This window comes from Hordeum vulgare, chromosome 1H (assembly GCF_904849725.1).
Source record: "Hordeum vulgare subsp. vulgare chromosome 1H, MorexV3_pseudomolecules_assembly, whole genome shotgun sequence".
NCBI lineage: Eukaryota > Viridiplantae > Streptophyta > Magnoliopsida > Poales > Poaceae > Hordeum > Hordeum vulgare.
The window spans coordinates 234,372,064-234,444,152 of NC_058518.1; the positions used below are offsets into that span (position 1 = coordinate 234,372,064).

The 72,089-nt window shown below is 43.9% G+C and overlaps 3 protein-coding genes across 4 annotated transcripts; 2 read left to right on the forward strand and 1 right to left on the reverse strand.

Annotated features, from left to right (window-relative positions):
• Positions 1–33,840: 33,840 nt before the first annotated feature.
• Positions 33,841–38,265, forward strand: LOC123429554 (F-box protein At4g35930). Of its 2 annotated transcripts, none has more exons than XM_045113589.1 (5): positions 33,841–34,122; positions 36,421–36,845; positions 36,930–37,004; positions 37,487–37,596; positions 37,684–38,265. In XM_045113589.1, exons 2-5 carry the CDS (start codon positions 36,498–36,500, stop codon positions 37,949–37,951), a joined length of 801 nt encoding a protein of 266 aa, XP_044969524.1. In that variant the 5' UTR covers positions 33,841–34,122; positions 36,421–36,497; the 3' UTR covers positions 37,952–38,265. The 2 variants fall into 2 exon arrangements, with proteins under 2 accessions (XP_044969524.1, XP_044969516.1); XM_045113581.1 differs by having other exon boundaries at positions 33,843–34,122; positions 37,681–38,265.
• Positions 38,266–38,284: 19 nt separating this feature from the next.
• LOC123429543 (GDSL esterase/lipase EXL3-like) lies at positions 38,285–40,003 on the reverse strand. Its single transcript, XM_045113571.1, has 3 exons — positions 39,475–40,003; positions 39,265–39,395; positions 38,285–39,159 (listed from the first exon to the last, which is right to left on the reverse strand). The coding sequence occupies exons 1-3, from the start codon at positions 39,779–39,781 to the stop codon at positions 38,479–38,481; spliced, it is 1,119 nt and encodes a 372-aa protein (XP_044969506.1). The 5' UTR covers positions 39,782–40,003; the 3' UTR covers positions 38,285–38,478.
• Positions 40,004–40,217: 214 nt separating this feature from the next.
• LOC123409087 (UPF0434 protein CCNA_00107) lies at positions 40,218–41,444 on the forward strand. Its single transcript, XM_045102077.1, has 3 exons — positions 40,218–40,361; positions 40,442–40,496; positions 41,167–41,444. Exons 1-3 carry the CDS (start codon positions 40,258–40,260, stop codon positions 41,269–41,271), a joined length of 264 nt encoding a protein of 87 aa, XP_044958012.1. The 5' UTR covers positions 40,218–40,257; the 3' UTR covers positions 41,272–41,444.
• Positions 41,445–72,089: the final 30,645 nt, after the last annotated feature.

Below are 72,089 nucleotides of genomic sequence, written 5' to 3' on the forward strand. Positions count from 1 at the left end.
TGATACTTTAAGAGTCTTGCTCCACAAAAGGGCCACAGAGTCAATGCCAAAGAAGGTACTAAAGCCCATAAGTGCAAGTTGATGAATGGAAAGTAAATTGTATGTGTGGGTCTCAACAAGAATAACCTTTTCAATGGTAAGTTTCGGAGAAATTACCACCTTGTCGAGACCGAATACCTTTGAAAGTGCATGATATAGCTTGATGTCTACGCACACTTCTATTCTTGTAGACTATATTGGGCCCCCAGGCGCAGAGGTTTGTAAGATAGCGGCAATTTCCCTCAAGTGGATGACCTAAGGTTTATCGAACTCAGGGAAGTAGAGGTTGAAGATGGTCTCTCTCAAGCAACCCTGCAATTAAGATACAAGAAGTCTCTTGTGTCCCCAACACACCTAATACAATTGTCAGTTGTATAGGTGCACTAGTTCGGCGAAGAGATGGTAAAATATGGGTGATAGGTGTGGCAAAGCAAGGTAATATAAATCTGTAATAAAAATTACAGCAAGGTAGCAAGTGACAAAAGTGAGGATAAACGGTGTAACAATGGTGAGAAACAAAGCCGAGGCTTCATACTTTCACTAGTGGCAACTCCCAACAACATTAACATAGTCTAATCACATGATATTTCCACTAAAACATGCAATGGAGACGTACTCGGAGGTCATTCCTTTGTGATCAAGAGAGGACGAGAATTATGTAGGGCTACAAAAGCACACCTCAGAGTTCGTAGTTCTCGTCTATGGATTTCCCAATGTCACCGCGGACATTCAAAGAGAGTACCACAATCACCACAGCATATCTCAAGGATAGTCAAAGACAAGCACCAAGAGACTCTCAATCTTCAATCAATTCACAAAAGAGGAAATCAGTCATGAAAATATTATTCTAATCCATGTCCAATAGACCGCTGTCACCATGGTCTCGGGGATTATACTAGATAAGATCAACTGAGTACATCAATCCAACACATAGAAGAAGGGGAAGCATCATGGGATCACCCTAGATTAACATAGCCTATGATCACAATTAAGATCACATCATGGGAGAGAGAATTAACCACACAGCTACTATAGAAGACCTCGGCCCCGAGGAGGAACTACTCCCGCTTCATGGAGGGAGGAAGCAACGTCGATGGAGATGAATCCGGGGGCACTTCCCCGTCCCGGCAGGGTGCCGGCACAGGAATTCTGGTCCCCCGAAACTTGATGGCGATGGCGGCGGAGATCGGAACTGCTTCTGGAGAAAAGGGTTCGGGAATTAGTGTTTTCTCCACGGGGGTAAAAAATAGGAGCCAAGGTAGGGCACCAGAGGAGGTGGGACCCACCAAGGCGGCCTCTTGGCGCGGCCAGGGGGTAGGCCGCGCCCACAGGTCGCTTGGGCGGCCCCTAGCCCCCCCCCCTCTCGCCCATCTTCAGTGATCTGGAAGCTTCCGGTACGCTGATTTTTATATATTTTTCTCGGGATTTTTCGGGCTTCGGAAAATTGTGTAAAAGTCCGTGCAAATTAGACATCAGTAGACAGAAACTGGCACTAGGTACACTGAGTTAGTAGGTTAGTCCAAATATGTGTAAAATGATATTAAAGTGTAGCAAAACATATAACAATGTCACCTAAATGATCATGGAACAAGCAGAAATTATAGATGCGTTTGGGACGTATCAACATCCCCAAGCTTAATTTCTGCTCGTCCTCGAGTAGATAAATGATAACACAAATAATTTTTGTGGTGACATGCTAACACACATATAAGAACTTCAAAGTAAAGCAAGTAAGATATACAATTCAAGTCAAGATAATAACAAGCAAGAGTCTATATTTAGTATTGAAATTAGCAAAGTAAGAACATAAAGGTGCAAGAGCTCTCGCTGTTCGTGACTCGAATGTCTCCAAATGGTGTTTGCGTGCAAGAAGTGGGAGATGGGTTGAGAGAGTAAAATATATATTTTTAATTGAGAACTCAATCTATTAAAATTTCACTTGGTCTCCTTCGGAATCTTATTTTGACTCATCCCTAGACCACTAGTCAGGTACAAGTCAAAATGATCCTCTCCCTTTCGACTTTGAGCACTCATGCAATGGATGAGCGTAAGCAAGATATATTGGCACTTAGGATGGAAACTAGAATAATGATGGGGAAGGAAGACAAAAAGGGTGTGAAAGGCTCACATCAATGAGGACAATCATAGGTGAGAGAAAACCAAATGATAAATATGATGTGAGGAGTATGGATTGCCATGCAACGGATGCACATATGAGCTATGGTAAGCTCTCCAATGGAACTAGTGGGGGTGCATCCAACTTGTTTGCTCATGAAGACCTAAAGCTCATTTGAGGAGGCTCATCATTGGAATATGCAAACCAAGTTCTATAGTGTAAAGGTCTCCACATAGTTATGCATGAATGATAATCTCTATGTAGTACTAATATAGCAATGGAGTACGAGTGTGGATACTTCAAAAGAAATAGTAGTGTTGCCCCCTTCTCTCTTTTTATTTATTTTTATTTCTCTTTTTTTGTAGCCTCTTTGGCTCTTTATTTTTTATCTCTCATTTGTCCTCTTTGGGATCTTTTCATTTTGTCCTCTTTGGGATCTTTTCCTCACTTAAGGGCAACACTCTATTTTTTTACAAGAGTAGAAAGAAAAATCTTCACACTTTATAGGAAGTACTCAACATAAAGAACAATGAAAACTATCATGATGTATGCAAATGTATGCCTGTGCCAGTGTAGCTAGATATGCAATGATACTAGCGCGTCATGTAACAAAAATAATAAGGGCAAAGCCCAACTAACATGCGGCTCCTCGGCCAAGCAAAAGCATGTATGACATGAAGATCAAGTCATGAGATGATGGATGTTGCACGACAATGTATCTCGGAAAGGCTATGGAAATGCCTTAATAGGTAGGTATGGTGGTTGTTTTGAGGAAAGATATAATGAGGCTTATGTATGAAATAGCGTATCATGTCATGGGTTTGGATGCATCGGCGAAGTTTGCACCAACTCTCAAGATGAGAAACGGCAATGCACGGTACCGAAGAGGCTAGCAAAATATGGATGGTGGAAGTGCCAATAATAAAATACTCACATTAGTCCAAAGAACTCATACACTTATTATTGGTAACTCTCTATCTAGTCAGGAATTTCACAAAGAGACAAGCACCCCGAGGAGGAGTGTTTGGGGGGTTGGTTATCCTTGCGCATCCTCGACCCATGGTAACGTGAGGGTACTCTATACGTTCCAACCCCTCCAGAGGTTAGCGATCCATTTAATAGCTAGAGTTCTCAACTAATTTTTAGTTTTTAAAAAACACACAAATTTCCCAAAATACAACACCTATCACTGATAAGCTCAAGCTCTCGGCACCAATAGTCCAAACATTACTCAAATCAATACCTCAAAACTATTGCAAGTTACTACTATACTTAAATAGCAACCTTAATTACCTACTAATGCAAGACACACAACTCAGTGCAACAAGCCAACTCTCTAAACACAACGATGACAACAATGACAACGACGAGAACAAGACAATAATGACAACAACAACAACAACAACAACAACAACGACAACAGAGAGAAGAATGACAACAACGACGACAACGACAACGACGACGACAACAACAACGACGAAGACGAAGACAACGACGACAACAACAACAACAACAACAACAACAACAACAACAACAACAACAAAAACAACAACAACAACAACAACAACAACAATAAAAAAACAACTACGAAAACAACAACAACAACAACAACAACAACAACAACAACAACAACAACAACAACTATGACGACGACAACGAGGACAATGACGACAACAACGAAGACGACGAGGACGACAAGGATGACATGAAAACTCATGTTGTGTTCTATGTTGGAGTGAAATGTGCTTCTCTCCCAAGCAAAGAAGGATAGGATCCAACTTGTTATGAACAGCAAGAAAAACTAAAACAAATTAAAAAGTAAAGAGCAAGACGCTCCAAGCATAGCACATAACATATGAAGTGATAAAAAATAGCATGGAGATGGACGAACTAATGATTGTTGATGGAGAAGGGGATGCACGGGGGCATCCCCAAGCTTAGACGCTTGAGTATCCTTGAATATTTCTTGGGGTGCATGGGGGCATCCCCAATCTTGAGCGCTTGACACTCTTGTATCTTATTTCATCATCTCCCATCGCATACTTGAAAACTCCCTTCATACGAAACTCATCATAAGCTGATTAGAGTGGTTAGTTCCCTTAATAAAATAATTCACTCTCTACTGGAAATGAATATTTTCAGGAAGAGTTCCTGTTTCTCAAGATTGCCAAAAGGTTTTTGCAAATAAAAAAATCAAGCTTAAGCTTTGCAGAATAATGAAAATGCAAAGCATGGTAAAATCTGAGAAAAACATACCAACACGTAGTAAATAGTTTTTTTTGGGGCACTTCTGCAACTCAAATCAAAAAACTCAGAACATATGCTAGAAATACAATTATATAGAGCATGTTGTCAAAACAATTCAGATCAAAAAGATGATCTGGTGATTTTTGGCGAATTTTTCCGTCATGCAGACATAATCTGTTTCTGGACAGCATGTCACAACTTTTGAACTTTCTTGCAATGAGAGGCTAAAACTTGGCACAAAGCTTAAAAATAAAGATACAATGATATTGCTACAGTAGTAACACACATCAAGACCACTAAAAACTGAAAGTAAAAACTCAAAGTAAAGATAACAAGGGTTGTCTCCCTAGAGCTCTTTCTTTATAGCCATAAAGATAGGCTTAACATTTTAATGATGCTCTCATAGGAATAAGAGTTGTATAACAAAATAGAGCATCAAGAAGCAAATACCAAACACATTTAAGTAAAACATGCTTCCTATGCATAGGAACATTGCAATAGAATAATTTATTGAAGCACAAAGCAATAAGCATAGGAAGGCAAAACAAGTGCAGCTTGAAAACCTTCAACATAAAGAGATGGAACTTGATATTATTGAAATATCTATAAGCATATGTTCCCTTCTCATAATAATTTTAGTAGGATCATGAATAAAATAAACAATATAAGTATCACATGAAGCATTGTTACCATGATCCACATCCAAAAAGGTACTCTTACTCTCCACATAAGCATAATCTTTCTCATTAGGAACAGTGAGAGTAAAGCAATCATTATCATCATGGTAGTCATCAAAGCAAATTTTCTCCTCAAAAGTTGAGGGACTAAAAATAGCATGTTCATCAAACCCGTCATCCCCAAACTTAGAGCTTTCCATGTCATTAGCAATATTGATATTCAAAGGAAGCATACTAATAACATTGCCACCATCATAATTGTTATGCAAATAATAGAGTTCCATAGGTTTCTTTATTTTCTCCTCAAACACTTCATGTCATAGTTCAAGATAAAGTTTATAAAGCTCTCTCATATTATTTTTGTTTTCCATTAGGCCTAACTAGTGAAAATAAAAACAAGAAATGAAAAGATTTAATTGCAAGATCTAAAGATATACCTTCAAGCACTCACCTCCCCGACAATGGCGCTAGAAATAGCTTGATGTCTACGCACGCTTCTATTCTTGTAGACTATGTTAGGCCTCCAAGCGCAGAGGTTTGTAGGACAACGGCAATTTCCCTCAAGTGGATGACCTAAGGTTTATCGAACTCAGGGAAGTAGAGGTTGAATATGGTCTCTCTCAAGCAACCCTGCAATTAAGATTCAAGAAGTCTCTTGTGTCCCCAACACACCTAATACAATTGTCAGTTGTATAGGTGCACTAGTTCGGCGAAGAGATGGTAAAATATGGGTGATAGGTGTGGCAAAGCAAGGTAATATAAATCTGTAGCAAGTGACAAAAGTGAGCATAAATGGTGTAACAATGGTGAGAAACAAGGTTGAGGCTTCATACTTTCACTAGTGGCAACTACCCACAACATTAACATAGTCTAATCACGTGATATTTCCACTAAAAGATGCAATGGAGACGTACTTGGAGGTCATTCCTTTGTGATCAAGAGAGGACAAGAATTATGTAGGGCTACAAAAGCACACCTCAGAGTTCGTAGTTCCCATCTATGGATTTCCCAATGTCACCGCAGCCATCCAAAGAGAGTACCACCATCACCACAACATATCTCAAGGATAGTCAAAGACAAGCACCAAAAGACTCTCAATCTTCAATCAATTCACAAAAGAGGAAATCACTCATGAAAATATTCTTCTAATCCATGTCCAATAGACCGATGTCACCATGGTCTCGGGGATTATACTAGATAAGATCAATTGAGTACATCAATCCAATACATAGAAGAAGGGGAAACATCATAGGATCACCCTAGATTAACATAGCCTATGATCACAATTAATATCACATCATGGGAGAGAGAATTAACCACATAGCTACTGTAGAAGACCTCAGCCCCGAGGAGGAACTACTCCCGCTTCATGGAGGGGGAAACAACGTCGATGGAGATGACTCCGGGGGCACTTCCCCGTCCCGACAGGGTGCCGGCACGGGAATTCTAGTCCCCCGAAACTTGATAGCGATGGCGGCGGAGATCGGAATTGCTTATGGAGAAATGGGTTCAGGAATCAACGTTTCCTCCACGGGGGTAAAAATAGGAGCCAAGGTAGGGCACCAGAGGAGGTGGGACCCACCTAGGCGGCCTCTTGGCACGGCCAGGGGGTAGGTCGCGCCCACACGTCGCGTGGGCGGCCCCTGGCCCCCCTCTGGCCCAACTTCGGTGATCTGGAAGCTTCCGGTACACTGATTTTTATATATTTTTCTCAGGATTTTTTGGGCTTCGGAAAATTGGGTAAAAGCCCCTGCAAAATAGACATGAGCAGACAGAAACTGGCACTGGGTGCACTGATTTAGTAGGTTAGTGCAAATATGTGTAAATTGATATAAAAGTGTAGCAAAACATATAACAATGTCACCCAAATGATCATGGAACAAGCAGAAATTATAGATACGTTTGGGACGTATCACTTCATCATCACCAAAGGTGACTTGGGTGGCAATGGATGGGTCTAGATGAACGTCCACAGCCAAGTCCTTGCTTCCGATCATATGATTTGTTGCTCCACTATCAAGCAACCATGACACCCCATGAGAAGCAAACTCCTGGATAAGATCAATGCTTGGGTTTAGGTACCCATTGTTTAATGGGTCCTTTCAGGTTAGTAACAAGGGTCTTAGGAACCCAAATAGACCATTCAATGTACTCATAATGAGAACCAACAAACTTAGCAAACACATTCCCATCACTGGCACGCCATAAGACATAAGAGGGATTAAAGTCGACGGTTGTTTTGGGAAGGGTTTTTTCCCTTCTTAGCATTACCGCCCCTAGCTTGTTCCTTTTTTATTCTCATGAGTACCCCCTCCCCCAATTTCAACAAAGGTTTCCATAAGCTTGGGAGGTTGCTTGGTCTCTCTCTTCTTCTTCTTCTTGGACTTGGGTGCAAACCCAACTCCTTCCTTTGAAACCACTTCCTTTTGATTGTTCAAAAGGTCATTAAGATTCTTTTCACCTTGGATGCATGTCACAAGGCCTTTCTCAAGCTGCTCTCTTAATTTGGTGTTCTCCTCCACAAGATGTGCATGCTCACAAAAAGGGTTAGTAGCATGGACATTATCAATGAAAACAAAGAGAGAGCAAGTGGCTACTTCATTAGTGAGTTTTACTTGGAGTTGAGCATGCGACTCTTTTACAGAGGCATGAGCACTCTTCGAGGCCTTGTGAGCCTTGTCAAGTGTTGCAAGCTCTTCCTTGAGTCTAACATGGTCAAGCCCAAGTTCAACCTGTTCGGAGTGGAGCACACGAGTAAGAACAAGAGGATGATCAAGATCTTTCTTTAACTTAGCAAGGTCATCGTTGTGTGACTCCTCAAGAGTCAAACGAATTCCTTGCTCTTCTTCAAGAGCAATAGAAAGATCTGCAATCTCATCGGCATAGTCACGACTATGTGCTTGTAATGTAGAGATAGTTTCTTCATGAGATTCAGTGAGGTCATTAGCCTCTCCTAGTTGTTCCAAGAGAGCAAGAAAATGCTTCTTGGATTTACCCATGATTTTTCTCATGAATTTATCAAAGGAGTTTTCCTCATCCTCTACATCTTCCTTTTCATCACCACTAAGAGATTTAGTGGAAATGGTAGCATTCACGTTGGAAGTTTTAATGTTGGATGTTACCTTGTTGGATGCCTTGGCCATTAGGCACTTGGCAATATGGTTCTCGCTGGGGGCGTTGAAGAGGGACACCTTTCTTGGAGAAAAGAATGCAATGTCCACGGTGGCCATCCCCATCACTTCACCACTGGCATCATCATCCTCATCCTCATCGAGAGGTACTCCTCTTGATCCACCAACACTTTTTGGGGTTTGTTCTTGAAGAAGTTTCTCTTGTTGGGGAAGGGCTTGGCCTTGTCTTTCTGAATAAGTTTGTCACCATTGTCTTCCCTCTTCTCATAAGGACAATCAGCCACAAAGTGACTCACATTGTCACAATTGTAGCAAGTCCTCACACGTTGCTTGCCTTTGGGCCCATTTGAGTTGTTCTTGGAGAAATTTGGCTTTGAGTTTCTCTTGTTGCACCAAAATTGTCTTGATGCAAGATCCATATGTTCGTGATAAGCATAATTGGTGTCTTCGGGGCACAATTCCTCATCTTCTTCCAATTCAGCCTTGGCCTTCAAGACTGGGTTGGGAGAGTATTTTATTGACCGTTGAACACGATCAAGAGCATTGCCAGCACTCGTGTTCAATATGTTCATGGCAATAAACTCATCCAACACATCGCTTGAAGACAATGAGTGAAAGTTTGGCATCTGATGGATGATGGAGGACATGGATTTGTTGAAGGGCATAATAGCCTTGAGAAACTTACGCTTGATCCAATTGTCATCCACATCTTTGCTTCCATGATCTTGAAGAGCGACAATAAGAGTTGCCACCCTTCGGTAAAGCTCACGATGATCTTCATCCTCAATCATGACAAATTCATCGGCCTCATCAAGTATCACTTCATAGTTTGACGGTTGAATACTAGAACTTCCCTTGTACATAGAAATGATGTGCTCCCAACAATCTTTGGCACGAGTGAAGGGACGCAAATGAGAAAGATCTTCAATAGGAATAGCCGCTTGCAGGATGAACATGGTTGAATGTTTGAGCTGATTATCAACCTCTTCCCTTGGAGTGAGGTTTCTTGGATCATGAGGGTAGTAGCCTTGCTAGATGATTCTCCAAAGTTGTGTTGAGCTCTTGTTCAAATGAGCCTTTATACCAAAAACCACTTAGCAAAATCATTCTTAACAAGCTTAGGTCGAGGACCGAGATTAATAATATGCGGTGGGTGAACTGGTCCTCCATAGACCATGGTAGGAGGAACCGAGGAAAATGTATTTGCCCCACTTGTTCCTTGAGGCAATTTATCTTTTTCACTACTAGCATTTTCCTTTTTGGAATTGGCCCCCATATCCAAAGTTGTGGGATTAGCCACAAACAACAGGTCGGTAGATGGTTAGCAAATATCAAGGAAATCTTTAAGGATGTTCTTGACCTCGATCATCACTAAGGATCTATGTGGACATGGCCTCATTTAGGTCCTCAGAGGAGACCGAATTCACAACAGAGGCCTCCAGCAACTCCCTTGGACTACCCCCATTGTCAGCCATACTCCTTGGGTGGTAAAACCCTTAATAAAGAGACGAGGCTCTCATACCAATTGAAAGGACCGATATGGTTGACTAGAGGGGGTGAATAGGCAACTAACAAATTTTAAACTTTTCTTTAAACAAATTAGGATTAGCAACAAATAGGTTGTTTTGATATGCAACTAGGTGAGCAACCTATATGATGCTAACAACAACAATAATACGCAAGAAGTAAATATAAGTAAAGATAAGAAATAACCACAAATGGAACCGATGAAGACGAGGATGTGTTTTCGAAGTTCCTTCCCTTTGAGGGGAAGTACGTCTCCATTGGAGCGGTGTGGAGGCACAATGCTCCGCAAGATGCCACTAAGGCCACCGTATTCTCCTCACGCCCACACACAATGCGAGGTGTCGTGATTCCACTAAGTGGTGCCCTTGAAGGCGGCGACCTAACCTTTACAAACAAGGTTGGGGCAATCTCCACAACTTAATTGGAGGCTCCAACAAGACCACGGAGCTTCACCACATTGGAATATGGTTTTGGGGTGACCTCAAACGTCTAGGGTGCTCAAACACCCAAGGGTAACAAGATCTGCGCGAGATTAGTGGGGGGAATCAAATTTCTCTTGGTGGAAGTGTAGATCAAGGCCCTCTCAACCAAACCCTAGAATATCAACAAGTTTGTTGGCTAGGGAGAGAGATCGGGCTAAAATGGAGCTTGGAGCAACAATGGAGCTTTGGGGGCAAAAAGGTGAGGTTCTAAGGGAAGAAGAACCCCTTTATATAGTGGGGGAAAGAATCTTCCTGTTACCCACCCCGTGTGTATGAGCCAAAGCGGTACTACCGCTCCTGGGAGCGGTACTACTGATGATAAGAGGTAGTACTGCTCATGGGGGCGGTACTACCGCTCAGGCAGAGGGAGCCCGAACCAAAGAAAAGGAAGGGTCGTTAGTACCGCTAGGAGCGATAGTACCGTCGTGCAGGTAGTACTACCGCCCAACACTACCGCAAAGTTCGACCACAAAATGGTTCGCACTTGTAAGCAGCGGTATAGGCCAGTGGTACCAGAAGGAGCACAACCGCTCTGAGCGGTACTACCGCTGGGCAGGGCGATACTACCGATGATAAAAAGGTAGTACCGCTCCTGGGAGCGGTACTATCGCTTGGAATTTTCAGGGCAGGGATTTGGCAGGGAAGAGAGATCCATCGAAGCGGAAAAGAGGGTGAGAGGAAAGTGTATGTGATGATTCCAGCTAGACTTCTCCAAAGCAGATACCCTCTTAATAGTACATTTTTTCCTACGACTCAAGTCCACCGACAACGAAGCATAAGAGAGAAAAACATCTTCACATCAAAACACTAAGGGGCAAGAATCGTCTTTGTGCAAACCGAGGAGGTACCTAAAAGGATTATCGCACACGATTAGTACGCGAATGTATTTTCATCAATCACCAAAACTACTTGGGTAGAAATACGCCCTTACACAAGTCCTTTGGCGTTTTGCGTCGAATAGAAAATGCCCAAGTGATGTTGTACAATCATATTTTGTGGTAGAGTTCAAATATGACATAACACATAGAAGAATTGGAAAAACACATAGCACTTAAGAGTACACATAGCAATTCAAAGTTCACACAGAGCCCATAGCAATTTAGAGTTCACATGAAGGAGTGCATAGCAATTCAAAGTTCAAAGATCATAATCTAGGAAACAAGAAGGTTCAAAATAAAATGCATGATGAGAACCACATTTCTCTATTGTGTAGAGCAAGGCCCCTTTCCCTTCTTCTTATTCCTCCTCCTCCCTTTTCCTTATGAGATGAGCCTCATGAACAACCCTCTCTATGAATAGCTTATTGTCACTCTCTTTCTTTGCCTTCTCAATAGCACAATGTTTCTCCCAATTCTCTTCAAAATTCTTTTGACGTTGCGCAGTTGCCTTCTTACTTGCAATTTCAACCGTCTTCCTCATAGCGACAACCTAAAATGTCATTATGTATTGTTCCTTCTATGATTCTTTGAACTCCTGTTGCTTCTTCGTCTATAGTGTGGCCACATCCTCCTCTCTCACCTTCCTCGCAGCCTTCTCCCACCACCCCGGCATCTCACCTTCTGCATCATTCTCCTCCACCCCTTCAGTGTTCCGTTGTTGGGTTGAGAAGCCGACATATCTAAAGAAAATTGAGGACATTAGTTAGTAAGGAAAAAAACAGCATGAAAATTAATATTAAAATGTAGGCACGTACAAAAATGGTCCATCTAGGTATCCACACATTCCTCGTGCAATACCACGACTTTTACCCATGAAACCTCATCTACCACCACCTAAACCTCTACCTCTGGCACGAGAACGACCACGTGTAACTCGGCCTCTACCACGACCACCAACACTTGTGAAAGGACGTGGATGTCGCCTAGAGGGGGTAAATAGGCGCTTTAAAATAATTATGGTTTAGGCTTGAACAAATGCGGAATAAAACTAATGTTTAATTAGTCAAGCACAAAACCTAAAACAACCAGGCTCACCTATGTGCACCAACAACTTATGCTAAGCAAGATAAGCAACTAAGTGATAGCAAGATATATAACAAGAAACAATATGGCTATCACAAAGTAAAGTGCATAAGTAAAGGGCTCGGGTAAGAGATAACCGAGGCACGTGGAGACGATGATGTATCCCGAAGTTCACACCCTTGCGGATGCTAATCTCTGTTCAGAGCGGTGTGGAAGCACAATGCTCCCTAGGAAGCCACTAGGGTCACCATAATATCCTCACGCCCTCCCACAATGCAAGATTCCGTGGTTCAACTAAAGCACCCTTGAGGGTGGTCACCGAACCCGTACAAAAAAGGTTGGGGATATCTCCACAAGTTAATTGGAGGCTCCCAACAACACCACAAAGCTTCACCACAATGGACTGTGGCTCCAAGATGACCTCAAATGCTCGGGGCAATCTCCACAACCTAATTGGAGACCCCGATGCTTGTCTGAAGCTTTACACCACCATGATTGAGCTCTCAGGCACCACTAAGCTTCTAGGACACCAAAGCATCCGCGAAGAACAATCTCTAGGGTACCAAGAACCCAAGGGTAATAATATTCTCAAACTTCTTCACTTCCACGGTTTACCGTGGAGAACTAAAACCGATGCAACTAATGCAATGGAAATAACACATGAAGTGGTCAAGTCCTTCACACTCAAATACCTCCACAACAACAAAAGCTATGGAGGAATATGAGAGGAAGAACAAGGAGCTCACAAAGAACTCCAAGATCAAGATCCAAGGGGTTCCCCTCACAAAGAGGAGAAAGTGATTGGTGGAAATGTGGATCTAGATCTCCTCTCTCTTTTCCCTCAAGAACTAGCAAGAATCATTGGAGGGATTGAGAGTTAGCAAGCTCAAAGAAGTTCAACAGTGGAGGGAAAATACGAGCTCAACGGATAGATAACCATTGGGGAAGAAGACCCCCTTTTATAGGCCTCCTCAAATCCAACAGTTATGTGCACAGGTCGTGCACAAGCGGTACTACCGCTGGCGCGGTAGACTCACGAAAAACGAGAAAAATGGCAGAAACCTCGAGGAGGCAGTGCCGCCGGAGCGGTACTTCCGCTCGGAAGCAGTAAGACTTCAGAACTCAAAAATATGCGGTAGTACCCATGGTACTCGAGAGTGGTAGTACCACACGGGCGGTACTATCGCTAAGTACTGTCGCTCAAAAATCCACTCGAAATAGAATCGAAAAAATGAAAACGTAAGCGGAAGTGCAACCGGAAGTAGAGAGCGACGGTACCGCCCAAGCGGTGCTACCGCTCTACCCCAAGCGGTAGTTCCGCTTGTTTAGAGAAAAACAGCTCTCGCACTGAAACTGTCATAACTTTTGCGTATGAGCTCCGAATTGAGCAAACTCAAGCTTGCTAAATAGCACACGAAAATTACTAACCAATTATGAAAATGCCAATGATACCGAGATATGAAATATCTATGAATGAAGAACCAGCAAAAACTCTAACATCTTAAACATCATAGAAGATGCATATGGAATCCGTTTTTGATGAACTCGAGCTTGTCATGGAAAAGGCCATAAGCTCTACAACTCACAAAGAGAACTACCAAACAAGAACTAGGAAAGATGATGCAAGGATGCAAATGGTTTGATCTATGAACGAATCATATGATCAAGCTACTCACTTGAGAGCCCCCTTGATGGTACGACAATCTATCCTATAACCTAGTCTCCCAACTACCACAGCGAGACCGGTAAAATAGAAAACCTACCAAGGGCAAACCTATACCTTGCACATAGTCCACTTGAGTTGGATGATGACGATCTTGACTTCCTCGAGATGGACCACCTTTCTTGATTGCGTTGGCTCGATGAAGACTAGTTGATTACTCCCCTATACTCACTATGGGTGAGCCACTCTTCAACACATCTTCACAAGTCCATTGCCACCACAATGGACGACAAGCATCAAGCATGATATCTTCATGATGCTCCACTTGAACTTGCACACCACAATCTTGATGACGATCATCACTTGATGTCATCCTTGATAGGTTGTATGAGATCTTTGTTGGGGAACGTTGCATGGGAAACAAAAAAAATCCTACGCACACGCAATACCTATCCATGGTGATGATCATCTACGAGAGGGGAGAGTGAATCTACATACCCTTGTAGATTGATAAGCGGATATGTATATAACGCGGTTGATGTAGTGGAACATCTTCGCGATCCAAATAGCAGCCCATCCCGCGATCCCATCACGATCCTTCCTGATATAGTGCCGAACGGACGGCACCTCCGCGTTCAGCACACGTACAGCTCGATGATGATCTTCACCTTCTTGATCCAACAAGAGGGGGCGAAGAGGTAGATGAGTTCTCCAGCACAGCGGTGTGGTGTTGGTGGTGGTGATGCTATTCCAGCACGGCTTCGCCTAAGCACCGCTGAAACTAGAGAAGAAACAGATCTAGAGAGAGAGTGCAGCACGTGGCTGTTTTCTGTTGTATATAAAACCCTCAAAACCCTTAGTATATATAGGAGGAGAGGAGGGAGAGGGTTGCACCCTAGGGCTGCCTCTTTTTTCCCTTGCGCAAGGAGGAGAGGAGGAGTCCTCCTCCAATCCTATTCGGAGTAGGATTCCTCCTTCCCACTTGGAAACTCTTTCCACCTTGTGTTTTTTCCTTCTCAAACCTTATGGGCCTTCGTGGGAACTTATTCCAGCCTACTAGGGGCTGGTTTATCTCTTTCCACAGCCCATGAGGGCCCTTGGGGCGTGACACCCCTCCCGATGGTCCCCCGCACCCCTCCTCGCACTCCCGGTACACTACCGATGAGCCCGAAACTTTTTCAGTGACCAAAACAGGACTTTCTATATGTCAATCTTTACCTCCGGACCATTCTGGAGCTCCTCGTGACATCCGGGATCTCATACGGGACTCCGAACAACCTTCGGTCACCAACACCTATAACTCAACTATACCAAAACGTCACCGAACCTTAAGTGTGCAGACCCTGCGGGTTCAAGAACTATGCAGACATGACATGAGACACTCTCCGGTCAATAACCAATAGCGGGACCTGGATGTCCATATTGGCTTGCACATATTCTACAAAGATCTCTATCGGTTGAACCTCTGTGTCAAGGATTGAGTTAACCCCGTATGTTGTTCCCTTTGTCCTTCGATATGTTACTTGCCCGAGATTCGATCGTCGGTGTGGGGACCCCGACTTACTAGTCGAGAATCGCTGTGCTCAGTGATCCCAGAGATCAATGCTCATCGAACACAGATACCGAATAAAATAGTCCTACGTCCATACATACTGTTTGATACAATAAATGACCACTTCGGTCGAGTCTTAGATATATAGGGCCTTATAGGCCAACACACCAAACTGGACCAATAGCGGAATTATTGGTTGAAAGCGTGAACCCATGCCATCAGCCTTAACCTACACGCATTCTGACTGGGAAACATCCTAGCTCGCATGAACGTCACCGAGTTAATATTCACCATATCCTCTCTTCACACCTGGTCAATGAAATAACCAGTGGCAAGCCAATGAGTACTTTGAATGTACTCGCAACAGCCCATGACATGAACAATGAAAGTGAAGGATAACAATATCATGCATCTTTAGTGTACCTCATCTGGGTGGAATGATCATGCATATGCATCAAGTTAAAGAATTACTCTTGAAGAACAGGTTACAGATACCACGTATCTGCTAAGGGTTGAACCATCCGAGTTCACCCTATATGCCAAGTCACCGAACTTGGTCATATCCTCAATATATCAGTTGAAGGCTGAACCATCCGGGTTCACCCTATATGCCAAGTCACCGAACTTGGTCATATATTACTTTCATAACAACACCTTTTTAACACCACACACACTCACTCACGCACACTTGGTTTATGCGGAAATATCAGGACGTAGTTTAAGCAGGATTACCCAACTGTCCTTGACCGTGGAAACGGCTATTCGAATAGTTTACACTCTGCAGAGATAGTACGATGGACCCATGAGATCCAGGAAACTTCCGTGTCATCCACGACTCGCGGTATATCACATACCTGAGGTAAGTACCCGATCAATGCCTTTCCCCTGACGATACTTGACAAAGAGATCCACTCGATTGGTACCCAGCCCACATGTCGTACGTCTTACGAGCACCAACTCTGGACCGTACCGATCATGCGGGGACCAACGGTGTGACTGTAACTCATAAAAATGGCATAGTCGTCCTACCCGGCACAACCCCATCACGAGAGTGAGTACAATCACTCCCGCCACTAGTAATGTGGCTCTTTGCTAGCACCGACCAGAGTAATTAACATAGCCTCGTCCCATAAGGGGTAACGTGGTCATACTGGTAAGGTTGGGACGGTCGACACATCATAAATCTAATCCCATTTCCTAAACCTTACTCACACAAATCACCAGGTGCATCACTTCACCGAAAGTGACCACCAACTCATCATCACCCTCGGGCATTAGTGGCACCCGACGGGGTTTTCATAAACTCTTGTTTTATGACAACATCATTCTCATGATGATACTACTACTATCTTTACTTGTCAACATGGTATTAGCATGACCCTAAGGGGTAGAGTCAAGCTCAATGCATGTGCTCCGGGGGAGCCTTCGGTAAAATCATATCAGATGATTACCGACACTTATGATCATATGCAACGGAAATAACTTGCTATCGTAACATGCAAAGTAACATATGCTCAGTCATGGTCAAAGGGTTGCTTGCCTTGCTCACACAAGTCCTCGGGGTCTTCGAGGTCTTCCGCTCCAACTCCGAATACTCCGTCTACCGTCAACTATCGTCGGAAACAACCATAGTAAGCCACCCATCAAGCAGAAATAAAAGTGTTCTATAAATATAAGTTTTATTTTTATTGGACCTCTCTCGTCATAAGAAAAATACTTGAATCATTGCCAAGGGGTTTGAATCACCAGGGGTGTCTAGATGGAAGGAAAGGAGGGGTAGGGGATCATTGAAGAAGTCAACAGAAATCATTCTGTTAAAAATGAGTGGAGGCACCTATTTAACAGAGAATGATTTTAGAAATATTTAGAAAGTGGTTTCACTGGACTTGGAGTTGGTATAAATATTCTAGAGATTTTACAATGTGGAATAAATAGCAATAGGAGCTATTTATTTATTGCAACAGAAATAAGTCACACAAAAATGTTGACCAGAGTCCTAAAAATAGAGAATGATTTTAGAAGGCTCCGGGAGTTTGAATCACTCCATTTGGAGTTGAATTGGATCCTCTAGGAATTTGCAAAGTGGGGTAAAATATGGAGAAATTTGGATTTAAATGAAAATGCCACAGAAAGTGGGTAGGGAAAAATGTGCAAAGCACTTATTTGGATAGGCCTCATTTTTAGGATCCTGCAGAAATTTGAATCAAGCAAATTGGAGTTAAAATGAATTTGCTATTGATTTATGAAGTTTTCTGATAAAACAAAAAGGAAAGAGGGCCTCCGGAGTTGGGCTATCCTGCGCACTCGGCGCTGGATAGAGATGGGCCTGCCTAGTGGCTCGGTGTGGCCAGTGGATTGGCCACGCCAAAGGCGTATTCCACCAGGTACGCTTCCCTGGCGCGGAAGCGACTTCCGGCTAGGCCGTCTCCACTTACCAGCCAACATAGCTCGCGTGTCACCGACCCGAGGGGCCCGCAGACCAGGCTTGTCTTCCTCCTCCCGCTCGATGAGAGACAAAGCAGGGGGTAGGGCAAGTCGGCGCAAGCACTTTTCCCCGGCAGCACCGTCCTCCTCTAGTGGTGGTCTGACCACCACCACGCTCGGGGCAACGAACCACATGCGCGCGCCGCGCCCCTAGGCCCTAGGAACACCGAGATCTGGCACGATGTCGGCGGAGGCGGCGGCACCTGACGGAGGAGATGCATGGCGCCCTCCACAAGCGGAGGAAGGGAGGAATCATGGGGAACAGATGGAGTGAGGCAGGGGGCGCCCTGGTGAGATCCTCGAGGTAGGGAGAGGCCAAAGTGGCCGAACTGGAGAGGAGCCCAACGGGGAGGTTTCGCCATGGGGGAGGAAGGGGGCATGGGAGGAGAAATGGGGGCGCCCGAAGGTTCAAGGGAGAGAGGGGAAACGAGAGAGAGATAATGAGGGCTCAGGGGAGAGGTATAGCCGAAGGGCTACGAGGGGGAGCTCGGATCCGCCTCTAATGCTCACTGGCATGACCGACACACGCGGCCTAAGGGGCATGGAGTCTACCTAGCATCATGGAGGGGGTCAAGGATGCTGTGCGGTGCTCTGGGACACACTCCCCTCGCTGGACCCAAGCTGCAACTAGAGCCCAAGGTGCAGAGCACCGTTTCAGCATGCCGGGGGGTGGTCACCACCCCACTTGGTGTCCTGGGCCACCCCTTGGCCAGGCCAAGGTGTCAAACATGCAAGGCATGTTTGCCACAATGTACTAGTGAAGTTTGGACCAAGTTGGAGCTGTCTAGGTGGGGTTTTGACTATTATTAAGATTGCAGCAGAAATCTTAGGGCTACTAACGAGGGCACTAACAAGAGAGATAATGTGTAACAAGCATGTCTAGCAGTGCTAACTATACAAGAACTACATCTCTGCCAAGTTTGAGATCAAGAGGAGGAGGGTAACTAGTACTTGTTGTACAAAGCCACATTTCAGCCAAAAATCTACTTGAAGAGGTGCTGCTCATTTTTCCCACATGAGCAGGCCATCAATTGGTTTTAAATTATGCATTGACACACTAGAGAGGCTCTGGAAATAATTGGGGGTGATAGCTTAACCAGAAGAATGGAAAGAGAGGTATAACAGTGCTGCCAAGGGTGAGAATGAGAGAAAGTTACAAAGGGACCTTCTCCAATAATTGACCAGTGGCCATGGGAAAGTTAGTGGAGGTAAAATATGACTATGTGAGGTTGTGGTATAAAGTTGAGCTCAAGGGTAAAAGTGGAAGGGGCAAAAGAAGCCAAATTAGTGAGTGCACACAAGGTGTTTGATGTGTGGTTGGGCTACCAGATGAATTCCAATGGCTATGACACTTAACAGGGTCAAATAATAGATGGAAATAGGCTTGCACACCAAATTTGGGATTTGTTGGCGAATTTTTCAATGTAGACTTGAAAAACCCCAAAAATGGGCAGAAATGGGTTTCTGCTTAGAACCTTATTCAAATAAATTCCCACAAATCCAATATTTGGTGTAGGGGCATTAATTGAGCATTAAGGCATGCACAAAAAGTTTTAGGATAATTGGAGAAACTTTATAATGTAAAGTTTACCAAAGTCAGAAATCAACAGAGAGGGTTTTGAGGGTCTTAGGACAAGTTCTTCTATTCTCCTTGGTGTACTACTTGGTGTGGATGCCTTATTGGAGTATTGGAACATGTCCACCAAATTTGAGCACAATTGGAGACACTTCACAATGTAGAGTTGCTCCAATTTGATTCTGGACACATAGGGTCTTAGAGTGATTAGGGGAGCCAAAACAACTTGGATTAAAATGAAACCTCGTAAGATCATCAAGAATATCATATGTGACATGCTAGAATTTTACTGTAATTTATTGAGAATATTTCTTATAGAAATATTCCAAAAGCTTGAAATAGGCAAGAATGGTCTTGGAGGGATTTGCCCAATATTTTGAACATGACCATGTGTTAAAACTCATAAATATGGAATAAATATATCCAATGATTTCCCTAATTCTTCTCAAACATTTTGAAAGCAATAAAAATAACTTTCTTTCATAGGAGACAATTTCTGGCCTCACAGAAAGGCTTTTAAATAAAATAATAAATAACTCTTAAAATAATAATATGGTGGTTTTTGGAAGACATTTTGATAATAGGTTTTAAATAAAATAATTGGTGCAAAATAAATTCCCTAATTTGAGGACTTGTAGTACAAACCTCATCTCACGGGTTTGAGGTTTTAATTTAAAGAAATGCTTTTTGGTGAAAATAATATTTGGTGAAAATAGATATTTCTCCTAAACACATGGCATGATCATTAGGTAAGAGATCATGGAATGAGGAGGTGATTAGGAGGATGGCAAGAATTAATGGGGAGCAATCACATGCATTCAAGCAAACAGGCAAACAATAGTCACTCCAAGCATCACAAGCACTCACAAAAAAATTAATTGGTCCTAATTTTTGAAATAAGTTAGTTAGTGAGGAAAGCCAAAAACAGGGTGTTACAGACCTTACCCCCTTAAGAAAATCTCGTCCCTGAGATTTCTAGGCTAGGGGTTGGTGAGATAAAGAATCTTGAGTCGGAGGTAGTCTTCATGTCCTCATGTTGTTGTGGTGGTCTTGAGGTGCTTTATGATACAACTTCAAATGTTCACACGTCCTTGCCTGATCGTGGGTGGGATCTGGCAATAAGTTATGCATGACTGAGGTCAAAGGTTTGGTGAGCTAAGTCTGTGCAAGGTTCTGGTTTGCAAGTGTATCCCAAAGTCAGGTTACGTGGCAAGATGGCGAGTCTAGGATCTGGTCCTGGGGCTTCGCATGCCGGTTAGTGACATCAAGATGTCTTGTGTTAGAACGCACTGCCAAAGTCTTCGTGTAGCTTCCTGCTTACGGGGAAGTCCTTTGCTTCCTTTCGGCAGTCACGCTATGGTCACAATGGTCTTCGAAGGCTTCTCGTGAAAGGGTCCGGGTTGGGTCTCACCTATGAGGCTAAGCTCGGAGGCTCAGGTCCAGAGCAGGTCCTGCCATCTTGGGGTTTGCGAGGGTTTTTGGATGAGCTGGCTACCCAAGAGTATAGACCAGTCATCCATTCCCAAGGTCTGCGACTCAGCGGGCGGGTGAATCACCTTTGGCAGGTCTTCACCACGACCTACTAGTATTCTCGTCCTTGATTTGGACCAAGGAGAGGTCGTCTGATTCCTTCGCTTGTCCAAGGGCTTCGTCATCTTGAACCGTCGAGGCTTCTTGATGTTGTTGGTGTGGTCAGTGCACGGTCGGTGGTTGACTTCTGTTGCATTTGTCGTCGTTGTCGTGGCTTCCTCGTCACGACGGTTCTTCGTCTTGACTTGAGTAGGATAGACTTCCGTCGTCTTGAGATTGCTCCAAGAAGTCTACCTTCCCGAGATATCCCTGTACCCTCGAGAGGCATAACAATCAGCGTTCCTGGGCTCGTCCAAACACGACTAAGGTGTTCTTCCTCTTATTGGGTGAATAAGTATATCACCAGTGAGGATGACAACATACCTTCCCCAACATGACATAAGCACAGTGCTCATGGGTCAGGCGAAGAGGACTGGGACTTGCTATGGGCGGGTACTGGCCACATTTTAATGACTTAGAGTCGTCTTCTATGGTCGTAATCCGTCCATCTTGTGGCTCAGCGAAGCTTTAGGGTCTTAAGGAACTTAGGATGTGGGCAAACAGTTATCATATTATCTCTAAGCAAATTCCTTAGATGCCAGTAGTTCGACCGCTAACTTCAGACAACATCACCTCATCTCATCAAGGATATCATCCCAGGTGGGTCAACTCCACACCGCTCATGCTAGTCAACTTCGGGTTGAAGGCCTCACAGAAAGGCTTTTAAATAAAATAATAAATAACTTGTAAAATAATAATATGGTGGTTTTTGGAAGACATTCTGATAATAGGTTTTAAATAAAATAATTGGTGCAAAAGAAATTCCCTAATTTGAGGACTTGTAGTACAAACCTCATCTCAGGGGTTTGAGGTTTTAATTTAAAGAAATGCTTTTTGGTAAAAATAATATTTGGTGAAAATAGATATTTCTCCTAAACACATGGCATGATCATTAGGGAGGAGATCATGGAATGAGGAGGTGATTAGGAGGATGGCAAGAATTAAGGGGGAGCAATCACATGCATTCAAGCAAAGAGGCAAACAATAGTCACTCCAAGCATCACAAGCACTCACAAAAAAAATTAATTGGTCCTAATTTTTTAAATAAGTTAGTTAGTCAGGAAAGCCAAAAACAGGGTGTTACAGTCGGTATCTCCATACCTAGTTCAATCTCGTTATCGGCAAGTCTCTTTACTCGTTCCGTAATACAAGATCCCATAACTAACCCCTTAGTCACATTGCTTGCAAGGCTTGTTGTGATGTTGTATTACCGAGTGGGCCCAGAGATACCTCTCCGTCACACAGAGTGACAAATCCTAGTCTTGATCCATGCCAACCCAACAGACACCTTTGGAGATACCTGTAGAGCACCTTTATAGTCACCCAGTTACGTTGCGATGTTTGATAACCCACAAGGTATTCCTTCGGTGTCCGGGAGTTGCATGATCTCATGGTCATAGGAACAGATACATTAACATGCAGAAAACAGTAGCAATAAATTTACACGATCATATGCTATGTTTATAGTTTGGGTCTTGTCCATCACATCATTCTCCCAATGATGTGATCCCGTTATCAAGTGGCAACACTTGTCTATGGTCGGGAAACCTTGACCATCTTTGATCAACAAGCTAGTCAACTAGAGGCTCACTGGGGACATTGTGTTGTCTATGTAACCACACATGTATTTGAGTTTCCAATCAATACAATTCCAGCATGGATAATAAACGATTATCATGAATAAGGAAATATAATAATAACCAATTTATTATTGCCTCTAGGGCATATTTCCAACAGTCTCCCACTTGCACTAGAGTCAATAATCTAGTTCACATCACTATGTGATTGTAATGAACCTAACACCCATATAGTTATGGGGTTTGATCATATCTTGCTTGTGAGAGAGGTTTTTAGTCAATGGGTCTGAACCTTTCAGATCCGTGTGTGCTTTACAAATCTCTGTTTCATCCTATAGATGTTGCTTCCACGCACCATATGGAACTATTCCAAATGAATTCTCCATTATACGAATCCGATTTACTACTCATAGTTATTCGGATTAGTGAAAAATCTTGCATCGACGTAACTCTTTACGACGAACTCCTTAATCACCTACATAATCGAGAACAAAATCCTTAGTCCACTAGTTACTAAGGATAACTTTGACCATTGTTTAGTGATTCAATCCTGAATCACTCTTTCGTACCCCTTGACAAATTCATGGCAAGGCACACATCACGCGCGGTACACAACATAGCATACTTTAGAGCCTATGGCTAATGCATAGGGGACGACCTTCGTCCTTTCTCCTTTTTCTACCGTGGTCAAGCTTTGAGTCTTACTCAAATTTACACCTTACAACATAGCCAAGAACTCCTTCTTCGCTGATCTATTTTGAACTCTTTCAAAAACTTGTCAATGCATGTATTTGTGTCTTGATCTATCTCTATATATCTTGATGCTCAATGTTCAAGTAGCTCAATCCATGTCTTCCTTTGAAAAACTCCTTTCAAACAACCCTTTATGCTTTCCAGAAATTCTACATTACTTCCGACCAACAATATGTCAACCACATATACTTATCAGAAATTCTATAGTGATCCCACTTACTTCTTTGGAAATACAAGTTTCTCATAAACCTTGTATAAACCCAAAAGCTTTGACCATCTCATCAAAGCATATATTCCAACTCAAAGATGCTTGCACCAGTCCATAGAAGGATTGCTGGAGCTTGCATACTTGTTAGCATCCTTGGGATCGACAAAACCTTCTCGTTTATCACATACAACCTTTCCTCAAGGAAACCGTCGAGGAAACAATGTTTTGACATCCTATGTGCTATATTTCATAAATAATGCAGCAACTGCTAACATAATTCCAACAGACTTTTAGCACCGCTATGAGTGAGAAAGTCTCATCATAGTCAACCCTTTGAACTTGTGGGAAACATCTTTGCGACAAGGCGAGCTTTTCTTAATGGTGACTTTTCACCATCATCGTCTGTCTTCCTTTTAAAGATCCATTTGTACTTAATAGTCTTACGACCATCAAGTAGTTCTTCCAAAGTCTACACTTTGTTTTCATACATGGATCCTCTCTCGGATTTCACGGCCTCCAACCATTTGCCGGAATCCGGGCGCACCATCGCTTCTCCATAGCTTGTAGGTTCATTGTTGTTCAACAACATGACCTCCAAGACAGGGTTACCGTACCACTCTGTAGTAGTATGTGACCTTGTCGACCTATGAGGTTTGTAGTAGCTTGATCCGAAGCTTAATGATCACTATGATCAGTTTCCACATCAATTGGTGTAGGCGCCATAGGAACAACTTCCTGCGCCCTGCTACACACTGGTTGAAGTGACGGTTTAATAACCTCATTAAGTTCCACCACCCTCCCACTCAATTCTTTCGAAAGAAACTTTTCCTCGAGAAAGGACTCGTTTCTAGAAACAAACACTTTGCTTCCGGATCTGAGGTAGGAGGTATACCCAACTGTTTTGGATGTCCTATGAAGATGCATTTATCTGCTTTGGGTTCGAGCTTATCATGCTGAAACTTTTCCACATAAGCATCGCATCCCCAAACTTTTAAGAAACGACAGCTTAGGTTTCTCCAAACCATAGTTCATAAGGTGTCATCTCAACGGAAATACGTGGTGCCCTATTTAAAGTGAATGCGGTTGTCTCTAATGCATAACTCATAAACGATAGTGGTAATTCGATAAGACACATCATAGTATGCACCATATCAAATAGGGCGCGGCTATGACGTTCGGACACACCATCACACTATGGTGTTCTAGGTGGCATGAGATGTACAACAATTTTCACATTTATCTTAAGTGTGTACCAAACTCGCAACTCAGACATTCATCTCAATGATCATATCATAGACATGTTACCCTTTTGTCACGACGATCTTCAACTTCACTCTAAAACTACTTGAACCTTTCAATAATTCAGACGTGTGTTTCATCAAGCAAATACACTAGTATCTACTCAAATCATTTGTGAAGTAAGAACATAACGATATGCATTGCGTGCCTCAGCACTCATTGGACTGCATAAATCCAAATGTATTTCTTCCAATAAGTTACTTTCTAGTTCCATCTCACTGGAAAACGAGGCCTTCAGTCATCTTGCCCATGTGGTATGATTTGCATGTCTCAAGTGATTCAAAATCAAGTGAGTCCAAACGATCCATCTCCATGGAGTTTCTTCATGCGTCTTATACCAACATGACTCAAGCGGAAGTGCCACAAGTAAGTGGTACTATCATTACTACTTTGTATCTTTTGGCATCAATATTATGAACATGTGTAGCACTATGATCGAGATTCAATAAACCATTGAAGGTATTTATTCAAGCAAATAGAATAACCATTGTTATCTTTAAATGAATAATCGTATTGCAATAAACACGTTCTAATCATGTTCATGCTCAACGCAAACACCAAATAACACTTATTTAGGTTTAACACCAATCCCGATGGTAGAGGGAGCGTGCGATGTTTGATCACATCAACCTTAGAATTACTTCAAACACACATCGTCACCTCACCCTTGCTAGTGTCCATTTAATCCGTAGCTATAATTTTGAGTTACTAACACTCAGCAACTGAACCGGTATCTAATACCCTGGTACTACTAGGAGTACTGGTAAGGTACACATCAATATCATGTATATCCAATATACTTTTGTCGACATTGCCAACCTTCTCATATACCAAGTATCTAGGGTATCTCCTCTTCAGTGACTGTTCCCCTCATTATAGAAGCACTTAGTCTCGGGCTTGGGTTCAACCTTGGGTCTCTTCACTAAAGCAACAACTGGTTTACCGTTCCATGAACTATCCCTTCTTGCCCTTGCCCTTCTTGAAACTAGTGGTTTTGCTAACCATCAACAATTGATGCTCCTATTTGATTTCTACTTTCGCAATGTCAAACATCGTGAATAGCTTAAGGATCATCATATCTATCCTTGATATGTTATAGTTTATCACGAAGCTCCATTAGCTTGGTGGCAGTGACTTTGGAGAACCATCACTATCTCATCTGGAAGATCAACTCCCACTCGATTCAAGCGATTGTAGCACTCAGACAATCTGAGCACATGCTCAACATTGAGATTTTCTCCCTTACTTTGTAGACAAAGAATCTTGTTGGAGGTCTCATACCCCTCAACAAGGGCACGAGCATGAAATCCTAATTTCATCTCTTGCAACATCTCATATGTTCCGTGACATTCAAAATGTCTTCGGTGCGTTAATTCTAAGCCGTTTAAGCATTATGCACTGAACTACCATGTAGTCATCAAAGAACGTATATGTGAGATGTTCACAACATCCACAAACGACGCTCGAGGTTCAGCACACCGAGCGGTGCATTAAGGACATAATCCTTCTGTGCAGCAATGAGGACAATCCTCAGTTTACGGACCCAGTCCGCATAATTGCTACTATCAACTTTCAACTAAATTTTCTCTAGGAACATATCTAAAACAATAGAGCTACAGCGCAAGCTATAACATAATTTACAAAGACCTTTTTGACTATGTTCATCATAATTAGTTCAATTAATCATATTACTTAAGAACTCCCACTCAAATAGACATCCCTCTAGTCATTCGACTGGCGCATGATCCAAATCCACTAACTCAAGTCCGATCATCACGTGAGTTGGTGAACATCTCCATGTTGATCATATCGACTATATGTTTCATGCTCGACCTTTCGGTCTCTTGTGTTCCGAGGCCATGTTTGTACATGCTAGGCTCGTCAAGTTTAACTCGAGTGTTCCACGTGTGCAAATGTTTTGCACCCGTTGTATGTGAACGTTGAGTCTATCACACCCGATCATCACGTGGTGTCTCGAAACGACGAACTGTCGCAACGGTGCACAGTCGGGGAGAACACAATTTTATCTTGAAATTTTAGCGAGGGATCACCTTATAATGCTACCGTCATTCTAAGCAAAATAAGTCGCATCAAAGGATTAACATCACATGCAAATCACAAGTGACATGATATGGCCATGATTTTGTGCTTCTTAATCTCCATCACCAAAGCATCGGCATGATCTTCATCGTCACCAACGCCACACCATGATCTCCATCATTGTGTCGCCATCGAGGTTTTCGTGCTATATATGCTATTACTACTAAAGCTACTACCTAGCAATATAGTAAACGCATATGCAAACACAAATGTTAGTTTAGAGACAACCCTATGGCTCCTGCCGGTTGTCGTAGCATCGACGTGCAAGTCAATATTTAACTATTACAACATGATCATCTCATACATCCAATACATCATATCATGTCTTTGGCCATATCACATCACATGCATACCCTGCAAAAACAAGTTAGACGTCCTCTAATTTGTTGTTGCATGTTTTACATGGCTGCTATGGGTATCTAGTATGATCGCATCTTACATACGCAAAGCCACAACGGTGATACACAAATTGCTATTTAACCTTCTCCAAGGACCGCCTCAGTCAAATCCAATTCAACTAAAGTTTAAGAAATAGACACCCGCCAGTCATCTTTATGCAACAAGTTGCATGTTAGTCGATGAAACCAGTCTCTCGTAAGCGTACGAGTAAAGTTGGTCCGGGCCGCTTCAATCCAACAATACCGCTGAATCAAGAAAAGACTAAGGAGGGCAGGAAATTGAACATCAATGCCCACAAACTATTTTGTGTTCTACTCGAGATATCATCTACACATGAACCTAGCTCATGATGCCACTGTCGGGGAACGTTGCATGGGAAACAAAAAAATTCCTACGCACACGCAATACCTATCGATGGTGATGATCATCTACGAGAGGGGAGAGTGAATCTACATACCCTTGTAGATCGCTAAGCGGATGCGTATATGACGCGGTTGATGTAGTGGAACATGTTCGTGATCCAAATCATAGCCCGTCCCGCGATCTCATCACGATCCATCCCGCGATCACATCACGATCCTTCCCGATCTAGTGCCGAATTGACGGCACCTCCGCGTTCAGCACACATACAACTCGATGACGATCTCCATCTTCTTGATCCAGCAAGAGGGGCGGAGAGGTAGATGAGTTCTCTAGCACGGCAGCGTGGTGGTGGTGGTGATGCTATTCCAGCACGGCTTCGCCTAAGCACCGCTGAAACTAGAGGAGAAACAGATCTAGGGAGAGAGGGCAGCACGTGGCTGTTTTTTGTTTTATATAAAACCCTCAAAACCCTTAGTATATATAGGAGGAGAGGAGGGAGAGGACTGTGCCCTAGGGCTGCCTCTTTTTTCCCTTGCGCAAGGAGGAGAGGAGGAGTCCTCCTCCAATCCTATTCGGAGTAGGATTCCTCCTTCCCACTTGGAAACTCTTTCCACCTTGTGTTTTTTCCTTCTCAAACCTTATGGGCCTTAGTGGGAACTTATTACAGCCCACTAGGGGCTGGTTTATCTCTTCCCACAACACATGAGGTCCCTTGGGGCGTGAGACCCCTCCCGATGGTCCCCGACACCCCTCCTCGCACTCCCGGTACACTACCGATGAGCCCAAAACTTTTCCGGTGACCAAAACAGGACTTCCTATAGATCAATCTTTACCTACGGACCATTTCGGAGCTCCTCGTGACGTCCAGGATCTCATCCAGGACTTCGAACAACCTTTGGTAACCAACACCTATGACTCAACTATACCGAAACGTCACCGAACCTTAAGTGTGTAGACCCTGCGGGTTCGAGAACTATGCAGACATGACCTGAGACACTCTCCGGTCATTAACCAACAACGGGACCTGGATGTCCATATTGGCTCGCACATATTCTACGAAGATCTCTATTGGTTGAACCTCTATGTCAAGGATTTAGTTAATCACGTATGATGTTCCCTTTGTCCTTAGGTATGTTACTTGGCCGAGATTCGATCGTCGGTATCTCCATACCTAGTTCAATCTCTTTACCGGCAAGTCTCTTTACTCGTTCCATAATACAATATCTTGTAACTAACTCCTTAGTCACATTGCTTGCAAGGCTTGTTGTGATGTTGTATTACCGAGTGGACCCCGAGATACCTCTCCGTCACACGGAGTGACAAATCCGAGTCTTGATCCATGCCAACCCAACAGACACCTTTGGAGATACCTGTAGAGCACCTTTACAGTCACCCGGTTATGATGCGATGTTTGATAACCCACAAGGTATTCCTCCGGTGTCCGGGAGTTGCATGATCTCATGGTCATAGGAACAGATACATTGACATGCAGAAAACAGTAGCAATAAATTGACACGATCATATGCTACGTTTATAGTGTGGGTCTTGTCCATCACATCATTCTCCCAATGATGTGATCACGTTATCAAGTGACAACACTTGTCTATGGTCAGGAAACCTTAACCATCTTTGATCAACGAGCTAGTCAACTAGATGCTCACTAGGGACAGTGTGTTGTCTATGTATCCACATGTATTTGAGTTTCCAATCAATACAATTCCAGCATGGATAATAAACGATTATCATGAATAACGAAATATAATAATAACCAATTTATTATTGCCTCTAGGGCATATTTCCAAAAATCTTCCTCTTGACGCGAGCCCATGGAAACACACCTAACCCCACATAGAACTCTCACGAAGACCATGGGTAGCGTAATGGACAATGCTTACCATACCATGGGATCACTTGATCCCTCTAGGTACATCTTGTACGCTTTGTGTCTTGATAAACTTGGTTCACACCTTGATTTAGTCTTGACCAACCTTGTGTCTTTATGACCAATCTTTGGATAAAACCTTGAATGCCACCTTGGTCATCATATAAACTTCTTGAAACCAACAGATGGACTTCAAGAAGTGCCTATGGACAAATCCTACAAATATAACTCAAGGAAAACATTAATCCTTAGGGATTGTCATCAATTACCAAAACCACATATGGAGAAATATGCTCTAACAAATTATACCACCGGAACCTCGGCCACCAAGAGGGTCGCCGCCGGAACCTCGGCCACCAAGAGGATCGCCACCGGAACCTCGTCCACCAAGAGGATCTCCGCTGGAACCTCGACCACCAAGAGAATAGCCACCAACATCACTAGTAGAATCATTGTGCCCTTTTGAAGTTTTGTTTGTTTTGCAAGTCCTTTTGTTCTGCGGCATTTCATTGCAACCACCGCATTGGTTGCTATCACGTGGCTCCATGAAATGTCCACTACAAAACTCTCTCGTGCTCATGAGTTCATCCATATCATTCATGTATCGCTTTGTTCTCCTTCTACCCTTGGGTTGTACCATCATCTCCAGATCAGGCCTAATGTTAGGGTCATGATACTCTCGCCAGTGTGATGCGTCCACAAAAGGGTGGAATCTAGACGCCCATGTTAACTTATGAGTTTGCAAGTTGAATTCATGCAACCTAACAACTACTCCATCAGAGGCGGGCAAATTTCTCTTGCGGGCCGCCGCCATCATGTGCGAGCATGGCCATTGGTACTTTCTAGGCCGCTCACAAGTGCAATTCCATGTCCGAAGAGCCACCTTAAATGAGCGACCACCATATGATTGACCATCTCTTGTTGTCCCACCTGGCTCATCCACTTGGTATTTCATTTCAACATTATCAAAACAAGTGGCTCGTTGTATGGCCGACTTGTCTTTCTGAAGCTCCAGCCACTCGACAACCTTCTTCAGATAAATCTCATTGGGAGGCTTCTCACTACCAGCAACCAACTTGTCGATATCATTGAAGTGCTTCAGAAAATACTCATTTAGCTTGTAAAAAGTATATTCCGCTATTGTCATCACCGGAAACTGACGGGCACCCTTCAAGACAAAGTTGAAGCACTCAACAAGATTTCTTGTCATGTCACCATATCTCATGCCTCCTTCGTCACATGCCCGTGACCACTTGTGTCTCTCATCAATATTCCTTTATAGGAAATCATTCCCACCTTCATTAGCCTTCTCATAGATTTTGTCCAAGCGTGCAGTGAACAACTTAACGGAGAAGGCTACACATGTGGTGTTAAGATCCTTGCAAAAATCTTGTTCTTACAAGCCCTCTAAAAGCCTGCAATGAAGTGCCTCATACACCATTGGTGGTGAAGCCTCGCATGCCCTGGAATGTGAATATCCACGACGTTCGGTATGCCTTGGTGTCGATCGAATATAATGCATACCTCCCTATTTGGAGGAATGACCGTGCTCCTCACAAGTCTCATGAACCATTTCGAGTTGTCTCGGTTCTCCACGGACACCAAAGCAAATGCAAGAGGCAAAACATGATCATTATCATCACGTGCCATTGCTATCATGTGCGTGCCCTTGTATTTGCGTGTCAAGAATGCTCCATCTACAGACAAAACTAGACGACAATGCTCAAAAGCTGCAATGCATGGCCCAAACGTCTGGAAGGCACGACGGAACACTCCTTCAGTATCTTGTACACAATGGTACATTTCTGGATTTCTATAGGACATCGCTCCCAAAAAAGCGGGGTAGCATGTTGTACGCCTCTTCCCATACACCATACATCATTCTAAGAGCGACTTGCTTGTCCTTCCATGTCTTCCCGTACTTGACCTTATATCAAATTTATCGTCAACCCAACTCATCAACAACTTCACTTTAATGGTTGGATCCTCGGCTATATGTTTGTGGTATTTACAACTGATGAATTCCGAGGTTAGATAACAGTGTGTCTTCCGTCCTTCTACGACCGGTGGTGTGCTTTCGTGAGTGGATTTGCAACTTGGTATCTTCCGCCAGCTATCTTTCGTGATTCTTCCATTGGCTCTCCATTTGCATATTTCTACCTCATATTTCACGGTGTATCACTTCTTGTAGTCTGACTGAACAACTATGAAAGGCCCATGGTGTTTGACATCATACTCACACAACCACATCTTGAATTCTAAAATGTGCTCGAACATAAAATCTTTCCTTAGGTAAGACATCGAAATATCGTTGGGTGTACTACTTGGGAACTGTCTAGCCTCAGTTGTCTTACTCATGCCATCATCGACTATAGCCTTATCTCCAAGGCTAACATCACAAAACAAGGGAACTTTGTGATCCCTACCGGTGATTTTTGTGTACCACTCTGCTTCTTTCTCACTGAAGCCATCCTCGTCCAACTCATTCACCAGGCCTTCATCATCCGAGGCATCCATACAAGCATGCTGATAGATAATGTCACGATCCATGTCCTTATGCCTTACTCGAGCCTCTACGTCACCAACATTGTTATGCTGCCTCTCATACTCTTCGTCGGAGTCATGATCATCATCATTAATCGGTGCACTACCTCGAAACTCATATTGGGAATACTCATTGGATTGCACTTCAACTTTATGATCAACATCATCTACCAAGGTTCGATTCAAGTCAACTTAAAAAAGAGGAGCCTTGACCACCTTACTTGCAAACAATTCGACCGACTTGATTGTCGATGATGCAACAACCTCCTTATATGCAACCCAATGCAATTGGACCTGATAGGCATTGTCTTCATTCGACACTTTTGTGCTGACCCAACATAATATCTTCATACTAATTCAACTTGGTCACTTGCATCAACCCACTTTAATCTTGTTCGTATTTCTTCCACAACCTCATCATAACCAGGACTCTCAAGAAATATCAACAGTTCCTCATACTTGTCAACAATATCAACATTCATGAATGCCTCTTTGTCAACATAATGAATATTCACAATATTTTTCATTTAAAAAAGAGAAACATAAGTACAATAAATATACCACATTGTTAATAAAACCACTTTGTCCATCCAAATTATGCATTACCAAGCATTACCCAAACCCTAACCCTAACCCTAAATCTTAACATTAGGGATAACCCAAACAATAAGGTTTGTTCACCAACATCACAATGCAACACTATTGAAACAACAATACTCAACCGCATCATATTATAGAACCATGTTCAAAACTAGGGTTAGGAACCACATAAACAAAACAATCTAAATAGACAAATCCAATCAATAAAAAATTGTGAGATGAAGGAGATTACCTCATGAAACGAAAATGACACTGGATCCACGAACCAATCCGATCAATTAGCAAGGATTTGAGAGGGGTCAAGTGAGGGAACCAAAGGGGAAAAGGAGAAAGAGTTCGGGAAAGGCCAATGGAGGAGAAGAGAATGAGTGGTGAGTGACGGGTGAGAGCAGTCGACCAATAAAAATATGTGGATCAGAAACGCCGACGTCCCTCACGTTTCGAGAAACGCAACATGGGTCGGCCTGCCACGTTAGCGAGCAATGTATGCTCGACCTGGCAGTGGGCCAAGACAGAAACGTGAACTACCTCGACGTTTCTCTGTTGGGCTGAAACACCATGATCCTTGACATTGCCACAAGGGTTAGCTTATGAAATACTTTTGTAACGTCTTTGATGATAAGGTCAAAATAATGATTCCGACCGCCTACCGTCATGCTTTTTGACGGTATGGTTACATATCCTACCGCCAAAAAGTGTAATGGTAGTCTATTTTCTTAGACCAAAATCAGATCTGACTAAACTTTACAAAAAAAGGTGTGAACATGAAAATCGGCCCGTCTACCATACTCCGCAGCTGAGACGGCTTATCTGGCCGACGGCGTCGTTGGGATCCTCCCTCCGCACGTACGGCTGGGCGGTCCGCCTGAATTTTCTAGTACTCCATTAAGTAGACAACGAGTAGGAGGGGCCTGCTTTTTTCTTTTAAAAAAAAAAGCTCCTCTTTGGGACGGGCCCACTCCCCTCAGAGGCGCATTGGCGCCAAACGCCGACGAAATATTTCGGTTTTCCCTCCCTCTCGTTTTCTCCGCTCGCACAAATGCTTTTCCCCTTTCCTTTCTCTCTCCTCTCCTCTCCTCTCACCCATCCATTCCACACATCCATCCATCAGGATTCTGTAGAGAGAGAGAGAGAGGGAGGGAGAGATTGCGGGGAGGAGAGAAAGAGATTGTGCTGGTTCTCGGTGCCCGGCGGTTCGGCGGTTGGTATTCGCTTGCTCGCGTCCATTGCAGGAAGAAAGAGAGTTGAATCCATCCAGCAAACCCATGGGAGCTGGCTCCTGAGCAGCGGCGGCGGGCGGGCGGGCGTATCTGGTAAAAACCAATTCTTTTCTGTTTCTTCCTTTCAATGCGTCTTCTTGCTTCTATACTACTGATTCGGGGCCGAATCTTCTCGGCGGCCTCGTCCTGCCTTCCTACACGCATCGGGATAGGACCGGGGCTTCTAGCTCTAGGTTTTACCGTACCAAGGGATGTATCTGGCTGCCCATACATGTTTGTTTCCGTCCATCCTTCCTAGTTTGTAACTTTGTATTATGACTTACAGTATTTAGGAGTACTAATACTGTTCAATGGAGATCTTCTTCAATAGGAGTACGCTCTTGTGACTGATTATCCACAGATGTTGGAAAGGGGACATTGCAGAGCGCGAACCCTTCTTAACACCTCCTCTTATGCTAGTACAGTGAATCGATGCCTGCCGCTACCACGACTCCTTTGTGCAGTTGCTCTCTCAAGTTGCTGCTAAGGGGGCTGTTAATGTAGTCAATCATGACCCATATCTCTCTGAATGTCGTTAATCATGACTCATTGCTGTTTAATGTGATTAATCACGACTCATAATAATGGTCTCTCTCCTTTATTTATAAAGCGGGACGAAAGCCTTTTTCGGTATAATAATGACATCTCCAGCTAGTCGGCTTTCACCAACAACTTGGTGACGATGTTGCTATTTGTTACTACAGAATTAGGCAACCTAATATTAGCACATTGACAACACAATAATTATAGCACCCTTCAATGGCCATGTCGCATGTGCTAACCTCCCCTTTGTATATTCAGTTTTACACTAGTGCCATTCATAGCATCCTTTAGTGCTAGATACATCCATTTTTATTCATTTGTGCGACAAGTAATTCTGGACGGAGGGAGTAATATATAATAGGGCTAATTCCACATATGCCAATGCCTGCTGTGTGTAATTGAAAAATGGCATTGCAAAAAGAAAACTTATGGGCAAAGCCACTGCAAAAAAAGGCTAATTCGATACATGCCACTTCCATAATGGCATTTATCAAAGTACCCAAGTGATGACCATAGAATTTTTTTATAAGTTTTTTTTGCAGTCATATTTTTTGAGTACTTGAAATTGGCAGTGGTATGTACATAATTAACCCATAATAAAATTGTTACATCCATTGATTAAGATAGTTTTGATCAATAGTGTCCAGTTCTGTCTCAAAATAGTAAATTTGATAGAGTATCAAGGTTCAGGCGGAAACGCGGGGAGCACAATACGTGCACAAATTAGCATGACATCACCAGGCAGGTTATGCACTGGGGAAAGAGTACAATTACTTGGTCTGGACCCTATCACAAGGGGCCTGATCAAACTGCCAGTTCATGTCAACCAAATCCCATGACAAATCCAACAGACAGGGAGGTGTACACACTTACTGACCGAAACAGAAAATCCTCACTCTAAATGGTAAACATCTAAACCAAAGTGAGAACATAAGAACGTCTGATGAAAGAAATTAAAAGTTGATAACAATTTATACTCTTTCCAGTAGGAAAAATAGGATCAAAAGTTTGGTTTTGAAATGAGGATTCTGGGTGTGGTGTACTTCCGTTTGTATAAGTTACTCTTTCTATACCTGCCAAATCTTACCGACAGGGCAGAGGACAAGTCTTTCTATACCTGCCAAATCTTACCGACATAGCATAGGACAAGTCTGTCTATACCTGCCAGCTGTGCATTGCGTAGCTGCCGTTAGCCTACCCACTGTTTTTGATCTTGCTTTCATTTCCTAACGATTGTTTGACCGGTGTGGACACATGTTGGCTTCTTGTGGTGTGTACACGTACTCACTGTGCCACAAAGTCATTTTCGTTACCGTTTAATGCACTCTAGAATCTGGAACATGAACTTACATCTATGTCACCATGTATTGCAATTTTGTTCAGTTATCCTCATCTCAGGCTGCATAAACTAATTATCAGCTTCTTCAATGGAGAACAGAAAACTGTTATACTTGCTTAGTTACCAAATAACAAATAAATACATTGAATAGTTGGTATGAACTTATTTGGTGGCAATGTGTTCACCTTCCCATTATTTTTCCCATGTAACTACCTCATTGTCCTAATTTTGACCCAATCTAGGGAGATGTGGAGGCCACTGCTTGTTGTTTGTCTAGCATAGGCAATTATTTTGCAGTTTCCTTTCTTACAGCCTAGCTCTACCTGAAGTTAGAGTATTTTTTTTTGTACCAACCGGCAATATAACAAATTGAACCGACTTTTGATGTTCCTAATAAGTTTAGTTCTCCTGTTATAGTACCTTTGTTGTTGTTGCTCTCATTTTTTAATCCGTGCTCCCTTTTATTGAAGCTGGGAGATGAAACTGGAAGAGAATCAAGGTTTTGCATTATCTGCCATTCCAATATTTCCTTCTAGTAGTAGACATCATGGGGTCTGGATCAGTGACTCTGAAGCAAAAAAAACGAGTGAAACATACAAAGAACAAGTACTTGAAGCCTGGTGCCCTGGCTCAGATTCGTTATAGTAGGAGCACAAGCAGGGATATAGGGAAGAAGCGGATTCTGTTGAATGTGGAGAAGGATGATGAGCTGGAGATATCACCACATGCCGAGGTTGTGTTTGAAAGCAGTACACCAATTATGTCTCCAGCAAGACTCAGTTTTGAGCCATTTAGTGGCATCAAGGGGCAGTTGTTGCCAACAACTCCGAAGACTCCTCAAGCAGCTGATTGTGATGGCCATTCAAGGCTTGAGTCACTTCCACTTGATCTGCTGGTATATAATCGAAACCACTTTCCTGTTAACTCCAGTGTGCATTGTATTTGTATCACACCTGACTGCCATTGTTTTATTGAAAAGATCAAGATTGTGTGTTACTTGCACCATGACCAGCTGAAGGCTGTTTTCCACGTTTCATCAAGGATCCGGAAGGCAGTAAGTATCATGTTTTGTATTCCACATACTTTATTAGTCCAGTTACTAAGTGTTTTTCCTTTTGCACTTTCAATACCCTTGTCAAACTTAATTCTCACTAAAATCATGACCAAATGATGTTTTCATAACAGTAGGTGAGACCTGTGAGCATAGCTAACAGTCCACATCTCTCATTTTTGTGCATTGGTGTATGGTATCCATGTAACCTGCATAGCAACTACTACCTACCATGGTATCTGACATGGCAGAAAGTTTGTTCTTCCATTACTTAATTAGTTAATTACATAGGATTTCAAATCTTTCTTTAGTGTGCCTAGTCATTTCTGTACTTGTTAATTGGTCCAGTGTTTTGGATGTTTGGAATCCTACATGTCAGCCTAGTTTGTATGCCCAACTTTTTTCTCCTGAGTTAGCTTGCATTTTCAGTCTGGCCTATAATGTTTTCCCCTCATTCTGATACTCATGTTGATCATGTGAACTAGGTGGAACTGGCAAGGCAGTACCATTTCAACTACACCACTCCAGATCGTAGCAGGCAGGAACTGCTCCAAAACAAGACCCCTCTCCGGAGTGAGCATTGGCCTTTCATGAGGTTAGTCATATCTATCATGGTTACCCTCAAAATCATTTAATTTGCTTGAAGCTCTAATCTGTTTGAAAACCACTGAATTTTCAGCAGAATAGACGGCAAGGATGTGAGGGTGGCCACCCCAAGGACCCCAAAGGCTCCAAAACACGGCCCTCGGCCTTCGCGTTTCAAGCTGCTGGACGTGAAGCCGATCACAGCCGTCCTTTTCCCAGATTCGTTGCCTTCAAAAAAGCTCCGGCTGCGGCGTCTGATGCCGCCAGGACTGCCAAGGCCTGTACCCAAAGCCGCAGCCTCTCCCAGAGTTTTGCTATATGAGGAAGAGCTTTGCGAAGCGGTGGTGCAGAATAAGCTTCTATGAAGCCCCAAAAGCGTGAGCTGGTTGCGATGGATTGATGTCGCTTCTCATGTCTCATCTCATAATAATGTATATATAGTGCTTATCATTTATGTCTTGTCTCTGGGTATGTTTTTTCTTTGCCTGGTGGCACCTGTGTGTCATCTTGGATAATTATGGTCAGATTAGGCAGTTTTAGGTTAGTCATTAGCCTGTCATACTCTCCTGCTCATAAGGACCAAAAGTCTGGTTTGTTCCCTGGTTTTGTATATACTATAGTAGCGGTTGAAATATCTTGCAAGGATAATAGTATTTTAAATGCAAAATTGGTGTCTGCATATCAGGATTCTGGAGACATTGCTCTGCTATATGATGTTATTCTGATATGTTGTGTGGAACACAGAAATTGTCCATACATACATATAGATAATAATAATAATACTTCTTCTGTTTGTAAATAATTGTAGTTGGGGAGAACTAGTGAAGAAAAAGAAAAGAAAAGAAAAGATAATAGAATTGTGAAGTTTGATGATGCCGAATGTGAGCACTAGCTACCATAGGCCGTAGCGACTGATGATCTGCGCCATGAGGAGGTTGTAGCCCGTCTCGGTGAGGTGGTAGGTGTCCCAGAAGAGGAACTTGGCCGGGTCCCTGCAGGCGTGCGCCGTGTAGCTGTTGCAGGTGAGCGTCACCTCGAACAGGCCAGTGCCGCAGCAGCCGCGGTCCGACACCTCGAAGCCGTAGGCGGCCGGGCGCTGGATCATGTCCAGCAGCGGCGCGTAGAGGTCGATGTACTTGAGCACCGCCCCCGGGAGCAGCGCCGTGCCGTTGAGCCGCCTCATCTCCTTCTCCAGCGCCGCGTTGTACAGCACGGCCGCCTGGTTGTACAGGGACACGCACGCCCTCCCCTCGCCGCCGGCGTTGGTCCGCTGCGACGGCACGCACCCGATGGGCGGGGCGCCGGCGACGCTCACCCGCCGCGCGCCCAGGCCGTAGAGCTTCTGGATGAAGGCCGACGCGCACTGCACGATGAAGTCGATGTAGGACTCGAGGTCGTAGTCTCGCCGGAACGGCGTCGTGAAGTAGGTGTTGGCCAGGTCGTCGGTGCCGGTCACCACCATGTAGAGGCTCGTCGACACGATGTTGGCGGCTCGCTGCGCGCCGGCGATGCGGCTGATCTTACCCTTGTACTCCTTGAACAGCTCCAGCTGGTCGTCCATGCTCAGAACCGACTGATGAAATGCCACGGTGACGGTGGAATGAATTTAATTTACTCCATCTTGGAGGTGGAGAAATATAAACGATGTTCCCTGGGCAGGGCAGGGCTGGGCGCTCACCACGATCTTGGCCGTGAGGGGGTCGAAGCCGCAGCCACCGGAGGCGAAGCTGACGCCGGTGAGGAGGTCCGAGTCGCTGAGCTCCGTGCCGAGGTACGCCGGCACGTACTGCTTCAGCCCCATCCGGGTGGCTGGATCAAAACTCAAACCATCAGTTTCAGTGCCATGCATGCACGAACCGAGTAGCTAGAGAGAGTCGTCAGTGCATACCGAGGATGTCGCCGACGATCTTGCCGTTGCTGAACCTGCCGGTGGCGTTGTGGGCGGGGAAGTCCTGGCCGTAGGGCGCGAAGTCGCACCGCACCGCCGTGGTGAGGCCGTTGTTGTTGCCCGGGTCCACGATGGAGTCACCGAACAGGATCAGCGCCGGCGGCCGCGTCTGGCTCGAGCTCGGCTGGGAGGCGGCAGTGCAGCAGGAGGGGCGCACAAGCATCAATGCCACGAGTGCTGTGACAACGAGAATGAGGCGGCGCGTGGCTCCTCCGGCTCCGGGCGTGCATTCGCTGGCCATGGCCATGCCTGCTCCGGTGTTGGTGTTGATCAGGCCGCTCACTCACACCTCGCCTCTTCCTCCTCCTGCTGCTCCTCCTGCTGCTGCTGCTCTGTCCGATCGATGCTTCTCTTGTAGTACGTAGTTGTAGAGACACCTCCGGTCTCATCTATTCTTAACTTGTGTAATTCCTTCCCCATTTCTTGCAAGATTGAGACGACAAACTCACAAGTTTCGGTTACCTCGGTTAATGCATTTTTGTTGTTTCGTCAAGTGAGGTGAGCACACGTACGTTTTAGCGCGGAATCTTGGAATGGAAATTTTCGTGCCTATCCCAACCGTTCGCCACCTCCTAGAGTTTTTATTTTATTTTTTTGAGAATTTCCACCTTCTAGAGATGGGCTGGGCTGGGCTGGGCTGGGTTGTGTTGTGTGAGCCGAACGGATTGCTCAAGTTGGGCTTTTAAAACTGTGACCGACCCGATCCAAAATTCTGGCAGGACGATGATGAGGCGGACCACGGCGTTGCTGTTGCGCCACGCCGTCGGCGGGATCCCGCAGGCGCTCGCCGACGTGCTCGTCTGCCCCCTGTCCAAGAAGCCTCTCAGGTATCCAGGCTAGGCAATATCTGCCCCCTCCTACTTCCACACCACCCCCTTTGATCTTGTTTCTTTCTTTTGCCCACCAGGTACTGCGAGGTCAGCGGCTCTCTGGTCAGCGACGCCGGCCGCATGTCCTTCCCGGTGAGCCCCGGTGTCCTCTCCCTCTCCTCCATGCGCCGCGCTTGTTGAATGCTTGGATCTGCAACCGTCTGGTGGTTCTAGCCGATATTCCATGCTTGCGGCTTACCTGTTCGCTGTATTGCCTCGGCGAAAATGGTAACAGATTCATGATGTGTAAAACGAAAAGGGGGGGGGGGGGGGGGCGATTTCCCAGTATCGTTATGCAATGACAACGCTCCACAGTAGAGACTCAATTCAGGAAGTAGCTAGTGATAACTAGTCTTCAGACAGCATGCCCTTTATGGTTATCGAGAATTTGACTTTTTGAGATGAAGTTTTAGAACATGAGGGAGGATCGTGTTAATTACCAGAAAGTACTGGTCTTAGCATGCTGGGATCAACGCGTGTACAGTGGTGTGTGGGACAGACTCACAGACTAGAGAGGGAGGGTGAGAGGAGGAAATGATCAAAGTGCACATAATGGCTAACAACCAACTGATTTCATGTTCTGAAACGGGGATATTTTGTGTCCACTTTGAACATTTAAGATAAACATGTTCCTATGGAATTTCAGCATCTCAATTTATTGCTTCCTGTAGCATTTCATCAATTTCTTGTGGCATCTCTGGCATTTCCACTCATTATTTTTGCTTACCACTTGGCCCTGATTTCATTCCGACATTAACTCCAGATAGCAGATGGAATTCCTTGTCTACTTCCGAAAGACGGGAAGTTGCTCGAGGACCACCCGAGGGAATCAGGATATGAAACCAGCTCTAGGGATTCCTCTGATTGAATCTACGTTGTTGTACAAGCCGACAGAGTCATTCTGTATTAAAATGTAATTGAGATGGAAGCAAGAGTATGTGCTGTACTCAAACTTTTTGTTATCGCCGTATATCATCGTCACGGTTGATGTGTACTGACTATTTCGCACAATGGAAATAAAATTAGGATCGTGATAACGTACACACGTGTGGTGGAAGCAACATACGTATGTCACGTCACCGTATGCATGTAGGGATTTTTTGATTTTCAGTTTTTAAAATGTTTTATCTCTTAAATGAAAAATTCGATTAAAGATCCGTTTTCATCATTAAATCTGTCTCGACGAGATTTTCGAAACTAGATCCCATGTTGATATGTTTCGATGACTTTTTTTTCAGGCAACAGTTGCCATGTCTATTACACATGAATTGCCATGGTGTTTACACTGAAGTTGCCATGATACGTTTTAGGTATTTTTTTCTTCTACCTTTAAAAGTAAATTTTGATGGATTAATAAAGAATTGCCATGATCCATGCATTAAATTTGACGTGGTTAATTACTAAAAATTGCCATGATCAATTAATAAAAATTGCCATAAAAATAGTTGAAAAAGATAACAATAGCTTTAAATCTAGAGAAAAAAATAGTTAGAACATGTTATGACAACTTTAGTGTAAACACTATTACAACTATAGTGTAACATCATGGCAACTGTTGTCATTTTTTTTCATCGAAACATATCAACATAGGATCTAGTTTTGAAGATCTCGTGAGACGGATTTAATGATGAAAATGAATTTTAATTGGATTTTTTAATTAGAAGATAAAATATTTTTAAGCCAAAAACCATTTTTTTTTTCCGTTGATGTCATCTATTTTGGCCTGGTAAAATAAATGATAACGAAGGCGTGTAGGTAAATTGCAAACGCCCACACGTGTGGGCGTTAGCTTTTCCCTATAATTTTTACATGGTATTGCTTTTGGCTGTAATTTATTTCCGCTACATGTTTCTTTTTGCTGGTCTAGCTGTATAGTGAACCTTTGCATAATACTAAATCAGAAGAACCCTATAATCCAGATGTCAATATGTTTGAAATCTGCCTTGGAAAGGACTTTGCAAGTTAGATATAATTCTCAAATTTCGCCTCAAAATATTTTACCTTCCGGATAGGTAAAAAAAGAATTGCTTTTAGTTCTCGATTTGTCCTATATATTACTCGTACGTAGTTGACTGTTATTTAAAGAAGAGGAATGATACTGTTCTCAGTGATTGGGGCCAACTGATGGAATGGTCAGATGTGGCATCACTGATGGAATTGGGCATATCGGGACATATCTGGATCTGGACTAATTTCGAGAGAGAAAACAAGAATTCTTTGGAGGAATTATTTGGATCGCCTTCTGAGATGATCAATTATTCCCACCTGCGTGAATTTTCTTTTCTCAGCCGAAAAGAAGATTTTGCAGGATTTGCTTGAACCAGCCATATGAATATTCTATCGAGAGAAAGATGAACAGGAAAAGCCTACCTTCTATTCTAAAGCCGAAAGGTACGGAAAGTCGAGAGTACCTGCCGAAGAAAAGTTGGTGTCTGAAAGCAAATCTTACGTCTGTCCGACTGTTCGTGTGGTGAGGAACATATACGTACATACTGTACATACATGCAGTGATGCAGAGATGCATATGGTAGCATCCAACAACCGTTACATGCGTGCCATCTGGCAAAATTGACAAAAATGACTCGTGGGAGGAAATAACTCACGGAGTGACCTTTCGGGGAAAATATTTCACCCGCCTGACCCTTTTGTGTGGCGCCCGGCACCTAGACGCCACACTACACTGTATGACGCCTAGCCGTTCGGCGCCACCCCCGACCACCTGGCAGGGAGGGCCCACCCCTCAGGCCTTGTGACGCATAAGCCTCAGGCGTCACACATTGTAATGTGTGGCGCCGAACGCTTAGGCGCCACACATTGACTTAACTGGCCACGGGCCAGCCCCCCTCCCTCATTCAAACAAAAACTGCAACGACGGCAGCTGGCTCTCTTCGAATCCCTAATCCCCTCCCCCATCTCCTTCAGATCTGGTGATTTCTTCCTTGGATTAATCCCCCAAGGTAATCTTCTCCCCCATCCCTTCCGTTTCTCATCCTTCTATCCAAGTGTAATAGGTTTTTGTTGAGTAGATTTATTTGAGTAGATTGATTTGAGTAGGTTCTTAGGATTTGAGTAGTTAGTATATTAGTAGTTAGTATATGAGTATTATGAGTTAGTATATTAGTAGTTAGTATTAGTAGTTTGTATATGAGTATATGAGTAGTAGTAGTTCATATTAGTAGTTAGTATTAGTAGTTAGTATATGAGTATATTAGTAGTAGTAGTTCATATTTGTAGTTAGTATTAGTAGTTAGTATTAGTAGTTAGTATATGAGTATATTAGTAGTAGTAGTTCATATTTGTAGTTAGTATACGAGTATATGAGTAGTAGTAGTTCATATGAGTTCTTAGGATTTGAGTAGTCAGGATATGTAGATTAGTGGATTGTAGGATGGTGTAATTTTTTGAATAGGAGTATTTTTTGAATATTAGTTAGTATATGAGTAGATGAGTAATTTTTTGAATATGATTATTTTTTTGTGATTTGTAGGATGGTGTGGCTTCTGAATAATGTTTATGACGTTGAACACCGGGCCTATTTCATGTCGGAGAAGAAAATGGTAAGTAGAAAATGATTAGTAGATGAGTAATTTTTTGAAAATGTAATAAGCACTTGATATCTTCTTCTCCTATCTGTTTGCAGGAGCTTACGCCCTTGAAGATCCGGTCTCATGGGGCATCGTCTGTAATGCAGTACGATGAGCAGTACACCCCATACATCGAGATGACATGACTCCTTCCATTCGTGCACCTTGTGAGTCGGTCAACGCCCAATCTGAACGCTGCAACAGTCATAACACTTATTGATCGTTGGAGGCCGGAGACACATAGTTTTCACCTCTGAACCGGAGAGATAACGGTTACTCTTCAAGATGTTTTCATGATCACCGCACTTCCGATCGAGGGGAAGCCTCTTTGTATGAGCACTGATTCCGAGGGATGGCGGCAACAAATGGAGGCTCTTATTGGTATGTCGCCGCAGGAGCCGGAGGTAGAAGATGGAGGGAAGAAAGATAGAGTCCCGGCCGGCACTCCTTTCACTTGGATTGCTGCGAACTTTGCTCATTGTCCTGAGGACGCAGATGACGAGGTGATCCAGAGGTATGCTCGCGTGTACATGTGGTACGTCATCTCTAGGACTATCTTTGCTGACGGCACTGGCAAGAATGCTCCATGGATGTGGCTGAAGGCGTTGATTGTTTTCGACAACAAGTTCAGCTGGGGCTCGGCCGCATTGGCTTACTTGTATCAGCAGGTAATAAATTGTTAGTATTAAGTACTCTCTGTTATCTTTTTCTGCTAAACTGATGCATGTTTGTTGTTACTTGTAGTTGGACGATGCTTGTCGCAGGACGACAAAGGACGGTGGAGTTGGTGGTTGTATGCTCCTACTTTCAGTATGGAGCTGGGAACGCCTACCTGTTGGACGCCCTAAAAGCTCACAGTGGAATACCTGGGATGACCACGGCAACCCTATACGGCAACCTACATGGGCTTACAAGTGGGACTTGGTATCGGAGGTGGCAAGCGAAGTGAACCTATTGTACAAGCAATACACCAACGAGATGGATTCGCTTACCCCCGAGCAGGTAAGATGGTTTCAGAGTTGACTTCCAGCTTTTATGTTGTGAGTAAAATGAATTGTGCCTTTTATGTTGTGTTGTAGGTGGAATGGGAGCCATATGGTGTCGGCCAAACTTTGGTGATGCACACACGTTCGAGCTCAATCCACTATGCGTGCAGGAAAGACATCTTTGGCTAATGCGTTGTCCCCTTATATGCAATTGGGCGGTTGAGTTTCATCTCCCGCATCGTGTGATGCATCAATTTGGGTTCTTTCAGCCACACCCGCCGGAGTGGGTGGACACGGACACACAGCTTCACAGCTAACAAAAAAGAAGTACTGATTAGTTTTGTTCTTAGTGTTGAGCGAGCTACTGATGGGTTTTGTTAAAAGCAGGTTGGATAGGAGGAGGCAGCGAAAGATCAAGGATTGACATAAGCATCATAAGAGCTATGTCATTAGGTTCGAGCAAAGTGTGCAGGCAACTTCGAGCATACGACGAACCCAGTACCGCCAGCATTGTTCGCTTGCGTTCAACAACTACCTAAGATGGTTTCAGGAGAGTACTCGTGTCGAGATTTGTCCGCCGGCTTACGAGGAGGACATATTGGAAGAACCCACTGAGTACGATGCACTTGCCCAAGGCGGTTACAACAAGTTAATTCACGAAGGGTACCAAACTTCCTTCGCCCCTGTCCTGAACTTTGTGGTAAGTGTGCTCACCTATGTTAAGTATTAATGCTTGTACACCTATTCACTTGCATGTCATTGTCTTGTGATCATAGCGCAAAGAGGTCAAGAAACAAGCTGATGAGTCCGAAGATATTCTAGAGAACACATCTGGAGGAAAAAATGGAGAATCTGCACTTCGTCTTTTCATAAAGGTGTTGTGTCATCATTATTATTTTGCCCACGAATGCAACATTATAGGTTACCTTATATATGTAATTTATATTTGAATCTAACAGGAACAGGGCCAGAAGTTACGGCGCCTATCCAACATTTTAGGTTGCCGTGACCCTGAATATGTTTCACCTTCGGGGTCCGGTTCATCCGAAAGAAATACTCTAGACGATTCAGCTGCTTCGGGCGCTCGTATGGACGATGGTGACATTACCTCGGCAGCTAATACCCAAAGAAATACTGTAGAGGATGATGTTGACACTCCTGAGGTATGACATAGCCATAAAACATTGTGCACTTTCAACCTTCAACTTTGAACTTTCAACCTTCATATGTATTAGGTTGCGGACGGGATGACATTGAAGGCTTTCCAACGCTCCGCTTACATGTTGAAGCCTAGGAAGGAATTTAGGCGGTACTCACCGGATGATTATGCGAAAGGAAAGAACCCGGTGGCCGGGGGCTCTCGTTTGTCAAGGATGAGAAGCATGGACGATGAGGATGAGGATGACGATGACGATGAGTCGGATGACCCGGAGCAATTTGTGGTTGCGAGAAGAAAGAAGCTAGTTTCTAAAAGGGGACGAGGCCCCAAGATGTGAACCGGAGCCATTTGGAGTTTTCAATCATTTGCAAACCATTTTACTTTTGTTGTTGGTGTTGATGTTGCACTTGTGAACCATTAGGAGTTGTGAACTTGTGATGTTGGTGTTGATGTTGCACTTGTGAACAATGATTTGCACTTGTGTTGTTGGTGTTAGATTCAAATATAAATGTGAACTTCGGTTGTTTGTGTTGCTGTCATATGTTCTAAATTTCTGTCAAAATATATGTTGTGAAAATATGTGCTGTCAAAATGCCGCATACCTGTCAAAATTCAGCTTGCAGCAGGTTTTCACATGTGTGGCGCCTAAGCCTTAGGCGCCACACATGTGCAACGCCTAAGCCTTAGGCGCCACACACAGTGGCTCGGAGAGGGGCTGGGGGAGGGGAATGAGGAGGGGGTGGGGAGGAGGGCTGGCCCGTGGCCAGTTAAGTCAATGTGTGGCGCTTAAGCGTTCGGCACCACACATTACAATGTGTGACGCCTGAGGCTTAGGCGTCACACGGCCTAGGGGATGGGCCCTCCCTGCCAGGTGGTCGGGGGGTGTGGCGCCGAACGGCTAGGCGTCACACAGTGTAGTGTGGCGCCTAGGTGTCGGGCGCCACACAAAAGGGTCAGGCGGGTGAAATATTTTCCCCGGGGGGTCACTCCGTGAGTTCTTTCCCCCCACGGGTCATTTTTGTCAATTTTGCCCTGCCATCTCACACACCAGATCTGCCACAAGGTTTCTATAGCACATGCGCGGGGCGACGTTCAACTCAGCGAGTTTTTTTTTGAAATGACCACATATATTTCATTAGACAAACATATTACATAGAATATATACGTGATCATAACATACACAGAAATCTTACATTTTTGTATCAAGAATTCTACAACAAGTGAAACTAAAATTTTACTAGTAGAGAACCTTATGCCTTGCTGAATCGTTGCCCACCTTTGTCTACCACCATCGTCATGACGATGCGAGAGAAAATGAAGAACATCCACCATACCAAGATTCAAGGGAGCACCTTCGCATACAAGGATGCTTTTCGAGCCGATTAACCGGATCGCCGCAAGCAACGAGACCAAGTCTTTGTGACATGTCGGCTGAGGTTCATCCCCGTGTCCGTTAGAGCTCGGCGCCATCAACTTCATCCAACACAGTTGAAGAAGCGAAACGTCGCCGTATGCCGCCATCCACACATCCTACTACAAGACCCCAAACACAACTACACATGCCAAGCTCGCGAGAGTCGAAGAGGACACCGAGCACCAACCAACAACATTTACACTCTCTAGATCCGTAGACCACCGAGAAGACCTGGCTACCTGCTCCTCGACACCACCAGTGAATGCGTCGTCGATGTGGGAGAAGAGAAGAAGCACTTTATTTCAAGGACGCGACGTCGTCCTCACCACCAAAACGACGCCCCACGGACAAACATGGCCAGCCCTTCCAACCAACAGGAACAGAATCGTCGGGGTTCCCACCCCCATCCGTCGCCGGAGAGGCAGACGGAGGAGGCGAGGACCCACAACCTCGACAATGGAGAAAGGGGCAGAAACGCCTGGAACCGTCCGGGAGCGAAGCAGTTTTCAGTTAGGGCACGTCTGGTAGCCTTGTGGTCTGGGCCTGGCTTGCTCAACCTAACTCAATGGTTGAAGAAAAACAAGGAAAAAATGTAGCAGACCTGGCTTGCTCAGCCTGACTCAATGGAGCCTAGTTAAAAAAAATAGGTAAAAAATGTATGAGGCGTGGCTTGCTCAGCCTGACTCAGTGGAGGCTGGTTGAAGAAAGACAGGCAAAAAATATTAACGTATGCATATTGGTTGGTTATGTGTATTTAGGCCTCTCGCATTAGAGGATTGCCGTGCGGACGGTGTTTGATTGACTGTGTTGTCTGAACTCATACATGAGCACACTTTTTGGTTGCGCACACAGTGCTAGGTGTGCTAACCTTGTACCCTATGTGGTCAGGTGACCTTACACATGATAACATATATCACACGAATGCCACATCATTACAATGGCAACAAACTGCACAATGATGATGAAGTTCTTCACCCCAAAGTGTGGCACCGCCTTGCCAACTTCAATCTTGCATGCCTGCTTTCGCACATACTTGGCGTAGGTATATTCTGCCGCCTGCCTAGTTTTAAACCCACCGTGGCTGCTGTTGCTATACGTTGAAACTGGTTCACTACAAGCTTTCCATTAATTGTAAATCCCTGGTGCCCTCCCGATGAACAAAACATACCTTATGTCCTAGCATTGCACAAGAGCAACAGTTGAAGCAGCAATCAAAGGAGCAATCTAGCAGCAAGCAATGGAGCAAGCAAGGACCAAGCAATGGAGCAAAAGTAGTAAGCATGCATGATCATATGGCATAACAAGTTCAACCTAGCACTACTATGGTGTCATCCTACCACAACATCCAAAAGAGGGTGTCATCCTACCACCGCATGTTCATGATCATCATGAAGGGTTAGTATATACACCCAACAAAATATACATACCATCAAACAGTTTTGAAGCCCTAGCTACACAAAATGTACGTCGTCATTGTCGTCATCCAGGATTATGCATGCGGTAACCAAAAACAAGCTCTAGTAGTAGTGCTTGCCCAGCCAGCTCCTGAGCCACAACACCCAGTGGGCGTCTGCCATGGTAACAAACCCAACACCATGTGCCTTGTTGTCCAATAGGTGGCTAAGAGTTGCCATGAGAGCCACGTCGCTAAAGCCCCCTTGCTCCATGACAACGCCGTGGAGGTCAGGGTGGATGTCGAGGGACTTTCTGTCCTTAATGACCGTGGCCACCTCCTTCACAACCTCAGTCATGCTGGTGAAGACACTGATCTCCCCCTCCATAAGGCCGCCCGTCTTCCTCTTCCCATCAACCATGCATACATGCTCAAATGGCTTGTCAGGGCCATCAAGGACTACCTCTACATCCGGGGTGCCTGTGAACTTCGGCATGGGAGAACCTAGAGCCTCACCGGAGCCCATGGCATGCTTGCTGGTTGCCAGGCCAAAGAGAAGATGTGCTGCATTTGGTTGTAGTTCTAGATGGATGTGTTGAGGAACTCATCATCCTTGGGGTGGTCCTAAGAAAGAAGCGCGTGTGTTGTTAGTTGCGAGTAGGAAATGTTTGAGAGTGTGAAAACAAGGGGACCATGAGTAACCGCGACATGGACGGTGTAGTGCTCTGCCTCCAAAAGAGAGCAAATGCCCCGATTCCATGAGGTGCTGCTAAGGTCTCTGAGCTCACTTGGACCCATCGAGATCTCCACTTCTTGAGGTGGTTGTACTCCTCGGTGGCGGTCACCTTGTGGCCTCAAAATTCGAACACCTACTTCGCAATGGTGTTCAAGTGCACCTCCTTGAAGCCCTTGTCAGCCCTTGTCAGCCCTAACCCCACTAGAGATGATCTCACACATCTTGTTTAGCATGAACGTGGATATGAACGGTTGTGAGTTCATGTTGTTTCCCCTACCATCCTTCTTTGCCTTTTGCTCCTGCCGTTAGTGTAGTAGCAGTTGGCTCAACGAGCATAACTAGCACGAATGGGTAACCACCCGCTGATACCTCGAACACCTCTGAATCAGCACACATGTGCTCAACGAGGAGGGGCTGCAAGCCCTTGAAATAGGTCGCAACAAACTCGCTGTCGTATAGGGGAAGGACCCGACTAAGATCTTGTGTTTGCGTGATCATATCCTATAATCATAGTATGCATTGACAGTAAGCATAGTACACAACATCACAAACGGGCGATCTATGAAAGGAGGGGCATACATCATAACTAGCCATGAATCCATCACCAACAGCTACCACAACATCACAACTAGCTATGAATCATATGTGTTCATCACAAATAGTTACTCTAGCATGCTACAAATCTACCATAACTAGCTACGAATCCACCACAAATAGGTACCACAACATCACAATCTACTATCTCATGACAAATCAACGCACGGATCAACCCTACCACATGCTTGCACATCTAACCCTACCACCACATCTTCTCAGATCTAGCTATAATAGACACGAATAAAGGGGTGATTCAACTCATAGAGGCCATGGCTGTAGCTCGGGAGGGACGCGAGAAAGGGCGGAGAAGTTGAGGACATGAGTTGCCGTCGCCGTGGACTGTTGACCGCTGAAGGAGCTCCACTTACCTGCTCGTCGGTGCCGACGCGCGTCAGCATGAAAGCTTGTAGGATCCAAAGTATGTCTAGATCGGAGGGGGGGGGGGTGATTAGACTACTTGACCAAATAAAAACTTGGCCTTTTCCCAATTTTAGTTGTGGGCCAGTTTTAGCAATTATGACTAGTCAAGTTCACCCTACACATGCATATCTAAGAGTATAGCAGCGGAAAGTAAAGACATGCAAATATAATGTAGAGGGTAGGGAAGGAAGATCAAACGCAAAGGTTGACACGACGATTTTTGGCGTGGTTCTGATAGGTGGTGCTATCGTACGTCCATGTTAGTGTAGACTTCAACCCACGGAGGGTAACAACTACGAGAGTCCATGGAGGGCTCCACCCACAAGGGGTCCACGAAGAAGCGTCCTTGTCTATTCCACCATGTCTTACGTCCAGAGAGGACTAGACTCACTCACGGTAGATATTCATGAAGTAGGCGATCTCCTTGCCCTTACAAACTTCTTGGTTCAACTCCACAACACGAAGTAGGAGGCTCTCAAGCGATACCTAACCAATCTAGGATGCTGTAACACCCAAGATGCGGTCCTATCCTTATTATGACACGAGGGTCTCGACAAGGATAGAAAAGCACTTCGTCGTTTCACAAGAATGGATATCATTACAAGTACATGTACTGAAAAGATGAGTATAAGGAGTTGGCTTCCACTCGCCACAGCTACAACAGAGTCACATTAGTACAATACATAATCAGTCACCATGAAGAAGAGCAGGGTTCGACTACGGACGAAAGAAAACGATGATAGAAACGACGTCCATCCTTGCTATCCCAGGCTGCCGGCCTGGAACCCATCCTAGATCGATGATGATGAAGAAGAAGAACTCCAAATAGCACAATCAGCGCGCTCACGACAAAGGAACGCTTTACCTATACCTGCAACTGGTGTTGTAGTAATCTGTGAGCCAGAGGGGACTCAGCAATCTCATTTCCAAAGGTATCAAGACTAGCAAAGCTTAATAGGTGAGGTATGGTTAAGTGGTGAGGCTGCAGCAAGCGACTAAGCATTTAATTGAGGTGGCTAACTTACAAGTACAAGAATAAAAGAGGGAGATGATCTATGCATAGCGGACGTGAACTACTGATGATCAAATGAATGATCCTGAACACCTACTTGCGTCAGACATAACCCCATTGTGTCCTCGATCGGAGAAGGAGCTCATGAAAGAGACAACCACGGTTACACACACCGTTGGCAAGTTTTAATTAATTTAACTTCAAGTTATCTAGAACCGGATGTTAAGCAAAGTTTCCACGTTGCCACATAACCGCGGACACGACTTTTCGAAAGATTTAACCCTGCAGGGGTGCTCCAACTAGTCCATCATAAATTATCACAAGCCGCATACAAAGTCTCGATCACGAAACTCGTGACTTCGTCGGATTCCTTAGTGGAAAACCTCAACTCTGAGAAATCCCAAAGCATCACAGGAATCCCGATGCACAAGACATTCGTCAAAGGTAAAACTAATCCAGCAAGGCTGCCCGACGTGTCGACGATCCTAATAGGAGTCGCGTATCTCGTTCTTAGGACACGACGGATTGTCCAAACTTCCGGTAGGCCAATCACACAGTTGCCCTTGGTAGCCACCGGCGGTTGACAGGTTGGACCGACACTCATGCAGAGCACTGGCCGGGGGGGGGGGGTTGATTAACTATCCACGGGGCGATCAAACCCTATGCGGTTCATTAGTTAATTAGGCAAATGTAGTACCAAAGTTGGGCCCTGCCAGACCAGCTTTAACTAAGACGAATTATCAAGGGGGTCCCCATAACAACCCCAGTCGTGTTAGGAGCGCTCAATTATGGAATATAACACAGGTAGACGAAACTAAGGGGGCAAAGGAGGAACAAAACATCAGACTAGAAAGGCCGAACCTTCCACCTTTTACCAAGTATATAGGTGCATTAAATTAAATAGCATTTAGTAAGGTGATATAACAAGGAACCCATGTTATCACATGGAAGCAACTGCACCTGCAACTAGCAACGCTATCCAATGGTTAAGCAAGCAGTAACATAGCCAATCAGTGGTTTGCTAGGTTGTGAACAGGTTGAAGGTTGTCATGGCAATGTTGAGAGGCTGATATTTAACAGGTGGTAGGCAATGAGACATAGCGACGGAGACGAAACAACTAGCATGGCAATGATAGTAATGGTACCTAGGGAAATTGTCATCTTGCCTGAGATCCCGCTTGGAAGAAGATCGACTCCGTGAAGCAGACGTCGTCGAACGGATCCTCACTTTCCGACACGCTGCGGAACTCTATCGAGACGAAGCAAACCGAAACAAGAATCAACTCATGATATTCACCATGGCACATGCACGACATATTGCACAACAAATATGATGCATGATCGGTCTAATGGAAGTCATCGCATGGCAATTCACAACAATCAAACACTACACATTAAGTGAAGCTCAATATGCAACGAGTTGCATATTGACGGAACTCCACATACAAATTATTTAGTTCACTCTTGTCTAGGTACACAACAATATTAAATGTTGTTAAACATGGCCAGATGTGAAGCGGAATAAAACTACCTATCTAGGCATTTTAAATGTGGCCGGAAACATCATATAACATCTCCGATATGGCCCCATGCGTTAATTCCTAAATCTGTCCAGATCTGTCCTAATCACATTTATGTTCGTTAAACAGCAAAACAAAGTGGAGCATGTGATTCTACATGTCGTTCTACTTGGTTTACATATATATATCATCTCTAACGGAGCTACAGATCAAAAGTTACAGGCAAAATGGTATTAGCACGACACGACATGAAAAACAATGCAAAAAGCACACTATACAACTTTAAATATGCATGAGGGTTGGAAAATATTAATCTACGTGAAATTCGAGTCAAGTTTCATATATAAAATATTCCAATCCGGTGCATGGTTTGAAATCTACGGAGGTTTGAAAAATATGCAATTTTCTGAAATTGGAATAAATCGTTGGACGGGAAAAAAACAACCACGGGCCTAATCTACTGCTACTCGGCCGAAACTACACGGCGCAAAACAACTAATGTACGCCGGGGGTAGGGGATAGCACATGGGCTCGGACGACTGCTCACCTTGGGCCCAAAAGGCCGGTTGGAGGAGAGAGGACCGGCTTGGGCCGGCGGCTCGCATGGAGGAGCTGGGTCGAGGTGGCTGGCCGGGGTGCTCGCCTGGGCCAACGGCTGCTGGGCCGGCCGAGGCATGCCTTAGCACGCGGGGCAGGCCGGACTGGAGGCACGGTTGGGCCCACATGGGCGAGGCCGACCCATCTGGCGGTGAGCGGTCAACGCGCAGGATCGGGCGGATCGAGCCTCCTGCTCGATCTCCCGAGGTAGCTGACGACGGGAGCACATGGCGACGGGGCGATCTCCAGCAGCAGTGGAGGACCTACGGCCGGAGTTGGGATGGGCTCCCTGGCGGCAGATCTGGCCTCGAGGCCACTGGATATGGAGCGGGGCGGCGCAGACGACGCTTGGGGCGACGAGGTCTAGGTGGCTGGCTCAGGAGGAGCTCGAGGACGACGACGGTACTGCGGGGAATGGCGCTTCTGCGGTAGCCGACGGTGGATCCACGGCGGGGCATGCGGAATCCACTCAGGGCGGTGGCTTCTCGGGACCGGCGTGGGGCAAGGAGTCACGGGAGGAGGGAGCGAGCCGCTCGGGGCTGCAGCTCCTGCCCGGGGAGGAGGAGGGGGCGAGCGCGGAGGCTGGCGGTGGCTCGGGCCTGGGTGGGCCGGCTTCGGGCCTGGCGGGCCGCAACTGAGGTGGGAGTGGCTGCTAGGGTTTGGTGGCAGGTGCGGATTTCAAGGTAGAGGTGGAAGAAGGCCATTTCTGGATGTGGGGGTGTCCATTTATAGAAGGGAAGGGCTAGGCTTAGGGTTTTCACGGAAGATTTCGACCGCACGATCATAATCGGATGGCTTCGCTCGCGGAGTGTGGCTAGGTGGGTTGTGTAGAGTGGCTAGGTGGGGGTGAGAGGGACAACGGGCAACCGGGCGATAGAGTTGAAAACAACGAAAAAAATGTGTGACGATAACCGAAGACGATGCCGCTACGGTCGACCGTTCGGGTACCAGACGGACTCCGATTGCGACGAAAATTGGCAGGCGACCTACCTATATTAAAATAAGACCGCACACCAAGTTTCAACCCGATGAGAGAAAGTTTTATACACAATTTAAAAAACAAGGATTTGACGATGCCGCGGGCGCGTGCGAGTGTGGTCGAGCTTAAAACGGACAACGACGAGAATGAAGAGAACCGACAACTAATAACTGACGCAAGTTTGAAAACTAGCAGCAACGGAGTGCCGATGCAGTGCGGACGATGTGAATGATGCGATGATGAATGCAACAGGGAAACAAACCACATGATGAGATCAGAATAAAAGGGGAATTTTCCGGGGCGTCGGTCTCGGGCTGTCACAACTCTCCTACACTAACAAGAGATCTCGCCCCGAGATCTAAGAATGAAAAGGGGAAGAGGAAGAGAAAAACAAGAGGTAAAACTTAGTTGCTTCTTTGACAAACGTGTGAAACCAATGACTCTTAGAGGTTACAACGAGATGAATAATAATATGAGAAAAAGCAAGAATTCACAGAAAATTTCGGCAGCACTTCGGTAGGAAAATGAGGCAAAATTTGATAAGATATAAAGAACTTGAAAAGATGCACAACAATCAACTAAATTTATAAGCAAGGGAAGAGCATGATCTTGACAACCCGAGATGATTGATATAAAAAAAAGAGCAACATCATAATGCCTCCGGAATAAGATTAGAAACTAGGTCATTGGAAGAAAGAATTGAACAGAGTTGTTGGGAAATCAACTACTGGAAGAACAAGCTTGTAGAGGACTTATGAAAATCATCCCAAAATTATGAGGTGATCAGCCACTCACAAAACAAAGAATGCCTCAGAGCAACAAGATATGCAAAACTTCTTACACCAAGAGGATACATTGAGAACTTGGATCAACGATAATCACCATAATACCAACAAACCTTAGGAAAAGCTTTAGGTGAAATCTAATCCAAGATAACTTCAATGAAGGATCATGGGTTGAAAATATCTCACGATCAAAGAATTGGTGGATTTAAATATCTCATTCTTGAAACAAATTCCCTTCAAGACTCCTCCACTACCAAGAATGCTATAACACCACCTCAAGAGCAAAAGGAGGAAGAATTGCACTTTGAAATGCAAGACAGAGAATACTTGAGGTTCTCCAACAAGAATCTTGAAGAACACATTGAGAATGAATGAAATCTTGAAGAACCACCATGACGAACCTCCGTCTACAAAGAATGATGCAAAGATATGAAGAATGAAAAGAATAAGATTCAGGACTGATATGTCTCCAACGTATCTATAATTTTTGATGGTTCCATGCTATTATCTTGTGAAACTTTGGATGTTTTGATTGCCTTTTATATCTTTTTTGGGACTAACTTATTAACTCAGTGCCAAGTGCGAGTTCCTGTTTTTTCCATGTTTTTGACCATTTTGAGAGGAGGATTTTAAACGGTGTCCAAACGGAATAAAACTTCCGAAAATATTTTTTCCGAAATAGAAGATACACACCAGACTTGAGAACCAAGGCAGCGGCCAGCAGGGGACCCCACAAGCCCCCAAGGCGCGGCCAGGGGGGCCCGCGCCTAGCAGGCTTGTGGGCCTCGTGTGGCTTGTGTGCCCTACCTCTTCCGCCTATAAATTCAGAAAAATTCCAAAACTGCGAAAGAGATCCACGAAAATACTTTTCCGCCGCCGCAAGCTTCTGTCTCCGCAAGATCCCATCTGGGGCACATTCTGGTGCCCTGCCGGAGGGGGGATTCGGATACGGAGGGCTTCTTCATCAACACCATGACCTCTCCGATGATGCGTGAGTAGTTCACCATAGACCTTCGGGTCCATAGCTAGTAGCTAGATGGCTTCTTCTCTCTCTTGGATCTTCAATACAAAGTTCTCCATGATCTTCATGGAGATTTATCCGATGTAATCTTCTTTGCGTTGTGTTTGTCGAGATCCGATGAATTGTCGATTTATGATCAGATTATCTATGAATCTTATTTGAGTTTCTTCTGATCTCTTGTATGCATGATTTCATATCCTTGTAATTCTCTTCGAGTTGTGGGTTTTGTTTGGCCAACTTGATCTATGGTTCTTGCAATGGGAGAAGTGCTTGGTTTTGGGTTCATACCGTGCGGTGACCTCACCGAGTGAAAGAAGGGGTAGCGAGGCACGCATCGTGTTGTTTCCATCAAGGGTAAAAGGATGGGGTTTACATCATTGGTTTGAGTTTATCCCTCTACATCATGTCATCTTGCTTAAGGCATTACTCTGTTCGTCATGAACTCAATACACTAGATGCATGCTAGATAGCGGTCGATGTGTGGAGTAATAGTAGTAGATGTAGAAAGTATCGGTCTACTTGTATCGGACGTGATGCCTATATGTATGATCATTGCCTTAGATATCGTCATGACTTTGTGCGGTTCTATCAATTGCTCGACAGTAATTTGTTCACCCACCGTAATATTTGCTATTTTGAGAGAAGCCTCTAGTGAACACTATGGCCCCAGGGTCTACTTCACACCATACTTTTAGACTTACAATTTTACTTTGTTGCACTTTTCGCCTTGAGATCTCACTTTGCAATCAATCTTGAAGGGATTGACAACCCCTTTATAGCGTTGGGTGCAAGCTCTTTTGTGTTTGTGCAGGTACTCTGGACTTGACGCGATTCTCCTACTGGATTGATACCTTGGTTCTCAAACCGAGGGAAATACTTACTCTCCTGTGCTGCATCGCCCTTTCCTCTTCAAGGGAAAAACCAACGCAAGCTCAAGAGGCAACAGAAGATTTTTGTCGCCGTAGCAGAAGAATTTCTGGCGCCGTTGCCTGGGAGGATCAAGTCAAGAACTCATCCAAGTAAGTGTCGCAAACTCATCTCTTGCATTTACTTTTTTGCCTCTCGTTTTCCTCTCCCCCACTTCTGAAAAAAAAATTTACAAAAATATTTGCCTTTTTCGTTCGCCCTTTTCTCTCGCCTGCTTTCTGTTCGCTTGTGTGCTTGCTTGCTTGCTGAAGTCACCATGACTGAAAACACCAAACTTTGTGACTTTTCGAATACTAATAATAATGATTTTATTAGTACTCCGATTGCTCCCGTCACTAGTGCGGAATCATACGAAATCAATGCTGCTTTGCCGAATCTTGTTATGAAAGAGCAATTCTTCGGCCTTCCTAGTGAAGATGCCGCATCCCATCTTAATACCTTCATTGAGCTTTGCGATATGCAAAAGAAGAAAGATGTGGATAATGATGTGATTGAATTAAAGTTTTTTCCTTTCTCGTTGCGAGATCGAGCAAAAACTTGGTTTTCGTCTTTGCCCAAAAACAATATTGATTCTTGGAATAAGTGCAAAGATGCTTATATATCCAAGTATTTTCGGCCGTCTAAGATTATCTCTCTCCGTAATGATATCATGAATTTTAAGCAACTTGATCATGAACATGTTGCACAATCTTGGGAGAGAATGAAATTGATGATTAGAAATTGTCCCGCTCATGGCTTGAGTCTTTGGATGATTATACAAATCTTCTACGCTGGCTTGAATTTCGCTTCTAGAAATATCTTGGACTCTGCCTCAGGTGGAACATTCATGGAAATCACGTTAGGAGAAGCCACAAAACTCCTAGACAATATCATGACGAACTACTCTCAGTGGCACACTGAAAGGTCACCTACTAGTAAGAAGGTATACGCTATAGAAGAAATTAACTCATTGAGTGCTAAGATGGATGAGTTAATGAATTTGGTTGCTAGTAGAAGAGCTCCTTTAGATCCTAATGACATGCCCTTGTCTTCCTTGATTGAGAGTAGCAATGCTAGCTTGGACGCTAATTTTGTTGGTAGGAATAATTTTGGCAACAATAATGCTTTTAGAGGAAACTATGTTCCTAGGCCTTTTCCTAGTAACCCCTCTAATAACTTTGGCAACTCCTACAACAATACTCATGGAAATTACAATAGATTACCCTCTAATCAAGAGAGTAATATCAAAGAGTTTATCAACTCGCAACAGATTTTCATTGCGTCCATAGAGGAAAACTACTCAAGATTGACAATTTGGCTAGGAGCATTGATAGAATGTCTAGTGATATTGATGCTTTGAAAGTTAGATGTGCTCCTCCCAAGATCAATATGGATGAAATTTTGAAAGCTATGCGTTTTTCCATGAGTGAGAGCAAAGAAAGAACCGCCCAAATTCGTGCTAGACATGAATGGCTTAAAAGGGCGTGTTCTCGTGATAAGAATCACGAAGATCTTAAAGTGCTTGGTGTGACTCCCATTGAATCTTTGTTTTCTTGTGTCAAACCTAATGATGATGGGGATGGATATGAATCCACTTTGGTTGAAAAACGCCCCAATGATTCGGAGTCCATCTATCTTGATGCTAAAACCATTGAAAGTGGAGTAGAAGATATTAAAACTTTGAGTAGTAATGAAACTACTACTTTGGATTTCATGGAATTCAATTATGATAGTTTCTCCTTGATTGAATGCATTTCCTTGATGCAATCCATGCTAAACTCTCCACATGCTTATAGCCAAAACAAGGCCTTTACCGATCATATTGTCGATGCTATGATAAAACCTCTTAAAGTGAAACTTGAATTGGAAGTTTCTATCCCTAGAAAGCTTCATGATGAGTGGGAACCTACTATCAAAATCAAAATCAAAAACTATGAATGCAATGCTTTGTGTGATTTGGGTGCTAGTGTTTCCGCGATTCCAAAGTCTTTATGTGATGTTCTGGGTTTTAATGAGATTGAGGAGTGTTCTCTTAACTTGCATCTTGCGGATTCTACTGTCAAGAAACTCATGGGAAGGATCAATGATGTTCTTATTATTGCAAATAGGAACTATGTACCCATGGATTTCATTGTGCTTGACATTGATTGCAATCCTACATGCCCTATCATTCTTGGTGAGTAAATTGCCAAAAACTACCACATTTCGCGCGATCGTGTCCAGTAGCTACCACTTTACGATTTTGTGCAACTACCAATTTTTTCCTAATATGTGGCAAAAAACTACCAAACTTCTTAACTACCCGATTTACCTCTTTTAACTGTTTTTCTAGCAATGCTGGCCCACATGTCAGGTGCGAGCGTGGCCAGCTTTGTCGCCCCCCCCGCGGACGGCCGTTAACGATGCCTGCTCGCCGTCTCTGTCGTATCCCTTCACTCTCTCCCTCCAGATCCGATCCAGTACCCGGTCGCTCCACTCTCTCCCTCCTCTCCCTGTCTCTGACCTAGGTGCTAGCCGCCATGGCGTCGGTGATTCCCGACATTGTTGGCGGTGACATTGTTGGCGGCAGCGACAACGGCAGCGACGATGTACGTTTCCATGAACCGCAACTACGCGACGGAGGATGGCTCGCAGCAGCCTGAGGCACCGCTGGTCAAGTCATCGCCGCCTGGATGCTCTATGGGTTGCAGGTATGGTAAATTAGTAGAGTAGATGTGTTTGTATTGTAGGAGTTTTTTTTCTGCAATCTTAAATGTGTAGTTGTAGTTGTAGTTCAGCTATTAGAGTTCCACCTCTCTTAGGTATTTCATCTTATTTATGCAGTTTGGGTAATGAGAATTACATGAACACTCAAGAGAGCTGCATTGTGAAGGATTCTGAGGTTCAGATAAAGATAAGTGATAGAAAGGCTCAGCTTGAGAGGAGCATGATTCAAAGAGAGTCAGATTTGAACCATTTTGAAGGAGACACTGAAGTGTCTGAATTTTGTTCTGATAATTCAGTTCGTTCTGATGGGAGTGCTGATGAAGTTGTTCAAATGGAAACAGATTCTGCCTCTGAAGAGGATAGACCATTGGAATTAACTGCTTTAGTGAAATATGTGAAGAATCCTGGTCCAACTAGCAGATGTCACAATGATGTAGAGCATATAGAAAAACCAGATTGGTTTCCTGAACCAGATGAGTTTTGTTTTGCTGGGGATTTAGGCATAAGTGATGAGGAAGAAGAAGATGAAGTTGACCTACCATACCTCCTGAAGAAGGGAAAGAGTAATAAGAAAAAGATGAAGGATAGGGTATGGTTTGACCCCTCAATTCCCAATTCACATTTACTATTGTGCAAGAGCTTGTGTTTTGAGAGTGTTTACCAGTTTAGAGAAGCATTAAGGGATTTTCATATAAGGACTTTGAGGTCTTTTCACTACCACAGGAACTCCCCAACAAGAATTATTGTTTGGTGCTCACAGAGAGAGCATGGGTGTGAATTTTACATGTGTGTCTCCAGGATAGCTCATGAAAGAACTTTTTGCATTAAGAAGTGTAACATGGAGCACACTTGTCCATCATCAGCAGAGAACACAAAGGTTACTACTAAGTGGCTTGCCAAAGCAGTTGAGCCTTCTCTTAGAGCAGATCCAAGAGCACTTGTGGATGCACTTATTAAAAACAGCAAAGTCAATTTTTCAGTTGACGTATCAAGGAGTGTGGCATATAGGGCAAGGAGGAAGGCTATTAAGGTTGTGCAAGGTGACCAGAAGGAGCAATATTATAGACTGAGGGACTACCTACAAGCAGTTATTGATACAAACCCTGGTAGCAGGTGTATAGTTACAACATTTGAGGACCCAGAAAACCCTGCACCAACTCCTAGTGTGTGAAATTCAGTAAACACTGTCTGAAATTCAGTTAACAGTGTCTGAATTTCAGTAAACACTGTCTGAAATTCAGTTAACAGTGTCTGAATTTCAGTAAATACTGTCTGAAATTCAGTTAACAGTGTCTGAATTTCAGTTAATATCTACCGTCAGTTTATATCTACTGTCAGTTTCCACTAGTAGCTACTATATTTATGAAACTATAAGCTACTATAAGCTACTGTCAGTTTATATCTACTGTCAGGTTCCACTAGTACCTACTATATTTATCTACTGTGAGCTACTATATTTCCTAAACATTCTTACTAACTTAACTTACCATATTAGGTCTTAACATAAAAGTCGTTACATCATAGATAAAAGCAACAAGTTCTTAAACCAAAATAGTAGATAGCTCATACCATCCATCTTGATTCAGGTTCTGAAACCACATGACACTTACCCAAAATATACACCTAACATCCAAGGCCAGCTATATATATAGGCCTATTACTTAATTGACCATAGTAGGTCTTCACTCATCCACTATTGCCTTGATCCTCTCCATCTTCTCTTTGGTGCAATGACCAACTTTTAGCAGATCGGCAATAAGATACTCCAGCTTCTTCTTCTCTTCCTTAAGTAGGTCCCTGTCCACCTGCACTTCCTTCATGGCCTTCCTCATGTTCTGAATGATATCTGCTTGGCTTTGAAGAATGCACCTCTGCTCCTTGGCAGGCTTCAACTTTTCCATACTTATCTCAATCCTTGCCTGATCCTCAAGTTCTTTCTTCTTTTTATTTATTGCCTCACTGGTATAGTCCATGTCATGAGACATCTTGCCATCTTGATAGTCAAAAAGCTTGGATACATCTTCCACCAACTGGCTGTAGCTGTTTGACAGGAAGTCAATTTCCTTATTTAGCTTCACCACCTCTTTGTCATGAGCTTGTTGATCCTTCACCCTACCAAAGTTCTGCTCCTGGTACATTTCCCAAAGCCTTGCTAGGCACCTTTGTAAAATTTCTGGCCAAGGATCATCCATCCACTCCACCACCCCACAGTTCACACCTTCATCCTACAGAACAGAACAAAATTCAGTTAACAACTACATTCTGAATTTAGCTGCAGTTTACTGTTAACTTGTCTGAATTCAGTTCACTGTTAACTAAGTCATTCTCTCAAAACAGTTAAACTAAGCAAACACCACCATATCTAGCAGCAGAGATAAATTTAGTTAACACTTAAATTCAGTTAACTGTTAAATTCAGTTAACTACTCTCCCAAAACTAAGCAAACACCACCATATCTAGCAGCAGACATAAATCCAGTTAACACTTAAATTCAGTTAACACTTAAATTCAGCACCTTATTTAGCATTTAATAGCTCGACTAGCAAAATTTATACCTGCTGCACAGGACAACCCAGGAAGCGCCTCCCAGTCAAAGAACCTTCGAAAGCTACCATCTTCTTCGGCCTCTGATGATGCATCGTGCATGTAGGCTCAGATTCAGGGAAAGAACCACATAAAGATGGATCCACCACAGTGTCAGGGGTTTCCTGCAAATGAAGCTTGGAATCAAACCAAAATAGACTTCGAATCCACATTTTGGATGACCTAACCCTAAACCTATCTCCGTTCCACCGTGATGTACTTACAAAGAGCTGTTGATCCATGTAATCCATGCAGATGTCCTCGTCCGAGCTCTCCTCTTCTTTGCAGAACTGCATCTTCAACTTCAAGCGACAACAATGGCGCTGGCGGCGACGGTGAGAGGGTGAGAGCAGGAGGAAGAGGGAGAGGATAGGTGAGTGAGGAGGGAGCAGAGCTGACCTATTTGACCGCCGCTTCGACAGAGACGACGAGCGGGCGCCGTTAACGGCCGGCTGCGCGGGGTCGGCAAAGTTAGCCAGCCTGGCACCTGACATGTGGGCCACTTTTGTCAGAAAAACGGTTAAAATCGCTAAATCGGCCAGTTAAAAAAATTGGTAGTTTTTTGCCACAGATTAGTAAATTTTTGGTAGTTTTTCACAAAAAATCGTAAAGTGGTAGCCACTCGACACGTTTGCGCGAAATGTTGTAGTTTTTGGCAATTTACTCCATTCTTGGTAGACCTTTCCTAAGGACTATCGGTGCTATCATCGATATGAAGGAAGGGAATATTAGATTTCAATTTCCTTTAAAGTAGGGCTTGGAGAATTTTCCTAGAAAGAAAATAAGATTGCCTTATGAATCCATGATGAGGGCTACTTATGGTTTGAGCACCAAAGACGACGATACATGATTCTATCGCCTTATGCCTAGCTAAGGGCGTTAAACAATAGCGCTTGCTGGGAGGCAACCCAATGAATTTATATTTTTCTTTCTGTTTTGTTGCGTCCACACCATCATAATTCTGTTATGATTGTGTATTTTGTGTTTCTTTTTATGTTTGAGCCAAGCAAAACCTTTATGACTAGTCTTGGTGATGGTTGTTTGATCGTGCTGGAAAAAAACAGAAACTTTTGGCTCACGAGATTATTTTTCATTTTTATTCAGAAAGAGATTTTGAGTTGATTCTTTTTGCTTCTGGTTGATATGCCTTTTTCCCAGACATTAGTAATTGTTCAAATTTTTTGAGGTACCATAAGTATACGAAGTATACAGATTGCTACAGACTGGTCTGTTTTTGACAGATTCTGTTTTTGTTGAGTTGGTTGCTTGTTTTGATGAAACTATGGATAGTATCGGGGGGTACTAGCCATGGAAAAGTGAGAATACAGTAATCTAACACCAATAGAAATAGAAATCAAGATTTCTACAGTACCTAAAGAGGTGGTAGTTTGTTTTCTTGTGCTAATGATATCAAGAGTTTCTGTTTAAGTTTTGTGTTGTGAAGTTTTCAAGTTTTGGGTGATGTTCTCATGGACAAAGGGATAAAGAGTGGAAATAGCTCAAGCTTGGGGATGCCCAAGGCATCCCAAGACAAATTCAAGGACACCAAAAAGCCTAAGCTTGGGGATGCCCCGGGAAGGCATCCCCTCTTTCGTCTTCAATCCATCGGTAACATTACTTGGAGCTATATTTTTATTCACCACATGATATGTGTTTTGCTTGGAGCGTCTTGTATCGTAGGAGTCTTTTCTTTTTGTTGTGTCATAATCATCCTTTCTGCACACCTTTTGAGAGATACATGCACTCATCGTGAATTTGCTAGAATGCTCATTGTGCTTCACTTATATCTTTTGAGCTAGATAATTTTGCTCTATGTGCTTCACTTAGATCTTTTAGAGCACGGCGGTGCGTGACTTGGTAGTTGGCTTGTGCTATGAAAGTAGTCCCAAAGATGATAGGTACCCAAACGGGATAAAAAAAAATTCCATCTTCATTGCATTGAGTAGAAAGAGAAGTTTGATTCCTCTCAATTAGTTTTGAGACGTGGATTTGGTAATATTAAGAGTTATGTTAGTAGGGTGTTGTGAATCTAGAAATACTTGTGTTGAAGTTAGTGATTCCCGTAACATGCACGTATGGTGAACCGCTATGTTAGGAAGTCGGAGCATAATTGATCTATTGATTGTCATCCTTTGTGTTGCGGTCGGGATCGCGTGATGGTTAACACCTACCAACCCTTCCCCTAGGAGTATGCGTTTAGCACTTTGTTTTGATTACTAATAAAGACTTTCACAACAAGTATGTGAGTTCTTCATGACTAATGTGAGTCCATGGAATAGATGCACTTTCACCTTCCACCATTGCTAGCCTCTCTAGTACCGTGCAATTTTCGCCGGTGCACAAACCCCCCATATGCCTTCCTCAAAACAGCCACCATACCTACCTACTATGGCATTTTCATAGCCATTCTGAGATATATTGCCATGCAACTCCCACCGTTCCGTCTCATGACTTGTGCCGTCACTCTCATATTGGCATTGCATGATCGTAAGATAGCCAGCGAGATGTTTCAACGTCATACGCCAAGCTAGATCGTTGCACATCCCGGTACACTGCCGGAGGCATTTCCTATAGAGTCATCATCGTTCTAAGCTTTTTGCTGTGAGTAAATAAAAGTGTGATGATCCTCATTATTAGAGCATTGTCCCATGTGAGGAAATAAAAAAAAGAGGCCAAAGTTGCCCACAATAAGAAAAGAGAGAAAAAGAGGCCCATGAGCCCAAATAAAAAAAGAGAGAGAAAAGAGAGAAGGGACAATGTACTATCTTTTTCCACACTTGTGCTTCATAATAGGACCATGTTCTTCATGATTGAGAGCCTCTCGTTTTGTCACCACCATATACTAGTGGGAATCTTTACTATATAACTTGGCTTGTATATTCCAATGATGGGCTTCCTCAAATTGCCCTAGGTCTTCCTGAGCAAGCAAGTTGGATGCACACCCACTAGTTCTCCTTTTCAGCTTTCACATACTTATAGCTCTAGTGCATCGTTTGAATGGCAATCCCTACTCATTCACATTGATATCTATTAATGGGCATCTCCATAGCCCTTTGATACGCCGAGTCAATGTGACCATCTCCTCCTTTTTGTCTCACAACCACCACCACACTCTATTCCACCTATATTGCTATATCCATGGCTCACGCTCATGTATTGCGTGATAGTTGAAAAAGGTTTGAGAAAGTAAGAGTGCGAAAACAATTACTTGGCCAATACCGGGGTTGTGCATGATTTAAATTAGTTGTGTGAGGATGATGGAGCATAGCCAGACTATATGATTTTGTAGGGACAATTTTCTTTGGCCTTGTTATTTCGAAAGTTCATGATTACCTTGCTAGTTTGCTTGAAGTATTATTGTTTTCATGTCAATATTAAACTATTGTTTTGTATTTTACGGATCTGAACATTCATGTCACGTGAAAGAAGTTACAAAGGACAACTATGCTAGGTAGCATTCCACATCAAAAATTCAGTCTTTATCACTTCCCTACTCGAGGACGAGCAGGAGTTAAGCTTGGGGATGTTTGATACGTCTCCAACGTATCTATAATTTTTGATGGTTCCATGCTATTATCTTGTCAAACTTTGGATGTTTTGTATGCCTTTTATATCTTTTTTGGGACTAACTTATTAACTCAGTGCCAAGTGCAAGTTCTTATTTTTCCGTGTTTTTGACCATTTTCAGAGGAGGATTTTAAACGGTGTCCAAACGGAATAAAACTTCCGAAAAGATTTTTTCTGGAACAGAAGATACACACCACACTTGAGAACCAAGGCAGGGGCCAGCAGGGGACCCCACAAGCCCCCTAGGCACGGCCAGGGGGGTGCCTAGCAGGCTTGTGGCCCCTTGTGGCTCGTCTGCCCTACCTCTTCCGCCTATAAATTCAGAAAAATTCCAAAACTGCGCAAGAGATCCACGAAAATACTTTTCCACCGCCGCAAGCTTCTGCCTCCGCAAGATCCCATCTGTGGCACGTTCTGGTGCCCTGCCGGAGGGGGGATTCGGATACGGAGGGCTTCTTCATCAACACCATGGCCTCTCTGATGATGCGTGAGTAGTTCACCATAGACCTTCGTGTCCAAAGCTAGTAGCTAGATGGCTTCTTCTCTCTCTTGGATCTTCAATACAAAGTTCTCCATGATCTTCATGGACATCTATCCGATGTAATCTTCTTTGCGGTGTGTTTGTCGAGATCTATCCGATGTAATCTTCTTTGCGGTGTGTTTGTCGAAGAATTGTGGATTTATGATCAGATTATCTATGAATCTTATTTGAGTTTCTTCTGATCTCTTATATGCATGATTTCATATCCTTGTAATTCTCTTCGAGTTGTGGGTTTTGTTTGGCCAACTTGATCTATGGTTCTTGCAATGGGAGAAGTGCTTGGTTTTGGGTTCATACCGTGCGGTGACCTCACCCAGTGACAGAAGGGGTAGCGAGGCACGCATCATGTTGTTGCCATCAAGGGTAAAAAGATGGGGTTTACATCATTGGTTTGAGTTTATCCCTCTACATCATTTAATCTTGCTTAAGGCATTACTCCGTTCGTCATGAAATCAATACACTAGATGCATGCTGGATAGCGGTTGTTGTGTGGAGTAATAGTAGTAGATGCAGAAAGTATCGGTCTACTTGTATCGGACGTGATGCCTATGTTGGGTAACGTAGCATAAATTCAAATTTTTTCCTACGCATATTCAGATCTTCCTATGGAGAGACCAGCAACGAGAGAGGGGTGAGTGCATCTTCATACGTTTGAAGATCGCTAAGTGGAAGCGTTACTAGAACGCGGTTGATGGAGTCGTACTCGCGGCGATTCAGGTCGCGGTGTGATTCCGATCTAGTGCCGAACTACGGCACCTCCGCGTTCAACACACATGCTGCCCGGTGACATCTCCCGCACCTTGATCTAGCAAGGAGGAGGGATATGTTGGGGAAGAACTCCAGCAGCACGACGGCGTGGTGTTGATGGAGAGACGAGGTCTCCTGCACGGCTTCGCCAAGCACCGACAGAGAGGAGGAGAAAGAAGGGCAGGGCTGCGCCGAGGGAGAGGGAAAAGTCTATCTCAAAACAGCCCCACACCTCAACTATATATAGGGGGAGAGGGAGGGGGCGCAACCCTTAGGGTTCCCATCCCCAAGGGGTGCGGCAGCCCCCATCTGCGCCAGGAGGTGGCGCCAGGAGGGGAGGAGGGGTGTGGCGCACCCCTTAGGCCCACCTCGCTTAGGGTTTGCCCCCCTTCCCTCTCACGTGCGCCTTGGGCTGAGTGGGGGGGGGGGTGTGCACCAGCCGACCTAGGGGCTGGTTCCCTCCCCCACTTGTCCCATCTAGCCTCCCGGGGTCGTTGCCCCCCTTCGGTGGACCCCCGGGGCCACCTCCGGTGGTCCCGGTGGTCCCGGTACGTTATCGGTGATGCCCGGAACACTTCCGGTGTCCGAAACCATCCGTCCTATATATAAATCTTTACCTCCGAACCATTCCGGAGCTCCTCATGATGTCCGGGATCTCATCCGGGACTCCGAACAACTTTCGATAACCTCGTCTAACAATTCCCTATAACCCTAGTGTCATCGAACCTTAAGTGTGTAGACCCTACGGGTTCGGGAGACACGCAGACATGACCGAGACACCTCTCCGGCCAATAACCATCAGCGGTGTCTGGATACCCATGGTGGCTCCCACTAGCTCCACGATGATCTCATCGGATGAACCACGATGTCAAGGATTCAATCAATCCCGTATACGATTCCCTTTGTCTGTCGGTATAGAACTTGCCCGAGATTCGATCGTCGGTATACCTATACCTTGTTCAATCTCGTTACCGGTAAGTCTCTTTACTCGTTCCGTAGCACTTCATCGTGTGACTAAATCATTAGTCACATTGAGCTCATGATGATGTTCTACCGAGTGGGCCTAGAGATACCTCTCCGTCACACGGAGTGACAAATCCCGATCTTGATTCGTACCAACCAAACAGACACTTTCAGAGGTACCCGTAGTGCACCTTTATAGTCACCCAGTTATGTTGTGACGTTTATACACCCAAAGCACTCCTACGGTATCCGGGAGTTGCACAATCTCACCGTCGAAGGAAAAGACACTTGACATTAGAAAAGCTTTAGCATACGAACAATACGATCTAGTGCTATGCTTAGGATTGGGTCTTGTCCATCACATCATTGTCCCAATGATGTGATCCCGTTATCAATGACATCTAATGCCCATGATCATGAAACCATGATCATCTATTGACTAACGAGCTAGCCAACTAGAGGCTTGCTAGGGACACATTGTGATCTATTTATCCACACATGTATTACTGTTTCCCGTTAATACAATTATAGCATGAACAATAGACGATTATCATGAACAAGGAAATATGATAATAACCATTTAATTATTGCCTCTAGGGCATATTTCCAACAACCTATATGTATGATCATTGCCTTAGATATCGTCATGACTTTGCGCGGTTCTATCAATTGCTCGACAGTAATTTGTTCACCCACCGTAATATTTGCTATTTTGAGCGAAGCCTCTAGTGAACACTATGGCCCCCGGGTCTACTTCACACCATACCTTTAGCCTTACAATTTTACTTCATTGCACTTTCCGCCTTCAGATCTCACTTTGCAATCAATCTTGAAGGGATTGGCAACCCCTTTATAGCGTTGGGCAAGCTCTTTTGTGTTTGTGCAGGTACTCTGGACTTGACGCAATTCTCCTACTGGATTGATACCTTGGTTCTCAAACTGAGTGAAATACTTACTGCTCCTCTGCTGCATCGCCCTTTCCTCTTCAAGGGAAAAACCAACGCAAGCTCAAGAGGCAACAGAAGATTTATGTCGCTGTAGCAAGGCCCTCTATTACTTAGATGAAGCTTCACAAAGAGATACTTGAGAAAAACTTGGAACTCTGGGAAAAGAAATTATGAAGGACTTGGGATAAAGAATTGATATCATGAAACACTTCGGGAGAAGAATTGAAATCACCTTGATGAAATAGAATAAGAATTATGTTATGCTCATCCTTCATCAAGTTAAATTGATGACAATCAACGGATTTAGCATACCACTTATTATTCTTGAAAAGATAGAAGAGAGATAGATAGAGCACAAACTTGAAAAATTCTTGGAAGAAGCACCGGTAAAATTCACAATTAAATGAGGACAACAAGAATGGATGAAGAAACATGAGAATAAAGAGATCATGAGCCACGTGAGAGAAAACTTCAACAAGGCACCATAATAATTGAGGTGAACGAAGAGACCACAATTGAGAAGAATTTGAGAATGAAAGCTGAAAGCTCAGAATGAAGAAATCTTCAGAAATGATGGCCTTCGGAGGATCAAGAAATGAAACAACCCACACATGCACCGGACGGATATGAAAAGAATTCTCATGATTGAGAAAATTGAGAGGATAATACAAGGCTGAAATGACAATCTTCAAAAGAATGGAGTAAGATTTGAGAGAAACACTCCTTCGGTCTTCTAAGTTGAAAATGATGGCGAGAAACACCACCAAGAATTACCGAGGCACTCGAGAATGATGAAAAGGAATAGGTTGAGCCAACGATGAAAATTAATTCAGATCAATCTTGAAGAAGGAATATGACTGATGAAAATCATTCTTACATCATAATTGAAAAGAATTAAAGATCTCTGGAAAAGATTAGAAGAGCTAGGAAAGATCCTGAGAAAGAACCTGTGGGTTATGGGCCCACTCAAAGAAACCACTGTTGAAACAATTGATAGAAAGATTGATTGCACCGGTATAAATGAAACTTGATGAGGTTGAGAACCTCGAAATAATTGAAAGGATTGAGTACAAGAAACTTCTAAGATATCTTTAACACTCTGGATAGAACAGAGATGGATGAATAAACACTTGAATAAGAATTTTCCAACATGGGAGAGCATTGAACAAATAGTAGGATATGATGAACACTGACAGCTTGAATTGAATCCACCGAAGAAGAAAACAAGATTGAAGAAATGATGAACCTGAAACTCCTGAGAATCTCCACAATGAATCACCGGATAGGATACAGAAGAGAAGATAGCAGAAGCATAATGAAAAGAAAGGCACTGGGATGATAATTGAATCACCGAATAAAAGGGTGGGAGGGCAGGGAAAAACAAAGACAACTAGGGACAGATGAGACGAACTCCGGAAGAAAAGAGAATTTGATCTTGCAAATCTTGGAGAAGACTAAATAACTTGAAGAGAAGCACACCGGTTGAAAAGAATTGACATGACGACTCCGGTTGAGAAGAATTGAAAAGACAACTTGATTGAGCAAAAGAATTTGCATTCCCATAAAAATATGAGAACACCTCTTGGAAAGTTATGAATCACTATTTGACATCGAAGCAACTCGAATTACCATACTCCAACAAAACAAAGGACGAGGCTTGCAAATTAGCCAGAACAAACTCATGAGAGAGATTCCGTCCAATATTTTCGTGGATGAGGCTCGCATGGGCTTTATCCTATGGTAGCCATCATCTACAAGGCAGTGCACACGACATACGAATCATCCCTGAGTCGTAGCAAGCTACAAGGACTCTTCAAGACACAACATGAACCACTGTAAAACGATCGTGAACGAACGAATCCACTAGATGTCGAACCCCAACCTCACATCATGCATCTGTTGGAAGACTGTCCTATAAGTAACTACTTGAATTCCCACCTAAGAACTCCCGTAATTTCTGGTCATGCAATCGGGTCCACGGATACAAGGAGAAATTTCACTCAACTCCTAGCATCTAACCCGTCTAGTGTATCACATCTGTCAACACATAACCAGAATCTCAGAACCTCATCCATCTTAGACACTCATAATCACAACGATACTAAGTATGGCGATACATCCATACCTATCTGCACCAGTACTCGGGAAGCCGAACTCCTCTCGCCACTACTAGTATTGAAGCAATTTCGAACATCCTTCGTCCTAAGATACTAAGAAATCTGAATGATAAGGATGTGCTCGAGAATCCCCTCGAGCTCAACACCCCGGAAGAAATCAAGTCAGACAAGAGGCACCAAGACAGAATTCCGTCACATCGGCATCATATAGATTCCAAAAATATCCGCGTGAACGTAATTTTTTTTTGAGTAAGAGGAGGAGTAGAATTAAAATTATTACGTCAAGATTCCTCACCAGAGGATAGAAGAGGAGAAAAAAGAATCCTACTCTCCGATACATAACTAGACTCAAAGTAGTTTTTCACTAGACTCGACTCGGCCAAGTTCGATCAATCAAGGGGGCTCC

What these genes read in the sequence shown, in the direction of transcription:
- LOC123429554 (XM_045113581.1), top strand. Translation starts at nt 36,498, where the DNA reads ATGGGGTCTGGATCAGTGACTCTGAAGCAAAAAAAACGAGTGAAACAT. An exon ending in CACTTCCACTTGATCTGCTG is followed by an intron (nt 36,846 to 36,929) that starts GTATATAATCGA and finishes TTTATTGAAAAG; the next exon opens with ATCAAGATTGTGTGTTACTT. An exon ending in GAGCATTGGCCTTTCATGAG is followed by an intron (nt 37,597 to 37,680) that starts GTTAGTCATATC and finishes CTGAATTTTCAG; the next exon opens with CAGAATAGACGGCAAGGATG.
- LOC123429543 (XM_045113571.1), bottom strand. Translation starts at nt 39,781, where the DNA reads ATGGCCATGGCCAGCGAATGCACGCCCGGAGCCGGAGGAGCCACGCGC. An exon ending in GATCGTCGGCGACATCCTCG is followed by an intron (nt 39,396 to 39,474) that starts GTATGCACTGAC and finishes GTTTTGATCCAG; the next exon opens with CCACCCGGATGGGGCTGAAG. An exon ending in CCCTCACGGCCAAGATCGTG is followed by an intron (nt 39,160 to 39,264) that starts GTGAGCGCCCAG and finishes GCATTTCATCAG; the next exon opens with TCGGTTCTGAGCATGGACGA.
- LOC123409087 (XM_045102077.1), top strand. Translation starts at nt 40,258, where the DNA reads ATGATGAGGCGGACCACGGCGTTGCTGTTGCGCCACGCCGTCGGCGGG. An exon ending in CTGTCCAAGAAGCCTCTCAG is followed by an intron (nt 40,362 to 40,441) that starts GTATCCAGGCTA and finishes TTTGCCCACCAG; the next exon opens with GTACTGCGAGGTCAGCGGCT. An exon ending in CCGGCCGCATGTCCTTCCCG is followed by an intron (nt 40,497 to 41,166) that starts GTGAGCCCCGGT and finishes CATTAACTCCAG; the next exon opens with ATAGCAGATGGAATTCCTTG.